General features: G+C 45.9%; 1 protein-coding gene and 1 long non-coding RNA gene across 3 annotated transcripts; one reads left to right on the plus strand and one right to left on the minus strand.

The window, feature by feature from the left end:
- Window positions 1–13,394: 13,394 nt before the first annotated feature.
- On the plus strand, window positions 13,395–23,616 carry LOC123132356 (uncharacterized). Of its 2 annotated transcripts, none has more exons than XM_044552130.1 (4): window positions 13,395–13,683; window positions 13,980–14,248; window positions 16,129–16,340; window positions 23,302–23,616. In XM_044552130.1, exons 1-4 carry the CDS (start codon window positions 13,463–13,465, stop codon window positions 23,545–23,547), a joined length of 948 nt encoding a protein of 315 aa, XP_044408065.1. In that variant the 5' UTR covers window positions 13,395–13,462; the 3' UTR covers window positions 23,548–23,616. The 2 variants fall into 2 exon arrangements, with proteins under 2 accessions (XP_044408065.1, XP_044408066.1); XM_044552131.1 differs by having other exon boundaries at window positions 23,366–23,616.
- Window positions 23,617–27,878: 4,262 nt separating this feature from the next.
- Window positions 27,879–30,054, minus strand: LOC123130407 (uncharacterized). Its single transcript, XR_006463822.1, has 2 exons — window positions 29,487–30,054; window positions 27,879–28,478 (listed from the first exon to the last, which is right to left on the minus strand). It is a non-coding gene; the product is annotated as an uncharacterized lncRNA (long non-coding RNA).
- Between the last annotated feature and the right edge of the window lie 42,035 nt (window positions 30,055–72,089).

The raw sequence follows: 72,089 nt of genomic DNA on the forward strand, positions 1-72,089 counted from the left end.
CGTTCGCAGAGCTCAAAGCTCTGCTCTCCACCCAGCCGGTGCTTGCTGCCCCAATCAGCAAGGAGCCTTTGCTGCTTTACATTGCAGCCACAGGACAAGTCGTCAGTACGGTACTTACGGTCGAGCGGGAAGAAGAAGGGAAAACCTTCAAAGTTCAGCGCCCAGTGTATTATATTTCTGAAGTCTTGACCCCATCGAAGCAAAGATATCCTCATTATCAGAAGCTCGTATATGGGATTTATATGACCACAAAGAAAGTTGCCCACTACTTCTCTGATCATTCCATTACAGTCGTCAGCGACGCTCCGTTGTCAGAGATCTTGCATAACAGGGACGCAACTGGTCGAGTGGCAAAATGGGCGATTGAACTCCTTCCTCTAGATATCAAGTTTGAGGCAAAGAAAGCTATCAAGTCCCAGGCAATCGCGGATTTCGTCGCCGAGTGGATTGAACAGCAACTGCCGACTCAGGTTCACTCGGAGCATTGGACCATGTTCTTCGATGGTTCCAAGATGCTAAATGGTTCCGGCGCCGGGGTAGTGTTGGTCTCCCCCAGAGGAGATAAACTCAGATATGTTCTTCAAATCCACTTTGATTCCTCTAACAACGAGGCAGAATACGAAGCACTTTTATATGGGTTGCGCATGGCCATTTCACTCGGCGTCCATCGCCTCATGGTCTATGGCGACTCAGATTTGGTGGTTAATCAAGTGATGAAGGAATGGGACGTCAGAAGTCCAGCCATGATTGGTTATTGCAATGCAGTGAGAAAGCTGGAGAAGAAATTCGAGGGGTTAGAGCTTCATCACATACCCCGACTGAAAAATCAAGCAGCTGATGATCTGGCAAAAATAGGTTCCAAAAGAGAAGCCATTCCCAGCAATGTGTTTTTGGAACACATCCACACACCATCAGTCCAGGAGGATCCCTTCACTGAAGAGGCCCCGCAACCAAAAAGCACCACGGATCTGACTGAAGTTGAAGTTCCAGCTGTGGTCGACCTGATCATGGAAGTCTTGGTTATCACTCCCATCTGGACAGAACCTTACATCGCGTACATCCTAAGGAAAGAACTCCCAGAAGACGAAGAAGAGGCTCGACAGATCGTCCGTCGATCCAAGGCCTTTACAATCATAAAGGGACAGTTATATAGAGAAAGCGCGACTGGGGTCGGCCAGAAGTGTATTACACCAGAAGAAGGATCGATGATCCTTAACGATATCCACTCGGGGACCTGTGGTCATCATGCTTCCTCTCGGACCATTGTGGCTAAAGCATACCGAGCGGGGTTCTACTGGCCAAGAGCCAATGAGATGGCAAAAGAGATAGTCGACAAATGTGAAGGATGTCAGTATTACTCCAATATGCTGCACAAGCCCGCGTCAGCCCTGAAAACCATTCCACTCGTCTGGCCCTTCTCTGTTTGGGGGCTGGACATGGTTGGACCACTGAGAACAGGCAGGAGCGGCTTCACTCATGTGCTAGTAGCAGTCGACAAGTTCACCAAATGGATTGAAGCCAAGCCTATCAAGAATCTCGATGCTTGCACCACTATCAGTTTAATCAGAGAGTTGATATTCAGATATGGAGTTCCGCACAGCATCATCACGGACAATGGGTCAAACTTCGATTCCGACAAATTCAGGGCCTTTTGCGCCTCTCAGGGCACTCGGGTCGACTATGCTTCGGTCGCTCACCCCCAGTCGAATGGGCAAGCAGAAAGGGCAAACGGCCTAATTCTCAAAGGACTGAAACCTCGATTGATGCGCGATCTCAAGCACGCAGCAGGTGCATGGGTCGACGAGCTTCCATCAGTCCTTTGGGGATTGAGGACAACCCCGAATCGATCGACCGGAAGAACCCCATTCTTTCTGGTCTACGGAGCCGAGGCAGTCTTACCGAGTGACCTGCTTCACAACGCTCCCCGAGTCGAGCTCTACTCTGAAGATGAAGCAGAACAAGCCCGGCAGGACGCAGTCGACCTCCTAGAAGAAGAAAGAGAAATGGCCTTGATTCGATCGACCATCTATCAGCAAGACTTGCGTCGATTCCATGCCAGAAACGTGAAGAGCCGAGCCTTCCAAGAAGGAGACTTAGTCCTCCGAGTGGATCAGCAGAAACCACACAAGCTCGCTCCTACTTGGGAAGGCCCCTTCATAGTCACCAGAGTCCTCCACAATGGAGCATACCACCTCTACAATGTCGATCGCCAGATTGATGAGCCACGAGCCTGGAATGCGGAGCTACTCCGCCCCTTTTATACTTGAATTCTCACTCGGATGAGATGTAATAAGAAAAACTCCTGTAGTTTATTTATCAAAGACAAGAGCGTTATAATTTTCCCAGTGATTATTATTGTTTTTGTTTGCGTAAGAAATCCCCCAGTGGGTGGCTTAGCTGCGATCCGCTTCGCCTAAGTTTGTAAAAACAGTTTCCTACCGAGTGGCGAGCCAGCCTCCCACTCGGGGGCTTAGCTGCGAATCCGTTTCGCCTAAGTATTTAAAAAATCCTACCGAGTGGAGAGCAATCCTCCCACTCGGGGGCTTAGCTGCAGTCCAGTACTCGCCTAAGTTCTCTCACTTGGAGACTTAGCTGCAGTCCGGCACTCGCCTAAGTTTGAAAAAATCCTACCGAGTGGAGAGCAATCCTCCCACTCGGGGGCTTAGCTGCAGTCCAGTACTCGCCTAAGTTCTCTCACTTGGAGACTTAGCTGCAGTCCGGCACTCGCCTAAGTTTGAAAAAATCCTACCGAGTGGAGAGCAATCCTCCCACTCGGGGGCTTAGCTGCAGTCCAGTACTCGCCTAAGTTCTCTCACTTGGAGACTTAGCTGCAGTCCGGCACTCGCCTAAGTTTGAAAAAAATCCTACCGAGTGGAGAGCAATCCTCCCACTCGGGGGCTTAGCTGCAGTCCAGTACTCGCCTAAGTTCTCTCACTTGGAGACTTAGCTGCAGTCCGGCACTCGCCTAAGTTTGAAAAAATCCTACCGAGTGGAGAGCAATCCTCCCACTCGGGGGCTTAGCTGCAGTCCAGTACTCGCCTAAGTTCTCTCACTTGGAGACTTAGCTGCAGTCCGGCACTCGCCTAAGTTTGAAAAAAATCCTACCGAGTGGAGAGCAATCCTCCCACTCGGGGGCTTAGCTGCAGTCCAGTACTCGCCTAAGTTCTCTCACTTGGAGACTTAGCTGCAGTCCGGCACTCGCCTAAGTTTGAAAAAATCCTACCGAGTGGAGAGCAGTCCTCCCACTCGGGGGCTTAGCTGCAGTCCAGTACTCGCCTAAGTTCTCTCACTTGGAGACTTAGCTGCAGTCCGGCACTCGCCTAAGTTTGAAAAAATCCTACCGAGTGGAGAGCAATCCTCCCACTCGGGGGCTTAGCTGCAGTCCAGTACTCGCCTAAGTTCTCTCACTTGGAGACTTAGCTGCAGTCCGGCACTCGCCTAAGTTTGAAAAAATCCTACCGAGTGGAGAGCAATCCTCCCACTCGGGGGCTTAGCTGCAGTCCAGAACTCGCCTAAGTACGAAACACATCTCAATCCTCAAGGACGACGAGGGGCAGGTCGACTGCCACCTTCTCCTGGGGAGCTTCGCCACAAATACAATGCGCGATTCATCCCGCTCTACAGTAACGAAGTGCGGGTCGACTGCCACCTTCTCCTGGAGAGCTTCGCCACAAATACAATGTGCGCTCCGTCCCGCTCTGCAGTAACAAGGTGTGGGTCGACCGCCGCCTTCCCCTGGAGAGCTTCGCCACAAATACGATGCGCACTCCGTCGCCGACCCGCAAGGGCGACAAGACATGGGTCGACTGCTTCCCTCTCCTTCGGAGCTGCGCTGCGAATACAAAAGTTGTCTCGAATGAAGAATGGGTTCACTCAGCAGGAGATTCATAAAGATATTCAACGGTAAACCAAGTTCAGATAAATTCTAAAGGTTCCGGATCACAGATCGAAGTACTCGGGCATGCAGCCCGAAAAAGTTTAACGGTTACAAAAACCACTCGGCATTCCGAGGCAAATTTAAGGTGGGACATAAGAGTTTGTTCACTCCGCGGGAGGAGGGCTGGCAGGCTCGACGAACTCATCCAGGTCGACGCCGTCGGCTATCCGAGTGGCTGCAGCGATGAAAGTCTCCATAAAGGTTCGGAAGTCATGTTTCTGGGTGTTGGCGACCTTGATTGCTGCCAGTTTGTCTTGTCTCACCTCCTTGCAGTGGACACAAACCAGAGACAGAGCCACGTCAGCGCCACACCAAGCAGCAGACTTCTTCCACTCCTGCACTCGGTCTGGGATTTCATTTAGTCGAGTCATCAGGGACTCAAGATCATTTTGGAGCACAGCCTCTGGCCAAAGTGCCGGGTCAATCCGTGACATGGCGACCTTCAGTCGAGCCAAGTAGTCCACGGCACTGTCGATGCGAGATTCCAGACGGAGCAGATTCATGGTAGTTTCATCTTTCACGGGAGAGTTGATTGGATCCAAACCTGGTTCGATCCGCCCAGTCTCCTCTTCAAAGTTCTGGCAAAACTCTGCATTCACAATCCAAGGATAAGTCAATTTTCGTACACTGAATCGACACAAAAAAATCAGTCGGAATAGAATGTGCACCTTCAAGCTTGATGAACAACTTCTTGGGAAGACTTCTCAGATAGCTCTCCAGATCATCCCTCCTGCGAGCAATGCCTTCAATTTTCTCGCCCTAGAAGAGATTCGCCTTCTTCTAGCGCGAGCACTCCTTGTTGGAGTCATTCAGAGCGGTCTTCAGGCTGGTATTCTCTTCTTCCAACTGGCCGACCGAAGCCAGCTTCTAGTCGGCCAGAGCGGTCCTGTCGTCAGCCTCCTTACGAGCAGCAGCCAAATCCTGATCCTTCTTCGCTAGAGCTTCTCTCAGTTTTTCTACAAAGAAATGACGATTGATTCAGAAATAGCAGAAGGGTACTCGAGCCTAAAACTGACCAGTCGACAAACTCGTCTTACCAGTGGCGCCGTCTCTGACCTTTTGCAGCTCTGTCCTGGCCAGCTCCAAGTCAAGGTTCAGTTGAATCTGCTACTTCTCCAAGTCAGCAAAGCGAGCTCCAAGATCACAAGATTTCTGAAATTAAAGGGGAGAAGTTATTTTACAGCGAAAAACAACAAAGGCAATAAATACTAAGACTACGGTCGACTGCCCGCAGTCCACCATAGTCTCGGGGACTACACCCAGTGGGTGCACTTTGCGTGCCCCCACCGGTTCTGATCCCACTCGACCGGCCCGCCGAAGTCGAGTCCAAAAAAAGGGCAGAAAGAGAGAAAGTAGAACTCAGACTACAGTCGACTGCCAGCAGTCCACCGTAGTCTCGGGGACTACACCCAGTGGGTGCACTTTGCGTGCCCCCACCGGTTCTGATCCCACTCAACCAGACCGAGTGGAAGAGACAAACTATTGTTATACATTCGACAAAATACAAAGACTACAGTCGACTGCCAGCAGTCCACCGTAGTCTCGGGGACTACACCCAGTGGGTGCACTCAGCGTGCCCCCACTAGTCCAAAAATTCAATCGACACACCCAGTGGGTGTACAGATGCAAAGATTTTCGGAAAGAATCTTCAGATAGCATATCCTAACAGAACAAGCGGCGACCAACTAACCTGAACGTTGCTCTGGAGAGCCGAGCTGGCATCATAGGCGGCTTGGCTGGCGTCCCGCACCGTCTTCATCTTCTCCATCATAATGCCCGCCTGGCGTATGGCTTCCCTAGCAGCATTCACCTCGTCCTCTGGGACATGATGGGTCGCAAAAACTGAAGGCGGGTCGACAGGGGCCCGAGCAGTCGACGAAGAAGGCAAGGCACTCGACAGTGGCTCGGCGAAGGTAACAGAACCCCGATTGACGTCGCCAGTGTCCTGAACGACTGGTTCCGCCCTCGGCGTCGACTGTAGCGCCTCACTTACAGGAGCTCGCCTATTCTTCCTCGTCAAAGGCCTCTCGGGCTCTTCATCATCATCAGGGAGGTCAATAATGTTGGGAGCTGTGCAAAGTTCAATTGCCAAAATCACGTCACCCAATGATGCACATTGCAGTTGAATCGACCGAATAAAGATAGTATGGCAGAAATCATACCCGGATTAGAAGTGACCGCATCCTCCATCACCTCATCATCATCCCTGTAAGCTGAGGTCCCGGAAGTGGCAGCGCTGACAATTCCAAAGTTCGTCCAGTTAAAACAAGAAAAACAAACAGCGCGGAGCGTCGAGTGAATACAAAGAGAGACACTCACGCGGAGGCGACGGGGATATCAATCTTGATCTTCGGCAACGCCTTCCGAGTCCTCGGCTCTGCAACTTTGGGGTGCTTTGGCGCCTTCTCAGTCGGGGTTGGTGAAGAGATCCGAGGACGCTTCGAAGACTGACCAGCCTGAGTAGTTGCCTTGTCGCGGGCACTCGGCCGTTCTTGGTCGAGCTTGGATCGCCTCTCCCTGCGAGGGGGCGACTCGACTTCTTCTCCATCACTTGAGTCGTCGCTTCCTCCATCCCCTTCACCATCGGAAGTCCACTCGCCACTGTCGCCGCCACTCGCCTCGCCTTCCAGAGCTTGCTCTTGCTCCCCGTTGGGCATTGAATACATTTCAATAATGGCCTGAAAGAAAGCAGGGAGAACAAAGTCAGTCGACGCAATATAGGCAGCTGCGCGAGTGAATTCAGATTACAAGCAAAAACTCAGAATCAGACCTGCTCTGGTGCATGAGACTGGTCGAATGGGGGAACTCTCCTGGCTCCCCTGGGATTGTCCTTGTTCCCGGTAATGCCCGACAGCCACTTCTCCAGTGTGTCGTCGTCGACCTCCTCCGGGTGGATCCGAGTGGAGTCTTCAAGACCCGAATACATCCACATCGGATGGTCTCGAGCTTGAAGAGGCTGGATGCGCCGCTGAAGGAAGACCTCCAAGAGATCCATACCAGTGACCCCGTCACGAATAAGCTGGACCACTCGATCGACCAACACCTTCACGTGCGCCTTCTCCTCCGGGAGCACCTTCAAAGGGGAGGGTTTCTCCACTCGGTCCATGGTAAAGGGAGGGAGGCCAGTCGATTGCCCTGGCGTCGACTGGTCTTTACAGTAAAACCAGGTCGACTGCCATCCGCGAACTGAGTCAGGAAGAATCATGGCCGGAAAGGAGCTTTTCCCTCTCGTCTGGATGCCAAGACCCCCACACATCTGGATCACTTGGGTCCTCTCGTCACTCGGATTAGCCTTTTTCACTGTCTGGGAGCGACAAGTGAAAATATGCTTGAAAAGACCCCAGTGAGGCCGGCAACCCAGGAAATTCTCACACAAAGAAATGAAAGCGGCGAGATAAACGATTGAGTTGGGGGTAAAATGGTGGAGTTGTGCCCCAAAGAAGTTCAGAAACCCTCGAAAGAAAGGGTGAGGAGGCAAGGAAAATCCACGGTCGACGTGGGTGGCAAGAAGAACACGCTCACCCTCCCGAGGTTGCGGCTCAGATTCCTTCCCCGGAAGCCGCGCCGAGTCATAGGGGATCAGCCCCCCTTCGGCCAGGTCGTCGAGGTCTTCTTGGGTGATCCTCGAGTGGATCCAGTCGCCCTGGATCCAGCCCTTCGGCAGGCCGGTCCGCGAGGAAGATCCGCCCCGGCTGGTCGCCTTCCCCTTCGACCTCGCCGTCGCCTTCTTTGCCCGCTCCAGAGCCGCCGTCTTCTCCTTCCCCATTGTCGCCGGCGAGACGCGTACGGAGCGGTGATGCTGGGGCGAGAGCGAGCGCAGCGGAGGGGCGTGAAGAGGAGAAGAGGAAATGGGAACGCACTGTTCGGGAGACTCCGGTCCAACGCCTTATATGAGGCCGCTTCCGAGTGGCTGACGGGTAGGCCCAGGTGGCTCTGTCAAATCCCGTAACGATCGCGCGCGCGATACGTGGCGAAAAAGGCGGCGCGGGGATCGAGGCGGCTCCGCTCTATCCCATCCGATTACTGCGGCCTCCCCCGTCCCGCGCGCTTCCCAAAATTCGGATCCCACGAAATCTGCGGGCAGCAAACAACTTGTCAGACCAAAGATCTCCTCCGCACCGTCACTCGGAGCCTTACAAGTAAAGAAACTCACTCGACGAAGAATTAAGAATGGATCAAGGCGACTGAAAAGGAAGTTGCTGTCATCACTCAGGTCCGTTGATCCGAAACAAGATATGCTCACGGCATGAAAAACGAGTCGGAGAAGTTCTCAACTCCTTCCCCACTCAAACCTCGATCCATTCGGGGGCTAATGATGAAGCTATGTACCTAGGGTAGGGTCATGGACCTGTCCTAACTGCCCTACCCAAGGACATCTCTAGAAGAAATCACCTTTCAATCGACTTGGAGGTGTTCCACTCGACAGACTCGAAGACACTCGACCAAGAAGCAATCACTCGACCAAGATCCAACCACTCGACGGCCAGGAGACCTAAAGTCACTCCGCACGCTAACGGTCGGTCATTAAGTAGCTTTTATGGTCATCATAGCACTTTATTACTAGCGTTACCAGTAACGCCCTGCCTTAATGTACATTGAACCCTTTGTAACGTGGGCTGGCCGGGGTCCTGGCGCACTCTATATAAGCCACCCCCTCCTCCGAGACAAGGGTTCGCACCTCTGTAATTCATACTCACATAATCCAGTCGACCGCCTCCGGGCTCCGAGACGTAGGGCTATTACTTCCTCCGAGAAGGGCCTGAACTCGTAAACCTTGCGTGCTTACAACTTCTCCATAGCTAAGATCTTGCCTCTCCATACTTACCCCCCTACACTACTGTCAGACTTAGAACCACGACACCTCCCTCCACATAATCCTCGATAATATTGTAGCGGTGCTTAGGCGAAACCCTGCGACGGTAGAACATCAAGATCGTCACCACGCCGTTGTGCTGACAGAACTCTCCCGTGAAGCTCTGCTGGATCGGAGTTCGCGGGACGTCATCAAGCTGAACGTGTGCTGAACTCGGAGGTGCCGTGCGTTTGGTACTTGGATCGGTCGGACCGTGAAGACGTATGACTACATCAACCGCGTTGTGCTAACGCTTCCGCTTTCGGTCTACAAGGGTACGTGGACAACACTCTCCCCTCTCGTTGCTATGCATCACCATGATCTTGCGTGGGCGTAGGAATTTTTTTGAAATTACTACGTTCTCCAACAGTTCTAAGGTTCCCAAAACCGCGAAATCACTGATTAAGGAGTACTCGTTGCGAATAACACTAAATTTTTCCAGGTCGCGACAAGTGGCGCCCATGCAGCGCGCCACTTGTTGCAACTTGGGAGTTTTCCCTTTTTTCGTAGATTCGTTTATTCAAAACGCTTTATCTTTTAAACCGTGCGTCCAAATCTCGAACCGTTTTCACCATTGGATTCCTCGCGTCGAGATCTTCAAAGCTAGATCTCATGTTGATAGATTTTGACGAACTTTTTTTCACGAAAGAAACCGGACGAAAAAACCAGGGAAAAAACGACCGGGAGCATGGTTTTTTTCCTTTCCAAAAGAGGCACACCTGTGCCTCTCGCGAAATCACACCCGTGCCTCTCGTGGAAGTAAAACCGTGACTCTCGTGGAAGGAAAAAAAACAGAAAACACATTTTTTTTTCGTTTCCGAGAGGCACGGCCGTGACTCTCGTCAAAGCACAACCGTGCCTCTCGCGAAAGCAAAACCGTGACTTTCATGAAAGAAAAAAAATAGAAAACGCATATTTTTTCCCTTTCCGAGAGGCACGGCCGTGACTCTCGCTAAAGCACAACCGTGCCTCTCACGGAAGCAAAACCGTGACTCTCGTGAAAGAAAGAAAAAACAGAAAATGCGTTTTGTTTTTCCCTTTTCGAGAGGCACGGCCGTGACTCTCACGAAAGCACAACCGTGCTTCTCGCGGAAGCAAAACCGTGACTCTCGCGAAAGAAAAGAAAAACAGAAAACGCGTTTTTTCGTTTCCGAAAGGCACGGCCATGACTCTCGCTAAAGCACAAGCGTGCCTCTCGCGGGAAAAAACCGTGACTTTCACGAAAGAAAAAAAAGAAAACGTGTTTTTTTCGCGCAATTTTTTTTCAAATTTTTTTGGTCGAAAAGCTAAGGAAGACCGGGGGGAAACCAAAACGTCGAAAAAACCCGAAAAACCGTTTAAAAAGCCTAAAACACGTGTGGAAAAATAAAAATAAAATTCAGAAAGAGCGTCCAGAGTGCGACACGTGATGAATGACTGAGAGCGCACCAAGTGACGCTGATTGTTGCGAGGCTTCCGAAGAAGCGCTCGTTAACTAGTTGCTCCCCCAAAACCGCTTGGCTGCACTGTTTAAATCTGAAAGTGGGCCGGTCCATATTGGTAGCTCGCATCGCTGCTCTATGCGATTGCCCGACAGTTCGCCGCAACAAGCAGCGAATAGAGTTTTTCGTGTCTAAATATAGAAAACCCTGAAGTTGTGGCGAGTTGTGGGTAAGAGATTAAGGCTGGATTTGACCCAAACCACATCAGCAAGTTTGCAGCGAAGGATGATATGACTTATGTCCTTAGTGGCTGGGCAAATATGACAACCATTATGTTGCACAACTTTATTCTATTAGAAGTATAAACATGATTAGGATAGATATAAAGAGATAGAAGATATAATTATTTAAATAGTATATCATGTCTTGCCTTGTACTGCAAGACTCTTCTCATGTTGTATTCTCTCTATATATAACCCTAGGAGGGTCACATCAATATAGCAAATATTTTAGGTTCTATATATTTCACATCGTATTAGAGCGTTTGTCCAACGACGCTGATCCTAGGACCTTCAATCACTTCCGCATCTCACCACCTCCGGGGAGATTAATCTTCTCTCCCCGAGGCGCGGCATCTGATCGAAATCAAAGATGAGATCGTCTCCGTAGATTAGTTTCCCCAAATGATAAGTGCCACATGTGTGGCACGAAGTAACATCGCCCTGACGTTTTTTACAACTAAAATTGCCATCTGACCCCCAAAACCGCTTGGCTGCACTGTTTAAATCTGAAAGTGGGCCGGTCCATATTGGTAGCTCGCATCGCTGCTCTATGCGATTGCCCGACAGTTCGCCGCAACAAGCAGCGAATAGAGTTTTTCGTGTCTAAATATAGGAAACCCTGAAGTTGTGGCGAGTTGTGGGTAAGAGATTAAGGCTGGATTTGACCCAAACCACATCAGCAAGTTTGCAGCGAAGGATGATATGACTTATGTCCTTAGTGGCTGGGCAAATATGACAACCATTATGTTGCACAACTTTATTCTATTAGAAGTATAAACATGATTAGGATAGATATAAAGAGATAGAAGATATAATTATTTAAATAGTATATCATATCTTGCCTTGTACTGCAAGACTCTTCTCATGTTGTATTCTCTCTATATATAACCCTACGAGGGTCACATCAATATAGCAAATATTTTAGGTTCTATATATTTCACATCGTATTAGAGCGGTTTGTCCAACGACGCTGATCCTAGGACCTTCAATCACTTCCGCAGCTCACCACCTCCGGGGAGATTAATCTTCTCTCCCCGAGGCGCGACATCTGATCGAAATCAAAGATGAGATCGTCTCCGTAGATTAGTTTCCCCAAATGATAAGTGCCACATGTGTGGCACGAAGTAACATCGCCCTGACATTTTTTACAACTAAAATTGCCATCTGACCCCCCCCCCCTCCCCAAAAAAGCTAAAACTTGACATCCAAACACAAAGTTGACATGCTTCACAAATAATGTTGTCATCCCCGAGTAACTAAAGTTGCCATAAGAAAGCGTCGGGGTTTTAGATAAATTCTCAATTTCCGAAATTCCCATAGATCAATTTTTCTTTTAGCCACCAAATAAAATCGACGACCCTAGAATTCATTGGTGTGTCCACATCCCTCTCCCCCGCCGTCCTGCGTCCGTCAAGGCGGTTTCTTCACAGCAGGACTCAAAGCGGCGCTACCTCGGCTCCAACAAGCGCAGGCGCAGCTACATCGATTTTATCAAGCACCGGCTGCTGAACCTGGCGACACCACACACACGTTTAGATCGCTCCAGGTGCCCGTGGACGAGATCTAGGTTCTTCCAGTTTCATGCCATAGAAACCACATGGACCGGGCGATGACCAACCCGATGAATCGGTGCATATATCACGGGAGGACACTACATCAGCATCGGCCACGGGCGTACTAAGCACCCTACATCGACACCATCTGCACCCAATATTCTTCATCGAGCCGACTGCATCGAGCTGTACGACTCGGCATGACGCGGCACCGACATCTCGTTGCCGTGGAGGGACACCTTCAAGCGACGCATCATTGTCGACAGGCTGCTACGATGCCAACGTCGACACTTCATCGCCAAGGTTTTCATCAATAATCTCGTCAACACACTGTCACCGTTTCTACAACCTCATCCATAAGGATGGACATGCGTCTTGACATTACTACAGCAAGGCGCGAATGACACCGACGACAGCACTGACCGCATCCGACGGCTAAGACTGCATTGACACACCGGCATCACTTTGTGAAAAGTCACTACAACCGCTCACACGATTCTGGCAAAAACGTTGTGCGCCAGCGTGGTTTTTTTCTTTCTTTTCTTTTTGTTCCTTTTCTGTTTTCTTTTCATTTTTCTTTCCTTTTTTTTCATTTCTGTTTTCGTTTTTATTATTTTTTTAATTTGTGAAAATCTTTTAAATTCGTGAATATTTTTAAAGTCGCAACCTTTTTATGAAATGATGAACATTTTTTAAACTCTTGATTTTGTTTTTACAAATTCGTGAACAATATCTTAATTCATGAATTTTTTTTGAAACTGTGAACAGTTTTTAAAACTCACGAACACTTTTTTTGAACATGCTGACATTTTTTTAAATCATGAATATATTTTCAAATTCACGAAACATTTTTCTCGAAATCTTGAACATTTTTGAAATCATGAGAATTTCTTAAATTCACCATCAATTTTGTTGAAATCATGAAATATATTTAAATTCATGATCATTTTTTACAAATTCTTGGACATTTTTCTGAATTCGTGACATGTTTTGAAATCATGAACATTTTTTGAAATCAGGAACATTTTTTAAAATCATGAACATTTTTTTAAATTTTGAAATCACGAACATTTTTTGATTTCTTGAACATTTGTGACAAATTCATGAACGTTCTCTTGAACCGTAATTGTTTTTAATTCCCGAGAAGTTTTTTGAAATCATGAATATTTTTTCTGACTTCATGATTATTTTATTCAAAATTCGTAACTTTATCTGAAATTTAGAACCTGTTGATATGCCAAGTTATTAAAATGGAAAAAAAGAAAAGGAAAAGAAGGAAAAAACATGCGGCGTTCCGGCCTGCACATGGGCCGGCCCATATGGGCGCCGAAGTGTGAGCTCACGTGGCGGGCGTTGTATAGGGTCGCCTGCCGCCGCCAAATCCGCAGCCAAATCCGTGAGGACCTGAGGCGGCGGAGATGCAAAGCGTCTCACGATCGATTACTGGTCTCTGCGCCGGCACAATTGGTTCCGCTCCACCTCGCTCATGGCCTCCAGCGCTTGGGCGCTGGCGCTCTAGCGTCGGAAGAGTAGTCTCCGCTCCGCCTCGCTGGTGGCCAATAGCGCGTGAGGGACGAGGTGCTTCACTCCTTCTGTCATCATCAGCCCATTCGAATCGGCATCTGGATCTTCTTTCCAGGTCTGTTATGGCCTCCTTTCATTTCTTACTTCAGACATGTACAGTGATAATCCTGTGCCTTGTACTGAACTTTTGGATCTGGATTCTGACCAAATTAAATTAAAGAAATTGGTATTTGTTGGATTAAAATTGCTATTACGTCGAATCAGAATTGGAAATATAGAGTTTGATTATTTCACTAATTAGGGTTCCTGGCGGTTCTGTGATAGTATGCATTTTTTTCTAGATAAAAGTGCGATAGTATACATCTTATTTGAGCCAGATGTTAAGATTTGCTTTTATGTTTGCACAACTAGCTGCAATAAGGAGAAGCAGAATAAGCCACACTCGTACAAACCCGAAGGTTGTGCCACTATCAAATGCTTAGACACTGCAAATACGAGGGAGAAAGTGACCAGTGTGAAGAAGTTAACCAATGAGGTCACAGATAGCAATCCCACGAAGGTTGCTGATATATTCATCCCGTCTATCTTCTCAAATAGTAGCCACCGTGATGGAGCCATATACAAGAACAAGCTTTTCACGGAAAACTGGTTTGATATCGACATTACTGACCACAACGAGAGTATGTATCCAAATTACTAAATCAGCTTCCCCATTTTATCCATATTCTCGAATGAGTATTTGCTGCACAAGTCCATATTCGTGAACATCTGAACGGCTTTAGGGTGTAAACATGGAATTAATCTAGAGTTCTAGACAGCTCTAGTCTATTGGTTACTGTATTTCATGATTGGACTTACTTTGCCAAGTTAGATGGCCCAAAGTCAGCTCATGTTGGCGGCAAACTCCAACCTCAGGCTTGGGCCATCCAAATTAGATCAAGTTGAAGAATTTGTTTTGTGCATATGTTTCACAGCATGGGTTTGCACTCAATACTTTTACATTATTCCTAGGGCATTTGACAATTCATGTGATTAATTGATATATTTCCTGCTAGGGCTTTGCGGATATAATTGTACCATCTTCTTTATTTATATAACACTTCTGCCCGTCCACAAATGTAAGCATTTCTAGGATTTTAGGACAGATAAAGGAGTAAGGGAAAATACTATGATGCCCCTCACTGAAGTAGCTAGAGTAGCTCCTGAATGGCCAGCGTGAGAGAGGTTGGGAGATAATTTGATGAGGGTTGCTTTGATGGAGGTTGAAGACTCTTGAGATACTTTATGGACAAAACGTCAGGAATGCTTACACTTGTGGACGAAGGGAGTATTATACCTGACCTAACCTTTTTTGTCCAATTTTGCAAAAACTTGTCGGAAAGATAGGATTGCATCAGGGGTCAGCTTTGAGCCCTTATCTTTTTGCCTTGGTGATGGATGAGGTCACAAGGGATATACAGGGAGATATCCCATGGTGTATGCTCTTTGCGGATGATGTGGTGCTAGTTGACAATAGTCGGACGGGGGTAAATAGGAAGTTAGAGTTATGGAGACAAACCTTGGAATCGAAATGGTTTAGGCTTAGTAGAACTAAAACCGAATACATGATGTGCGGTTTCAGTACTACTAGGTGTGAGGAGGAGGAGGTTAGCCTTGATGGGCAGGTGGTACCTCAGAAGGACTCCTTTCGATATTTGGGGTGAATGCTGCAGGATGATGGGGGTATTGATGAAGATGTGAACTATCGAATCAAAGCCGGATGGATGAAGTGGCGCCAAGCTTCTGGCATTCTCTCTGACAAGAGAGTGCCACAAAAGCTAGAAGGCAAGTTCCACAGGACGTCGGTTCGACCCGCAATGTTGTATGGAGCTGAGTGTTGGCCAACTAAAAGGCGACATGTTCAACTGTTAGGTGTGGCGGAGATGCGTATGTTGAGATGGATGTGTGGCCACACGAGGAAGGATCGAGTCCGGAATGATGATATACGAGATAGAGTTGGGGTAGCACCAATTGAAGAGAAGCTTGTCCAACATCGTCTGAGATGGTTTGGGCATATTCAGCGCAGGCCTCCAGAAGCTCCAGTGCATAGCGGATGGCTAAAGCGTGCGGAGAATGTCAAGAGAGGCCGGGGTAGACCGAATTTGACATGGGAAGAGTCCGTTAAGAGAGACCTGAAGGATTGGAGTATCACCAAAGAACTAGCTATGGACAGGGGTGCATGGAAGCTTGCTATCCACGTGCCAGAGCCATGAGTTGGCCGTGAAATCTTATGGGTTTCACCTCTAGCCTACCCCAACTTGTTTGGGACTAAAGGCTTTGTTGTTGTTGTCGGAAAACTCTTGGATCATAAACTTGCTTAGATGAGTCTTTTGAAGCACATTGGTAATTTTTGTCACTCGTACATTGAGCTAACCGACAATATTCTTATATTCTTTAGGCAGCCGTTCTCTGCAACTTAGCACAATACTTGGGGCAACCAATTGTTTACTCTTTTTTTAGTATGTAATTTCTCTAGTCTATGAACTAATAATTGTTATATGTTGTGTAATCTTTGGTGAAGCTCGGTTGGAGCCGATGATGTTCTCGAAGGCAATCAAAAAAGCTTATTTTCCATGCAACATGTTGCAATTTTTCTCATTGACGTTGGCCGAGTGTTCCATCAACCATGACCCCATAGAATTGTATGGGTATATAGCTGTGCGGGATGATAGGGATGGCATGCGTAACTATGTTCTTAATTATAGCAGGGATGATCCCATCATCACACAAAAGGTACAATTCTAAACTTATCTTTAATCTTTAATCATTGATAATTGTTATTTTATATTATAAGCTTAATCCTATTACATGCGTAGAAGAAATGAGGTTCAACCTACATACAACTCTTGATGCTTATTACAAATATATATATTTGAAATCGTAAAAGCTTGGGATAGAGGATTTAGTATGCAAGATAGAGAATGGAAATGTTGTATTAATTGCCGCCTTGGTTTTTCTAATAGAATTATTATTTGCCCCATGTGATCCCAAATTATGATGAATTTACGGTTCGACGCAGTAATTATGGCCATACTTAAATAACAATAATGTACCATAATGATATGGCTCGTTTGGTCAATGGAAGTGGCAAGGGGTGATAGCCTGTTTACTTACTAGGGAGACTAAACAACTGATTAGGTCGGTTTAATTCTTACTTGCTTCCCAAAATGTTCTATTGTTATCATCTTACTAGCTAAATATATCTTGAGACATCAATTTAGAGGCATTTTTTATGAGCTTAAGTGAGCTAATTTATTTGCTACTCCATGACAAGAGTCAACGTCCTCCTCTCTATCTACCATCGTGCACCTCTTTGGTTCATTTCCTTCGGTTTGCATCTCTTCTTTCCTACCCATATGGCCATATCATGAAAGATACTCTTTCGCGTAAATTGGTCCTTTCCGTTTTCCACTTGTCCAACCAGTATTGTGTGGTCATGTCCTTTCATTCTGCATACTACTATTTGATGAGTGTTGCAACATTCGTCCACTCGTCATCACTCTAGCGTTCCTACCAGCTAGAGCATCGACCCATAGTGTTACTTCCATATTTTTTCTTCTCCTCCTTCCCTCGTGAAACAACTTGAGTTTGCATTCCCCTCAATATCGCTACTTATTGTCGCTACTTGTTAGTTTACTTCACCACAAAATTTCCTTGTCGAGACTTATGAGGAAGAGTGTGGTACAACCCGAGGGCGTGTTTGCTTGTTACTGTGACCCGAGGTCTCATTCCTTGCTGCAACTTATGAGAAAGAGTGTGGTACAACCCCATACTGATTTCCTTGAGGGGAAGGTACAATCGCTGTTGAGTCGGAGGATGATGACAAATGGGTAGACATACTGTTGTATGCACGCGTCATGTGCAAGTATGGAGGCCCAAACGAAGCATCACCGATCAAGGAGGTGTATGCTCTAGGTTTAGGATGGGGAAGCCTTTGGGCTTACTTTACTCTTCATCGGCAAATCCGAATGTCTCGATCCGAGTTGAGACCCACCTACAGAAATTGATCCATCACCAGCTTTTTCTATAGTGGCAGGAAGTCTCCAACTCTTCGATATGCGCTAGCTAGGTAATCCCTTTACTTAATCTTTACATAGTGCAATATGGTCAGAACAGGGTGTTGCATTTTTAATACAAACCCTGGAAAGAAAGGGAGTCTAATCCACAGATCTTTTTCTGCTCCTTTTCTACCCAATTAGTTTATGTTTGTTCTAATTAAAAAAAGAACAGAACAAGGCAAAGGGGCTAGAAGTTCGCTCGTACTCGGTCTAGACTCCTACCCATATATGACGAGGACATCTACATGTAGGAGAAGCTCATCGCCATCTAACGACTATATTGTGTTGTCCAAGACCCCGCAAGAAGGACCAAGCAGATCTGGCACATCTCACCTAGATCGACGATCATAGCGCTGAGTTGCTTACGAACTCGTTGGATTCACTTTGTAACCATGTTTGTACTCTTCTCCACATATTAGTCAAGGCGGGAGTAGTGCTATTACTCCCGACTAGGGGGACGGAACCTGGCTAAATTGTGTCCTGGCAGCCCTATTGACATGAGGTGATGTTCCAATGATTACAGAAATCATGTACTACTACCTTACCATTATGAAGCGACCAAAATTACACTACAGTTGGCATCGACCGCGAGTACATTGCATTGTCGGATCCAAATTATGCAGAAGTGAATCCCAAGGAAGCAACAAACTTGTGATAATTCATGCAAACTCCACGATAATTGTTCCCACGCAAGAGCTTGAAGAATTGAAAGACGAATCTCCTAGATCGCCAAATGTTAACCACTTGTGGGGTGGTTTGTCTGCCGCATGTTAACCACTTGTGGGGTGGTTTGTCCAGTTGAGAGTTGTGAGACAGGGAGGGATGCCAAGGGGTTGTTTGGTTAGAATGTAGAGAGTCCAATTATAAAATGGAATGACGGTTTAACAAACTAAAATCACATTTGGCTACTCTAACCAATTCTTAGATATGCAAAACTGGATTATCTGAAACCCATAATTTCTAAGAACATGGTATCTCTCTCTCGCCGATCCTGTTGGGCACATTCATCAGCCGAAGAATAGAATCTGCAGGTCCCGGTGGCCGACAAAAGTCGTGACGGGCCCACTGGTGTGCCGCACCTCGAGGCCGCCCTCCTCTAGCCGAAGCTTCCTTTGCACTGTTCGTCCTAGTCGTTCCCACCGTCAAGGTTAGCTCCTTGAGCATTTGCGCACGTGCGTTCAACAGTCGGCGGATCAAATCGATCTAGTTGGTTGCCCTAGATAGCTAGCTTGTACATGTGCATGTATGCGGCATTCTGTAGCTGACAGATTGAATTGTTCCAACTGCTTGCCCTCGATAGCTAGGCTCTACATGTGCATACATGTATGCGCCTGTCATTTTGTGCGTTTGGTAAATGGCGTATCGAATCAATCCAACAACTTGCTCGACTATATGCGCGTGTATGTGACCGTTCGATGAGAACGATCAACCAACTATCTTGTACTTGTACCCCAACAAAATTTGACGGGAGAATGAGAAGATCACGGAAGAACAAGAATAGTATGAATCATTATCTAAATGACAAACACACTTCCCAACCCAAATATAGTCTTCTATACATTGATTATTAACAGAAAAATTAGTAAAATTGGTTTTGCTAAATATCAAGTAAAAACTCGTTTCTATAACCAAACGCATTTGCTATCCAAACAACCACTAAGGTCGTGACCTGGAACATCATGTTGCTCACCCTCAGTCCTTGACCCCTAGATCATATTGGTCGAAGCGCATATTCTGTTCGACGAGTTCAATTATTCTAATATCAAATCCTACCTGTGACGCTACCATTTGGTTGTATTGTCTATGATCAGCTTAGCATTCATCACGTCTTGATCGGTGGCGAGAGCTCCCTTAAGGCTAATATGATCAAAAAAGGACCTCAAGCAGATGATAGTCCGACGATCCGTGACAAACTGGCCTAGAATAGTTCCACAGACTTGTGTCAGGGGCGACTCACAAGCCATAGATGAGTGGTGCAGTTCTTTATGACGCTATAAGGTGACATGTGAAGGAATCCACTTAAAAGAGTTAATAGATACATAACCATTGCTTTATAAGCTTATATTTCAGATAGACCGGAACAGGGTCGATTATCATAGGGAGTAGTGCTCTCTTGAAGTTGTTGACTTTAAGATGCCTTACAATGCCCTCCTAGGCTGGCCACATCTCGCTTAGGTTTTTGTCGTTCCAAGCTAGCGACCAAAAGGCATCATCATAGTCCATAGTTCCTTGTGCATGCGGTGGATTGTGATAGACAAAGGTTGAAGTTGGTTCCCCGGTCATCCAGCGAGACCATCGACAGTGCAAACCTGACAGTTTGGGCATATCAACAACCACACATGCCCAGTCGACGAGTTAGCCCCATCCCGCTACAAGCCTAAACTCTCGGTCCTCCCTCAAGACGAAGTCAAGGAGATGCACTTGCGTTGACAACCCTGAGAAGGTTGCCACAATTGGATCCCAGCTCATCAACTTCTGTCTGGACAACAACAAAGCATTTAGTCCCAAACAAGTTGGGGTAGGATAGAGTTGAAACCCATAAGATCTCGCAACCAATTCATGGTTCTATCACATGGATAGCTAGCTTCCACGCACCCTTGTCCATGACTAGTTCTTGGTGATATTCCAGTCCTTCGCATCTCTCTTTATGGACTCCTCCCATGTCAAGTTTGGTCTACCTGACCTCTCTTGACATTCTCAACATGCTTGAGCTGCCCACTGTGCATTGGAGCTTCTGGAGGCTTGCGTTGAATATGTCCAAACCATCTCATATGATGTTGGACAGGCTTCTCTTCAATCGGTGCTACCCCAACTCTATCCCGTATATCATCATTCCGGACCCGATCCTTCCTTGTGTGGCCACACATCCATCTAAACATGCAACCTCCACTACACCTAACCGTTGAACATGTCGCCTTTTAGTCGGCCAACACTAAACGCCGTACAACATCGCGGATTGAATTGCCATCCTATAGAACCTGCCTTTTAGCTTTTGTGGCACCCTTGTCACAGCGAACGCCAGAAGCTTGGCGCCACTTCATCCATCCGGCTTTGGCTCGATGGCTCACATCTTCATCGATATCACCATCCTTCTGCATCATTGACCCCAATTATCAAAAGGTGTCCTTCTAAGGTGCCACCTGCCCATCAAGGCTAACCTCGTGCCTAGTAGTACTGAAACCGCACCTCATGTACTCAGCTTTAGTTCTACTTAGTCTAAAACCTTTCGATTCCAAGGTTTGTCAACATAGCTAACTTCCTATTAATCTCTGCCTGACTATCATTAACTAGCACCACATCATTCGCAAAGAGCATACACCATGGGATATCTCCTTGTATATCCCTAGTACCTCATCCATCTCCAAAGCGAAAAGATAAGGGCTCAAAGCTTTTTTTGGACAATGCGAATATTTTCACCTAGCAACCTGTTGATATGCCCGGAATTCCTGGGAAAGTGCCCGAATATGGGCTAGACCTTGACGAACCCATTAGGCCCGTCAAGCAAAAGTCGAGGCATTTTAACTCCAACAAAAGAAGGTGGTACATCGAGAAATTGAGAAGCCGAGGCAAACTTCGTCGAGCCTATCCTTCACCAAACTTCATTGAGCCTATCCTTCACCAAACCTCATCGAGCCTATCCTATACCCGCCTGGCTGTCCAATTCGGTGTTAGCGCCGAAGGAGAGTGGCTTACTACATATGTGCTTGATTATACTAGCCTCACCAAACGATGCAATAAGGATTCCTTCTTAGCACCTGCATAGACCGGTTCGTTGGCTCTGCTGTAAGTACTTATGCCTCTTGGACGCTTACTCTGGATATCACTAGTTTCGTTTGAGAGAAAAGATGTACCCAACATTAGCATTATCACACTCTTTGGCACATTTTGTTACAAAACAAGGCCCTTCAGGTTGGAGAACATTGTTTGCTTGTATGAGTTCGCCGTGTAGGAAGCCTTACACACTCAGATCGAAGACAATACAAATGAAAAAAGAGCGAAGACCTAATTATAGACATCGTCCAAACTTTCGACACCTTACATAATTTAAAATTATGCTGAACCCCGACAAGTGCATCTTCAGTGTGGAGGCAAGTAAGATCTTTGGCTTCCTACTCTCATAACAAGGGATCGACCCAACCTGAAGAACATCAAAGTGATCCTCAATATGACGTCTCACCTACAAACATCAAGGAGGTCCACAGGCTCGCGGGATCAATGGTTGTCCACAAGGCATCCTTACCCCATATAACTCACAAGCAAAACTCACATAACTATCACAAGTAACCCACAAGGCATCTTTTCCCCTAAAAATAACTACTAGACATCCTTAGCACACCACCTTGCCACCTTGGTCGGTAATGATCCTTGTGGGCCTTCAAGGCCTGCGCATACCTAGTCCGATACGGCTTATATTGTACACACGCTGCTAGGATACGCTAGTACGACTGCCCATTGATATGGTGGACGATGTCATCTAGGTTGAAATGCATCCAAAGAGAGGTAGAAATACCAAGGCCATTAGAGAAGGTTGATCAAATTAGAGATGGTTATCCCTTGTGATCATTGGTTGAAGCATTCATTGTTCCTGCTCTAGGTCCTTGAGTTCTTTGGAATACAGGTATTCCACATGGCGCCCAAGTTGATCCTTCGCCTCGCTATCTTCGCCCAGATGGCAATGGCTTCCCTGGGACACTGCCAAGCACAACGCTCTGGCCATTATTTCAGCCCGACAAAGTTTAATAGGACAAGACCCCAAGTTTTGAACATCTCTTAACTTGTTGCCCTGGATAGTTGGACCTAGGCGCCCAACGAGTTTCTAGAGATTCCAATCACGTTGTCATCGGGACTCCTTGTCGTGAGATGGGCGATTGTGTCCAAAGAGGTGGCTGACCCTAAGTTCCATAGGGTGTGTTTGGTCTGAGCCCCGACTAGCCAAACCAACATTTAGGATGACCAAATCAAGGGCATGGCCATTTTCTTTAGCCGGAACACCTTCCATTCTAATTATGAGGAACCGACCAAATCGGCGGCCATGGCACGGATTACATCAGGCGGAGATCTGAATACCAAACATGCTGGCTATCAGGATACCTCTGGCAATCATAGGCAGCCAAGGTGTGCTTTGGGAGATTACAAGCCCTAGGACAGTATACAACTTTGTAGTCTATGAATCCACTGCAACGAGAATTTGGCTAAAGAGAATAACAAGTGGGCCATGGTCAAAAGAGGTAGAAGTGATCGCTTGCTGTAGGACCAAATCAAGGGCATGCCCGTTATTTTGGTAAGGTGTTGTTGTTTGAATTATAGCCATGTACACATGCCAAGTTTTTGGCAAGACTTGTAGGTTTTTCAAGAGTTCAGGATTTATGCTATCATTTATCTGAGTTATTGGCTAACGTTCATTTGTAGAACTCATTTTTTTATGTGAGTTTATGATTTATGTGACCATCTATTTTAATGGTTGGTACTTGACTAATGTTCGTTTGTAGAACTCAAATTAGTTTGCTTTCTAGGAGTTTAGGATTTGTGCATTTATTGCAATTGTTCATACATGGCTAGTAAGGATAGTTTCCAGTTTGGATATTCCTTAGTTTACTATGTACAGCTATAAATTAACAACAAGAATAATTTTATAGGGTTCTTCCATTCAAATGACTGGACCTAAGAGAGGCATCAAATTGGTTTCCCCTGTTTTAATAGAGTTTGATATGAGGATCAAGAATGGAGGGCAAGAGGAGGAGGATCTGCAGTTGATAGATGGAGCAATATCATGCCATGACCGCAGATCATGGAAACCAGTCAAACATCGCATTAAGGGCAATTGTGGTGCTGTTGACATGTCTTTCGCATGTGTTGAGCAAGCAGTGGAAGCAACAATATAAGTAGTCATATCAGAGGTGCATAGTAGTTTCAGTTTATCTCTGCGGTCCTTTGTTTATGTTTTGGAAGACTACGAAGAAATTCAGCTTTTCCATGGCTCTATTGATCAATCGTGTGGCTTGAGAAGGTTTGTGCTTGCTGTCTCGCGGGGTGACATGATGATATTGAAGTTCAGGTTTGGTAACAGTGATGTTGAACGCCGACGTTCTTTTAAAGCTGAGCTCTACGGATGTTCTAGTCGACAGATAAAGCATGAGCTTGCTAACATCTCAGTCAAGGTGAATTGGTCCACAAATTCAGCTTTCTAGGCTCATGGCAATGTTGATTAGTCACGTTCCATGCGAAGATCTATGGTTGCTGTTAACGTGGGGAACTTTGATGCTATTGAAGTTCTTTCTTTTTTGTTGGTAGCTTGCCAAGCTGGCCGCTTGGTGCTGTTGAAGCGTTAACACCCCTTGCTAAAGCTATATGGTCGTGCTAGTCTGACAGACAACATGGAGCTAGCTTCTGTCATGGGGAAAGTGAAATGAAAAGAATCCAGGTAAACTACAGTCCGGAGCTTGCTTCTATCCCGGGGAAGATGACCAGTTGGCGACACTTATTTTGGAACGGAGGGAGTATATAGCACTGGACGGATGTGCCCTTTATTACATACTGATTTTGTGCTGGAATGAAGAGTATTGTTTACCTTAACCCCCATTCTATTTAGCTGTTGGAATGTCTGCATGTTCTTTAAGTTATTTTTATATGTGTTACTAGTTGTTGGGGCCACCAATGTGGGCCTCCTGAGTGTTCCTTTGTGTTGCCACGTTGGCTCTCTACATTAGGCTGGCTTGTGTTGGTGCTATGTTGGCTCTATACATTGAGATGGCTTATTTGTTACTCCCTCCGTAGCTTGAAAAACTTTCCTATATTATGGGATGAAGGGGGCACTTGTTTTGAGTTGGCTGGTAAATATGCAAAATGTGTTAACAACCTTATCAACAAACAAATAGATGAACTCGACCATTTGAGGCATGTCTCCTAAGGCTGGACAGGGAGCATGGCCTCACCCCAAGCACAAGAGACAAAATGAATTAAAGGTGGGCAGCACTAGGCATTAGAATGTTGATTGTTTGCATTCCATCAGATCGTGGGCTATTGGATTATAAGCAAGATAAGCGTCCGATCTGCTAGCTAGAAGAAGGTGGTTAGTTTGGATATTAATTAACTGCGATTTGTTTTCATAATGCTTCTGTAAATCACGTCTATCCTATTTTAATCGTACATACATGGAATTAACCTCCAAATTAAGCCCATCGCTCTTGGTCCACGCATACAGGGTTGCTTCTGAAGCAAATATTATTTCCATTATTATCCAAATTTGCCTCTTGTTTTCAATGTGTTATTTAAATATTTTGCTCCCACGGTTAAAATTGCTTCCATGGAGAATCAAACTTGTTGTGATTTGGTAAAAATTTGTAGTTATGTATTGTTTTTTTTACTTCAGAAACATCAAAAAAATGCTTTTGTCTACCAGATAGTTGTTTCTGTACAATAAGACCTTTCAGTAACACAATTAGCGTACAGAAAGGTCTTATTGAAAGGAACATCATGAGTATGTATGCTTTAAACATATCAGCGTTGTGTTTCCTGGGAACACAATTATACAAATGTGCTCAGTTTGCATAGATGGACAGAAAATTATGCTTCCATAGTTCCATGTGGACATACAATTTACATTGAATACATGCTCAAACAAACTGGTAATTGCTCCTACTTGTTGTACGGGATGTGACAACGCGCCCCTCAAGTCGCTGCATTTGGCATAGCTCCTCGAGGCACAGATTATTTTGGCGCACGAGCAACACATAGGCTTGAAGAAGTCACTCATCCATGCGGTGATGCTTCAAACAAAAGTAAATTTGGCTTCCGACGAGGTGGTGCTTCCAGCGCTGTCCAAATCACCCCTGAATTGCTTGAAGCAATTCATTGTTCCAACCGAAGCAATAGAATGTTTGATTGGAAGCATGTAAGAGGTATGTTTGGCGAACTAGTGTGAAAGAACAACAATATTGCTGGAGCATATAATTTGGCATTTTGAAACAACAATAAAGTAGGATGGAATATACTACAATCAGGACATGACTATAATTATTTGCTTCCGTGAGAAGAATAGAAGAAACACGAGTATTTAACAAAAAACTATCACAATTGGTGAAACCGTGCCTACAAACTACCACTTTACAAATTTGTGCGAAAACTACCATTTTCTTATTAATCCTTGACTAAAAACTACCATGTCTGAAAAGTGTCTGATTTGGCTCTTTTAAATGTGTTTCTGACTAGTTGGGCCCACACATGAGCGGGCTAAAAAAGCAATCCAGTCCTGTAGCAGCGGCAGCGGCAGGAGGAGGAGGATGGTGGTGAAGAGCAGAGGCGGCGGCGGCGCGGAGGAGGGGGCTGTGGGCGTCGAGGTCAGAGAAAGGGGCGAAGTCGGGCGTAGGGCGTCGAGCCCAGCGGCCGGGGCGGAGTCGAGAGAGGCGGCGTTGGGCGTCTAGGCCAGCGGCCGGGGCGAAGTTGGGCAAGGCGGCGTCAGGCGTTGAGGCCAGCGGCCGGGGTGGAGTTGGGAGAGGCGACGTCGGGCGTCGAGGCCAGCGGCCGGAACAGAGTCGGGCGACGCGCCGGCGGCGACCCTGCAACCCTAGTTAGGGGAGTTGGGGGACGAGCGACAGAGAGGACAAGTCGTGCGACTCGCTTGGTGCGGCCGGCCACCAGTGGCGGTTTCTTTGTAATTTGGTACATGACTGGATTGCTTTTAAAAAACTAGGGACCCGGTTGCTTTTTTAGCCCACTTATGTGTGGGCTCAACTAGTCAGAAACGCGTTTAAAAGAGTCAAATCGGACACTTTTCAGACATGGTAGTTTTTAACCAAAGATTAATGAGAAAATGATAGTTTTCCGCACAAGTTTGTAAAGTGGTAGTTTGTAGGTACGATTCCACGAATTGTGATAGTTTTTTGTTAAATACTCAAAAAACACCTACGTAGCATGAATGTTAAGCAGTGATCTTTACATGTGAATTGGAAGCATGGATGCACTGAAGCGAATCTTTGAATGAAAAGGCTAATTACACAGCTGCATATATATGCATCACAAACTAGATGAAATAGCTTGAAGTACATGTATATATGAAGCTCCTAGGAAGCATGTCAAATACTCCCTCCGTCCGGATTTATTAGGCCCCCAAATAGATCACAGGTACCAAGGCACAGTGATTAAATCCGTGGAAACAAGCGTTGGTTCTTCGGTTTCCATGCACGATTTACTGCCCAAAGCAAATCCCACTTCACCCGCATGCAGCTCCACGCTCAATTTAATTCCCTGGCGCTTCCGAACCAGACGCCACCTCACGCGCGGTGTTGCTGCTACTTTTTCGCGCGCGCTCAAACGCTGCATGGCGCATGCATGCGCCAATCAAGGAGGATTAGAAGCGCATGCATTGGCTGGTTGGGAGACAAACGCAGCTGGGGAGATCGAGAAAGCAACGAAGCGTTTTTTTTGTGCTTTTGGCAGCCATATCGATTAAGGGGCCTAATAAAAGCGGACGAGCTCCCTCCACCTAGGGGCCCAATAAACCCGGACAGAGGGAGTAATTAGCATTCCATCCGTACATAGCAAAGCACCTACAACGAATTCAACTATGTAGTACTATGTGGGAGCATGAACTGTTTTGATGGTTATAACTAGGAGAAGCAAAAATAAAACAAGAAGTAATAAGTAGCAAAATCAAGGAAGCTTGGATCAGAAACCATGTATACACATGAAGTGTGATGTTGGAAGTTGAAGCAAACTAGTATTGTGGCCAACAGAGGGATGGATGTTTTGTGTCACCAAAATAAAAATTGATCGAATTTTTATAAACTATAGAAGCAAATTGTATAGAGTCAGAAGCATCTATATTTCAACTAGCTGAATGCCCGTGCGTTGCCACGGATCAACAAAAAAATATAATAATCAAATAATTGTTCTAATTAAAATGTGCGTCAAACATGACAAGATGTAGTTTCAGTTCCTGGACAAATTGATCTCTCTCCCATGCCTTTTTTCCTAGGCCATCATCGTATCTCTTTAACCAATCCCCCCTTACATCATTTCTTTCTCCTTACCCTTTATTTTTTTTTCACACTGTCGTGAGCAAGCCCCTCTTCAAAATCTTGTATTTTCATTGATGATGTTATCAACAAAATATTATTTTGATCTCTTTTTTGGTGGTCAATTAGTTGAATGGAAATTTAGGAAATACATACGTCTCACAACTAACTGAAAAGAAACATGAACTCCGATGAGTATAGAAACAAAAGAACAAACAAATTTCTGAAAAAGTAGACTCCCATTTTACAGCATATACTACTCCCAAACCCAAAGAAAAAAGACCTGCAAAAGAGGTATATTTAATTCAAAACGTCTGACCTTTAGGTCACTCTCATAAAAAGTTATTTCTATATCCATCAAATGACTGGGAGGAGCATCTTGCGTTCAAGCACTTCTCTGTGAAGGGGCAGCTTGAGTTCAAGGTTGCCCTCTTCCTCCTCAAAAGGAACTCGTGACCTCATTGAGAACATAAAGAAGCTCTATGTGCACCCTGTCTTCATCATGGAAGAATACAAACTGACAATATAGAGCCATGACGGGTGCAATAGTTAGTTTAAGCTCTTACAGCCCAGAAATCATATAATTTGATCACCTCCAAGGTTCAACATCTATGTTTCATGCTCTTCCGGTTTCTTTTCTCCTATCCAAGGGTCTCATTGCCAATCTAACAAAAAAAATCAGCTTCCCATGCAGATGGAGCCTTGATCAGTGACGCAACGAGAGCGGACATCAACCTTCAGGAAGTACTCGTCAAGCTCACTAGATGCCGGCTCACCGCAGAAGTAGCACACATGAAGACCTAAAAAGCAAAAATCAATGTCTTAAAAAATTAAAAGAAGCTACACATATAAAAGTGTAAAAAGGTATAAGTGGGGGCAAAATTGTGGAATAGCTCTGACGAATGCATAAAAGGCAGTACACTACCAGAATAAATTAGTCTATGTGGCACTTTGATTATCATAGAAGTTTACATGCTCGTAATGTACCCTTCAAGAGCATAATCAAATCCCGAGAAAAATAAAATTATTATCAGCATAAGCAACATACAAGATGTCTAGAAAGCAAATAGCAATGGCCATTTTGACAGGAATCAAAATATGATACATTATTTAGAAAGAAGAGTTATAAATTCAATGTGCATGCTGTTAGGATGATCTCCACCGTGTGGGCCCAACGGCCCACCAGGCCCTTAGATCCGCGCCCTGATCGAGGGCGCTCAACCGTCACCACCACTCTCTGCCATCGCACCGGCACCGGCGCCGTAGCCGGCAACCGGAGCTCCTCGAGCCACAAGGAGAAGGTAGGTTCACCGGATTAATCTACCCTACCCGATCCACAGATCTTTCAATGGTATCAGGGCAATGTTAGGATGATCTCCACCGTGTGGACCCAACGGCCCACCGGGCCCTTAGATCCGCGCCCTGATCGAGGGCGCTCAACCCACTATGGGTGACGGGCCCCTGTCACCTGCACTATATAAAGAGGTGGGGGCCGGCGGCTCGCAACACGAGGTTCGTCGCAGCGCCATACACCCCACCTAATCCCCTACCGATCTAGGGTTAGTGCAGTGCTGATGGGAAGCACCGCCACCACCACTCTCTGCCATCGCACCGGCACCGGCGCCGTAGCCGGCAACCAGAGCTCTTCGAGCCACAAGGAGAAGGTAGGTTCACCGAATTAATCTACCCTACCCGATCCACAGATCTTTCAATGGTATCAGCCAGATTAGGTTTGAGTTTTTTCGGGGGAAATCAAAAGAATCAAGCCCTCCCCAAAGAACCCTAAAAAGATAGGGCAAAGTTTTCACCGGATAAGGGCCCAGTGCTCGCCGGCAAAGTGCGCCGCCGCAAGGCCGCGCCAGTTCCTCTCGATCCCGAATCGCATCAGCATGCCGAGGATCCGGGAAGAAGAACGACCCCGCAAGGGGCAAAGGGCACCACCACCGTGCCATTTGACGGCGGCGCGTTCACTCTGGAGGTGCTCGCGCACGCCGGCAAAGGGGACAGGGAGGGTGCCCCCATATCGCGCGCCGCTGCTTGCGGCTATCTCTCTAACAGAAGGCGGTGGTGGATGGGTGAAATGGATAAGGGGAAAGGAAAGGAGGACCCTCGCCGCGCAGGTGAGCCTCGCCGTCGGCGGCTGGCCGGCGGCCAGAGAGAACCACAGGCGAGAAGGGGAGCAGAGGACCGCTCTGCCGCGTCATTTTTTCTCTCTGTCGTTGGAAGATAGGACAGAGGGGAGGGGGAAAGGGAAAAGGAGGCGTGCGCGCGGCGCGGTGGATTTCGCGGTCGCCGCCGCCGGCGGCCGGGCCGGGCGGCCGGGGGCGCTGCTCTGTTTCGGTGTCACGAGAGAGAGACAGAATGGGGTCGAACAGATCGAGAGAATGGGGCTAGGTTTCCCATCGGGAGCTCTCTCCCAGGTTTTGGTCTAGCGAAAAGATCGCAGGACCGTCCGATGCAAACGAGCGGCCCACATGTAAACTCTAATCCCCGCACTGGGCCAGTGGGCCGAAAGAGAGCAGGGCCAGGCAGCAGCTGGCGCGCTGGGAGGAGGCCGCCGTCGAACTAGGCCAGAGTAGGGCGCGCGCGCTGCGGGCTTGACGGGTCGGCTGCAGCTGCTGCGCGCGTTGGGCGATGGCAGACCCCGCTGGCATTTTGTTTCTGATTATTTGGACAAATAATCATAAGTTTTTTTTTCTATTAAAAAATTATTCAAAGAACTTTTGTTTAGAAATAGAAAAGTAAAAGTAATGCCTCTTAAAAGAAAAGTAAAAAGTTCATGAATTTTGTATTCATGTTTTCTGCTGCAAAGTAAAAGTTTTATCTTCAAATTAAATTGGAACCAACGGGAAAATTTAATTTGAAGAACTTTAGAATTGTTTTTCCCATATGGGTGAAATCAGATTCAAATAGTTTCCGTTGTGACAAAAGAAAGATATTTGTTTTAAAGTTCAATATGGTATTGTTATTTTCTGACCAACGTTGATGATAATAGTACTATATTTGTATGAGTCTTATGTTCAAAGCTTAAATCTCTGATAAATTTTGTATAAAAGTGATCATTTTTCAGAGAACAGTTAAAGATGAAGCAATGCTCTTGAACTAGAGAAATGTACATTTCTTGTTTCCCCTGCAATAAAGTTGACGATGATGATTATTTCTTAGCAAAGTTGTTTAATAGAAATACTATCACCACATTGTTTATGAGTTATATGCATTATTTCCATTTCCGCCCAACGGTGATATGGAATTAATGTAGAAGGATGATGTTTTGTTCTAATTCTTCCACAATGGTGATTTGGAGTATAAAAAGAAAGTTTTAAAAGGTTTAATGTGCATATTTTTTAACTAGACCAACGTAGAGTTATTTTATGCTCATTATTGTTGATTATTGGCTAAGTTTTCTCAGACTAAAAGTTTTCCATGCTTTTCATTCGTGAAAGCGAATGGCCAGGTACTTGTGGCTCGAAAGATGACCAAGAAAGGTCATAACGTGAGGGAGTATGTTCTCTCTAAAGAATGGCTTCAAAAGAAAAGAATTCTTGGATATTAATCCAAGAAAACAAAACTGATATATCATTGAGAGTCTTGATTGACAAATGTCTTTCATGTGCTCTTTATGAAGAAGATTTTTCAGTCAACTTGATTTGAGATAAAACAAGCAACATGCGTGTTTAATTTGACCAACGTCAGATCAAGCATGTGTGTCAAAGAGCATTCAGATTTATTTCTGAATTTGATGATTGCATATGCAGTCAAAAGAGCCAATTCTGGCATTTATGTCCCATATAGGGAATTACCCGCATAGCGAGAAAAGCTGATTATGACAAACCCGCATGGCGGGGAAAAGTCTGGAAAAATACCTGCGTAACTGGGTAAAGTTGACATAGTATTATGTCAAAAATCCTATATGCCAGGAGAAATTTTGCAAAGGACTTATCCTGTATGACATGAGAAAGATATGATGACTCATGTGTGTTTTAATGTATCCCACTCTGAGAGAAAAGTATGGAGTAGCTATTATGATTTCCTAGTATCGACCGTACATCTCATGTGTAACGATCATTAAGCACTCAATAAATCCAAAGAGAATAAAAAGTGAGAAACGAACCTAAAGATAAGATTGATATGAAAGTGTGACTTGCAAAAGTACTAATGATAAAGAACTCTGTTGAGTTTCTGAAATGGAATGAGGAAAAGGTACTCACATACCAGTTAACAGATAACCTCATTTCACATGAAGTAATCAGATGAATGAAATAGATAATTGAAGTTTCCTCAATTCACAAAAGTTATGAATGGTTTTCGAAATCGTGGTAGAAAATTTCTTGCCACTTTCGAGGGGGAGAAAGAAATATTAGATAAATTGAGAATAATGAAACTCCCCTATACTTTAGATAATGTGATGAAGAATGTGATCGTCTAGGGGAGTACGATGGTCAAATTAATACCCCTAAAGAAAAGAAATACTTGTATTTCTGGATCTTTTACAGTTCCGAAAGAAGAGTAAGGAATAATAAGACGGTGCTTAAAGTGCCATAAAGAAGAAAGTTTTAATAGAATAAACCCAAATTATAAAGTTTAAAGATACGCCATTTTTAGTGAAGATGGAGTAATCTGGGGGAGCATGTTGTATGACCTATACAACACATGTTGTTAGCTCTATAAAGGATGAATGAGTAAACATGGATCTTGTGATACAGGTCCCTGTAAAACCTATTGCCTCTTGGAAATGAAAGACTATAGAATTAGTTTGCCTCTTGCAATGACAGAGCAACAACATCCCCATATGAAAGAAGTGCCAGTACCTGAGACACTGATGGTCTTAAGGAATGAGAAAATCAGATACTTATGATTACTATAAAGTCTATGTTAGTGAAATTCAAATGGAGGTTGATCCCACCTCATTTAAAGCGCTCATTCGAGCTTTGAGAAGTGTCTGCTTATCTAAATGATAAGAGACTATGTGAGATGAAATGAAATTGGTGAATCCCGACGATGTTTGGGACTGATGAGTAATTTCCAATGGAGCCAAAATAGTAGGCTGTAAAGAGTCTACAAGGACAATGTGACTCCAAAGGAAATATTGTTGGGGAACGTAGCAGAATTTTAAAATTTTCTACGCATCACCAAGATCAATCTATGGAGTCATCTAGCAACGAGGGAGAGAGGAGTGCATCTACATACCCTTGTAGACCACGAGCGGAAGCGTTCAAGAGAACGGGGTTGATGGAGTCGTACTCGACGTGATCCAAATCACCGAAGATCCTAGTGCCGAACGGACGGCACCTCCGCGTTCAACACACGTACGGAGCGAGCACGTCTCCCGCGCCTTGATCCAGCAAGGAGGAGGGAGAGGTTTAGGAAGAGGGCTCCAACAACAGCACGACGGTGTGGTGGTGATGAAGCTGCAGTACTCCGGCAGGGCTTTGCCAAGCTCTTATGGAGGAGGAGAGGTGTTGGGGAGGGGAGGGGCTGCGCCTTGGATGTTATCTGCAGCCCTCCCCTCACCCCTCTATTTATAGGGGAAAGGGGAAGGGGGCCGGCCCCCTCTAGATGAGATCTAGAGGGGGGGGCGGCGGCCAAGGGGAGGGGGGCTTGCCCCCCAAGCAAGGGGGCGCCCCCCTTAGGGTTTCCCCCAACCCTAGGCGCATGGGCCCTAGGGGGGTGTGGCGCCCCAGCCCACTTGGGCTGGTTCCCTTCTCCATACAGCCCATAAGGCCCTCCGGAAGAGGTGGACCCCCGGAACCCCTCCGGTGGCCCCGGTACAATATTGATATGCCCCCAAAACTTTCCGGCGACCATATGACAACTTCCCATATATAAATCTTTACCTCCGGACCATTCCGGAACTCCTCGTGACGTCCGGGATCTCACCTGGGACTCCGAACAACATTCGGTAATCACATACAAGTCTTCCTAACAACCCTAGCATCACCGAACCTTAAGTGTGTAGACCCTACGGGTTCGGGAGACATGCAGACATGACCGAGACGACTCTCCGGTCAATAACCAACAGCGGGATCTGGATACCCATGTTGGCTCCCACATGCTCCACGATGATCTCATCGGATGAACCACGATGTCGAGGATTCAATCAATCCGTATACAATTCCCTTTGTCAATCGGTACGTTACTTGTCCGAGACTCGATCGTCGGTATCCCAATACCTTGTTCAGTCTCGTTACCGGCAAGTCACTTTACTCGTACCGTAATGCATGATCCCGTGATCAACCACTTGATCACATTGAGCTCATTATGATGATGCATTACCGAGTGGGCCCAGAGATACCTCTCCGTCATACGGAGTGACAAATCCCAGTCTCGATTCGTGCCAACCCAACAGACACTTTCGGAGATACCTGTAATGTACCTTTATAGTCACCCAGTTACGTTGTGACGTTTGGCACACCTAAGGCACTCCTACGGTATCCGGGAGTTGCACAATCTCATGGTCTAAGAAATGATACTTGACATTCAGAAAAGCTACAGCAAACGAACTACACGATCTTTGAGCTAAGATTAGGATTGGGTCTTGTCCATCACATCATTCTCCTAATGATGTGATCCCGTTATCAATGACATCTAATGTCCATAGTCAGGAAACCATGACTATCCTTTGATCAACGAGCTAGTCAACTAGAGGCTCACTAGGGACGTGTTGTGGTCTATGTATTCACACATGTATTACGATTTCCGAATAACACAATTATAGCATGAACAATAGACAATTATCATGAACAAAGAAATATAATAATAACCATTTTATTATTGCCTCTAGGGCATATTACCAACAGTCTCCCACTTGCACTAGAGTCAATATTCTAGTTACATTGTGATGAATCGAACACCCATGCAGTCCTGGTGTTGATCATGTTTTGCTCTAGGGAGAGGTTTAGTCAACGGATCTGCTACATTCAGGTCCGTATGTACTTTACAAATCTCTATGTCTCCATTTTGAACACTTTCATGAATGGAGTTGAAGCGACGCTTGATATGCCTGGTCTTCCTGTGAAACCTGGGCTCCTTGGCAAGGGCAATAGCTCCAGTGTTGTCACAGAAGAGGGTCATGGGGCCCGACGCATTGGGTATGACTCCTAGGTCGGTAATGAACTCCTTCACCTAGATTGCTTCTTGTGCTGCCTCTGAGGCTGCCATGTACTCCGCTTCACATGTAGATCCCGCCACAATGCTTTGCTTGCAACTGCACCAGCTTACTGCCTCACCATTCAAAATATACACGTATCCGGTTTGTGACTTAGAGTCATCCAGATCTGTGTCGAAGCTAGCATCGACGTAACCCTTTACGACGAGCTCTTCGTCATCTCCATAAACGAGAAACATTTCCTTAGTCCTTTTCAGGTACTTCAGGATATTCTTGACCGTTGTCTAGTGTTCCATGCTGGGATTACTTTGGTACCTTCCTACCAAACTCACGGCAAGGTTTACATCAGGTCTGGTACACAGCATAGCATACATGATAGACCCTATGGCCGAGGCATAGGGGACGACACTCATCTTTTCTCTATCTTCTGCCGTGGTCGGGCATTGAGCCGTGCTCAATCTCGTACCTTGCAATACAGGCAAGAACCCCTTCTTTGACTGATCCATTTTGAACTTCTTCAATATCTTATCAAGGTATGTACTCTGTGAAAGACCACTGAGGCGTCTCGATCTATCTCTATAGATCTTGATGCCTAATATATAAGCAGCTTCTCCAAGGTCCTTCATTGAAAAACACTTATTCAAGTAGGCCTTTATGCTTTCCAAGAATTCTATATCATTTCCCATCAACAGTATGTCATCCACATACAATATGAGAAATGCTACAGAGCTCCCACTCACTTTCTTGTAAATGCGGGCTTCTCCATAAGTCTGCATAAACCCAAACGCTTTGATCATCTCATCAAAACGAATGTTCCAACTCCGAGATGCTTGCACCAGCCCATAAATCGAGCGTTGGAGCTTGCACACCTTGTCAACATTCTTAGGATCGACAAAACCTTCCGGCTGCATCATATACAATTCTTCCTTAAGGAAACCATTAAGGAATGTCGTTTTGACGTCCATTTGCCATATCTCATAATCATAGAATGTGGCAATTGCTAACATGATTCGGACGGACTTCAGCTTCGCTACGGGTGAGAAAGTCTCATCGTAGTCAACCCCTTGAACTTGTCGATAACCCTTAGCGACAAGCCGAGCTTTATAGATGGTCACATTACCATCCGCGTCTGTCTTCTTCTTAAAGATCCATTTATTGTCTATGGCTCGCCGATCAACGGGCAAGTTAGTCAAAGTCCATACTTTGTTTTCATACATGGATCCTATCTCGGATTTCATGGCTTCCAGCCATTTGTCGGAATCCGGGCGCGCCATCGCTTCTTCATAGTTCAAAGGTTCACCGTTGTCTAACAACATGATTTCCAAGACAGGGTTGCCGTACCACTCTGGTGTGGAACGTGTCCTTGTGGACCTATGAAATTCAGTAGCAACTTGATCTGAAGTTTCATGATCATCATCATCAACTTCCTCTCTAGTCGGTGCAGGCACCTCAGGAACATTTTCTTGAGCTGCGCCACTTACCGGTTCAAGAGGTAATACTTCATCAAGTTCTACCTTCCTCCCACTTATTTCTTTCGAGAGAAACTCTTTCTCTAGAAAGGACCCATTCTTGGCAACAAAGATCTTGCCTTCGGATCTGAGGTAGAAGGTATACCCAACAGTTTCTTTAGGGTATCCTATGAAGACACATTTTTCCGACTTGGGTTCGAGCTTTTCAGGTTGAAGTTTCTTGACATAAGCATCGCATCCCCAAATTTTTAGAAACGACGGCTTAGGTTTCTTCCCAAACCATAATTCATATGGCGTCGTCTCAACGGATTTCGACGGAGCCCTATTTAAAGTGAATGCGGCAGTCTCTAAAGCATAGCCCCAAAATGATAGCGGTAAATCGGTAAGAGACATCATAGATCGCACCATATCTAATAGAGTGCGATTACGACGTTCGGACACACCATTACGCTGAGGTGTTCCAGGCGGCATGAGTTGTGAAACTATTCCACATTTTCTTAAGTGTGTGCCAAATTCGTGGCTCAAGTATTCTCCCCCACGATCTGATCGCAAGAACTTGATTTTCCTGTCACGTTTATTCTCAACCTCACTCTGAAATTCCTTGAACTTATCAAAGGTCTCAGACTTGTGTTTCATTAAGTAGACATACCCATATCTACTCAAGTCATCAGTGAGGGTGAGAACATAAGATAGCCACCGCGAGCCTCAACACTCATTGGACCGCACACATCAGTATGTATGATTTCCAATAAGTTGGTTGCTCGCTCCATTGTTCCTGAGAACGGAGTCTTGGTCATTTTACCCATGAGGCATGGTTCGCACGTGTCAAATGATTCGTAATCAAGAGACTCTAAAAGTCCATCTGCATGGAGCTTCTTCATGCGTTTGACACCTATGTGACCAAGGCGGCAGTGCCACAAGTATGTGGGACTATCATTATCAACCTTACATATTTTGGTATTCACACTATGAATATGTGTAGCATTACGCTCGAGATTCATTAAGAATAAACCATTCACCATCAGAGCATGACCATAAAACATATCTCTCATATAAATAGAACAACCATTATTCTCGGATTTAAATGAGTAGCCATCTCGTATTAAATGAGATCCTGATATAATGTTCATGCTCAAAGCTGGCACTAAATAGCAATTATTGAGGTTTAAAACTAATCCCGTAGGTAAATGTAGAGATAGCGTGCCGACGGCGATCACATCGACCTTGGAACCATTCCCGACGCGCATCGTCACCTTGTCCTTCGCCAGTCTTCGTTTATTCCGCAGCTCCTGCTTTGAGTTACAAATGTGAGCAACCGCACCGGTATCAAATACCCAGGATCTACTACGAGTACTGGTAAGGTACACATCAATTACATGTATATCACATATACCTTTCGTGATGCCGGCCTTCTTGTCCGCTAAGTATTTGGGGCAGTTCCGCTTCCAGTGACCACTTCCCTTGCAATAAAAATACTCAGTCTCGGGCTTGGGTCCATTCTTTGGCTTCTTCCCGGCAGCTTGCTTACCGGGCGCGGCAACTCCCTTGCCGTCCTTCTTGAAGTTCTTCTTACCCTTGCCTTTCTTGAACTTAGTGGTTTTATTCACCATCAACACTTGATGTTCCTTTTTGACTTCTACCTCTGCTGATTTCAGCATTGCAAATACTTCAGGAATGGTCTTTTCCATCCCCTGCATATTGAAGTTCATCACAAAGCTCTTGTAGCTCAGTGGAAGCGACTGAAGGATTCTGTCAATGACCGCGTCATCCGGGAGATTAACTCCCAGCTGAGTCAAGCGGTTATGCAACCCAGACATTTTGAGTATGTGCTCACTGACAGAACTATTTTCCTCCATCTTACAACTGAAGAACTTGTCGGAGACTTCATATCTCTCAACCCGGGCATGAGCTTGAAAAACCATTTTCAGCTCTTCGAACATCTCATATGCTCCGTGTCTCTCAAAACGCTTTTGGAGCCCCAGTTCTAAGCTGTAAAGCATGCCGCACTGAACGAGGGAGTAATCATCAGCACGTGTCTGCCAAGCGTTCATAACGTCTTGGTTCTATGGGACGGGTGCGTCACCTAGCGGTGCTTCTAGGACATAATCTTTCTTGGTAGCTATGAGGATGATCCTCAGGTTCCGGACCGAGTCCGTATAGTTTCTGCCATCGTCTTTCAGCTTGGTTTTCTCTAGGAACGCGTTGAAGTTGAGGATAACGTGGGCCATTTGATCTACAAGACATGTTGTAAAGATTTTAGACTAAGTTCATGATAATTAAGTTCATCTAATCAAATTATTAAATGAACTCCCACTCAGATAGACATCCCTCCAGTCATCTAAGTATAACATGATCCGAGTTAACTAGGCCGTGTCCGATCATAACGTGAGATGGACTAGTCAACATCGGTGAACATCTTCATGTTGATCGTATCTTCTATACGACTCATGCTCGACCTTTCGGTCTTTTCTGTTCCGAGGCCATGTCTGTACATGCTAGGCTCGTCAAGTCAACCTAAGTGTATTGCGTGTGTAAATCTGTCTTACACCCGTTGTATTCGAACGTTAGAATCTATCACACCCGATCATCACGTGGTGCTTCGAAACAACGAACCTTCGCAACGGTGCATAGTTAGGGGGAACACTTTCTTGAAATTATTACGAGGGATCATCTTATTTAAGCTACCATCGTTCTAAGCAAATAAGATGTAAAACATGATAAACATCACATGCAATCAAATAGTGACATGATATGGCCAATATCATTTGCTCCTTTGATCTCCATCTTCGGGGCTCCATGATCATCGTTGTCACCGGCATGACACCATGATCTCCATCATCATGATCTCCATCATCGTGTCTTCTTCAAGTTTTCTCGTCATCTATTACTTCTACTACTATGGCTAATGATTTAGCAATAAAGTAAAGTAATTACATGACGTTTATGTTGACACGCAGGTCATAAATAAATAAAGACAACTCCTATGGCTCCTGCCGGTTGTCATACTCATCGACATGCAAGTCGTGATTCCTATTACAAGAACATGATCAATCTCATACATCACATATATCATTCATCATTCATCACAACTTTTGGCCATATCACATCACAAAACACTTGCTGCAAAAACAAGTTAGACGTCATCTAATTGTTGTTGCAAGTTTTTACGTGGCTGCTATAGGTTTCTAGCAAGAACGTTTCTTACCTACGCCAAAACCACAATGTGAATTGCCAATTTCTATTTACCCTTCATAAGGACCCTGTTCATCGAATCCGATCCGACTAAAGTGGGAGAGACAGACACCCGCCAGCCACCTTATGCAACTAGTGCATGTCAGTCGGTGGAACCGGTCTCACGTAAGCGTACGTGTAAGGTTGGTCCGGGCCGCTTCATCCCACGATGCCGCCGAATCAAGATAAGACTAGTAACGGTAAGCAAATTGACAATATCGACGCCCACAACTACTTTGTGTTCTACTCGTGCATAGTAACTACGCATAGACCTAGCTCATGATGCCACTGTTGGGGAACGTAGCAGAATTTTAAAATTTTCTACGCATCACCAAGATCAATCTATGGAGTCATCTAGCAACGAGGGAGAGAGGAGTGCATCTACATACCCTTGTAGATCACGAGCGGAAGCGTTCAAGAGAACGGGGTTGATGGAGTCGTACTCGACGTGATCCAAATCACCGAAGATCCTAGTGCCGAACGGACGGCACCTCCGCGTTCAACACACGTACGGAGCGAGGACGTCTCCCGCGCCTTGATCCAGCAAGGAGGAGGGAGAGGTTGAGGAAGAGGGCTCCAACAGCAGCACGACGGTGTGGTGGTGATGAAGCTGTGGTACTCCGGCAGGGCTTCGCCAAGCTCTTATGGAGGAGGAGAGGTGTTGGGGAGGGGAGGGGCTGCGCCTTGGATGTTATCTGCAGCCCTCCCCTCACCCCTCTATTTATAGGGGAAAGGGGAAGGGGGCCGGCCCCCTCTAGATGAGATCTAGAGGGGGGGGGGCGGCCAAGGGGAGGGGGGCTTGCCCCCCAAGCAAGGGGGCGCCCCCCTTAGGGTTTCCCCCAACCCTAGGCACATGGGCCCTAGGGGGGTGTAGTGCCCCAGCCCACTTGGGCTGGTTCCCTTCTCCATACAGCCCATAAGGCCCTCCGGAAGAGGTGGACCCTCGGAACCCCTCCGGTGGCCCCGGTACAATACCGATATGCCCCCGAAACTTTCCGGCGACCATATGACAACTTCCCATATATAAATCTTTACCTCCGGACCATTCCAGAACTCCTCGTGACGTCCGGGATCTCATCCGGGACTCCGAACAACATTCGGTAATCACATACAAGTCTTCCTAACAACCCTAGCATCACCGAACCTTAAGTGTGTAGACCCTACGGGTTCGGGAGACATGCAGACATGACCAAGACGACTCTCCGGTCAATAACCAACAGCGGGATCTGGATACCCATGTTGGCTCCCACATGCTCCACGATGATCTCATCGGATGAACCACGATGTCGAGGATTCAATCAATCCGTATACAATTCCCTTTGTCAATCGGTACGTTACTTGTCCGAGACTCGATCGTCGGTATCCCAATACCTTGTTCAGTCTCGTTGCCGGCAAGTCACTTTACTCGTACCGTAATGCATGATCCTGTGATCAACCACTTGATCACATTGAGCTCATTATGATGATGCATTACCGAGTGGGCCCAGAGATACCTCTCCGTCATACGGAGTGACAAATCCCAGTCTCGATTCGTGCCAACCCAACAGACACTTTCGGAGATACCTGTAATGTACCTTTATAGTCACCCAGTTACGTTGTGACATTTGGCACACCTAAGGCACTCCTACGGTATCCGGGAGTTGCACAATCTCATGGTCTAAGGAAATGATACTTGACATTCAGAAAAGCTACAGCAAACGAACTACACGATCTTTGAGCTAAGCTTAGGATTGGGTCTTGTCCATCACATCATTCTCCTAATGATGTGATCCCGTTATCAATACATCTAATGTCCATAGTCAGGAAACCATGACTATCCTTTGATCAACGAGCTAGTCAACTAGAGGCTCACTAGGGACGTGTTGTGGTCTATGTATTCACACATGTATTGAGATTTCCGGATAACACAATTATAGCATGAACAATAGACAATTATCATGAACAAAGAAATATAATAATAACCATTTTATTATTGCCTCTAGGGCATATTTCCAACAAATATGTAAAGGTGTAAAACACGACTTAAATCGAGATGTTTTTACGCGTTTTGCACTGAATAGATTACAATGAATGTTGGTAGCACATCATGATCTGAGTTACATCAGATGAAAGATATTATGATCTGAGTTACATCAGGTGAAAGTAAAGAACACAGGGGATACTGCCTGAAGAAGTCTTTTATGGACTAAAGCAATCAAATGTTGTTTTGGGTTAAAGAAAATGAGAGGACAATTGTATTCGTGCAAAGTTATAGAATGGGAAATTAATTTCCTAATTTTGTGCATGTGGATGACATCCTACTTGCTAGTGGTGATGTCAATCTACTACAGGAGGAGAAAAGAAATTCTTGTCCTCAAAGTTCAAAATAATGTTCTCGGTAGTGTCTCTCGTTATAAGTATCGAGATTCACGAAGAAAAGAATACATGGGGTATTAGGGATGTCGCATGGACATGCTTAGAGAGGTCTCTAAAGTATGCATGCGAGAAAACCTACGCCTCTTCTTATAGTCAAGGGTAATGGAACTGGAAACTATGGTGTTCCAAAAGTTCATGAGAAAAGTTTCAAAAACGAATATGGTACCATATGCTTCAGTTGTTGGAAGCTCAATATATTACCCTAACACAGTTCACATATCCGGGTTGTTTTGGCAATGTCCACTCCATATATAGATAACTGGAATGGAGTCAAAGATATCGACCTCATGCTTAAAGAAATAAGTGCTCTCAAAAGGATGTGAGCACAAAGACAGGACTTGTGAAATGTATAGCGAAATCCACAATTGTCGCTAACTTTCATACTTGGAGATTTTTGTGTGGAAAAGCTCCAAAGAATGAAACAATTATCATCAATGTGATGCAAAGATATTTTATAGCTTGATATGAGGCTGAGGGACAGGCAAAATGGTTAAGGAGACTTGTACCCGGAGTTGATAATGGTTGACAACAACAATAACCATTTTAAGTTTTTCTCTCCTATGACAACGAGTCAAGTGTTGGTGCCAAACACACTGACACAGAGTTATCTGTTGTAAAGGAGAAAGTCCGGAATTATGAAGAAATGCTTGAAGCATAAAAGCAATAGACAAGTATTTGCAGATCTGCTTATTAAAGGCTTACCGCCCAGTGTGTTCGGAGAACACATAGTCGACATGGGTTTTATGGTATAGTCTAAAATTTCCGGACAATAAAAGGGCCCAAGGTTAAAGAATTTGTTTCAAAACAGAGAGGTACGTTGTGGCTGTCTGATTCTATCGGCAATTGAGCTGTGACGATAAAATATGTTCTATGTATTGATCTGTTATGAAACGAGTAAAGTAAAAGTATAAGGTCAAAAGTAAAAGTTGACATCAAGGGAGGGAATGTTAGGATGATCTCCACCGTGTGGGCCCAACGGCCCACCGGGCCCTTAGATCCGCGCCCTGATCGAGGGCGCTCAACCCACTATGGGTGACGGGCCCCTGTCACCTGCACTATATAAAGAGGTGGGGGCCGACGGCTCGCAACACGAGGTTCGTTGCAGTGCCGTACACCCCACCTAATCCCCTATCGATCTAGGGTTAGTGCAATGCTGATGAGAAGCACCGCCACCACCATTCTCTGCCATCGCACCGGCACCGGCGCCGTAGCCGGCAACCGGAGCTCCTCGAGCCACAAGGATAAGGTAGGTTCACCGGATTAATCTACCCTACCCGATCCACAGATCTTTCACAGGCAACATGATAATAATTTATACACACAAACTTGTCATGCCCGCAGCAGTAACCATTTGAAAAAAAAGTAATCATTATTGGTATACATATACTCCCTCCATTCCTAAATATTTGTCTTTTTAGAGATTTCAAATGGACTACCACATACAGATGTATATAGACATATTTTAGAGTGTAGATTCACTCATTTTGCTCCATATGTAGTCACTTGTTGAAATCTCTAGAAAGACAAATATTTAGGAACGGAGGGAGTACTTGTCTTGGACACAAACCGAAACCTACATGCAGCTGAAATCATGCATCAAACCTGCACGTACAAAATACATCTATATTTGCTCAAGGTTGATAACTTTACAGTTTGGTAGCCATCTGCAACCATGCATCAATTCTCAGAATCATATCAGGATTGAAAATTTTCCAATTTGGTAGTCTGCAGATCAATATAACAAGCAACAATTTGAGGGTTGTTCTTAATATGATTCACTTTTTACAATGTAGTTTCATCATGATCAAAAATTTCCAATTTGGTAGTCTGAACATCAATATAACAAGCAACAATTTTCCACTTTCTATAACGCAGTTCATCTAGAAGATGACAGAGGGGACAACAAGCCTATGAAACAAATAAGTTGGCTCAACAATGACCTTGGCGACAAGAGGCTACGCTGGCCAGCATTCCTAGGAAAATGTTTCTGATAAGTAATAAGGAGCATGTACATGTGCCTTTTGCCTCAGTGTCTCTCCCTATCCTTACATAACTCTCATGATCATAAGCAGATTGATATTGGACTTATTCAGCATGCTGACCAAACCTTAATAAACACTACATTAACACATTTGATGTTGTAGCAGAGGCATTAGCAAACACACAAGTACGACACCAACTGCGACCAACGCATCATGTAAACAGTAACCTGCAGAACCACCACAACAGGAGAGAAAATCAGAAACTACCTTGAATCCATGGTCGACGACAACACTGCTCCTCCACTTCAGTGTGCTACAACCACTGCTGACCAAACCCCGCAACCTGGTCAATCTTGCATGATTGGCCATGGACAAGGAGGTCGTGGATGCTGCAACTGGCTCTTGTCTGATGCCCCACCTTCTCCAACTCCACCCTCACAAGAATTGAATGCTAGAAGAAATCGGTAAGTTCAAACTTGAGTCCCTCCAAAAATGGTTGCATGCTAAGATTATAGGATATTAGACCTTGAAAAAGCATGCCAACCACAAGCTTCACAACAATATATAGACCTATAAAGGAGCTCATGAGCCTGGAAATAGAAGAGGCTTTCATCATTATAGAACACATTGAGTAAGACAAGAAATCTATATATCTTCGATGTAGTTATTTTATCAAACCAAGTAACAAAGTAGCATTCCTGCTAAGTGCATGAAAACTAAGAGCCTGCTAAAAGTCATCCGTGTTTAGATTAGAAAATAGTTGCATCGAGATATCTTTTGGTGGGGTCACACAAGAAAAATATCAATACAAGACACAAAACCGGGTTAGAAAAACTCAGGTTACCTTCAATTGACCCAAGGAAACTACCATCAGAACAGTTCAACCGAACCACCATGATGAAGAACACTTCTGTTATTGTTTTAATGATATAGTAATTGATTGCTTTCTACTGACCTCCTATAAAGGCAATTAGCCACTTCTCTGATGGAAGTCAAAATAGTGCCTATGTTTTTCTTCAAATGTGGCCTAATATCACACGATAAATGCTTTAAGCGTGCTCAAACAATTAGATAAGGCAAAGCGCTACTGGAAATAACTAAAAACAAGAGGAAAATGAAATGCTAAGGAAAGGAAAAGTTCATTACCACACCCATCTGAAGGTTTGCAGCCTGAGTTCCAAGATACACAGACTGCATCAACCAACCCATCTTCAAGACAACAAACAGGACATATAGGGTTTACAATCTGTTCAAGAAAAAAACCTGCGATGAGCACCAGAGGAAGTGGAGAAGAGGCGGTAGCGATGACGCTAGGGACACAGAGAACGGGTTGTACGTCTTCCCCCATCTGTGATGCAGTCCATGGAGGAGCAGATACGCGAGCCGCAACCTCCGCTCCTCCCGATGATGCAGGCACACGAACTCGACCGGGGAGCAGCGGCCCGAGCGAGGCTGAGCCTCTCCTGGCGATGGAGGAGATGGAGGGAGGGGCGGCGAGACAGGAAGGACGGGGAGCACGGCGAGCGGCGGCGGCGTAGCAAGGAGAACGGCAAGCGGCGGCCTCTCCTGGCGATGGAGGAGAAGGAGGGAGGGGCGGCGAGACAGGAAGGGCGAGGAGCACGGCGAGCGGCGGCGGCGTGCTAAGGAGCACCGCGAGTGGCGGGCGAGAGAACTGGAACGGGGCGATGCGGCGGCTAGATTTGGGATAGGAGAGGCGTGTCGGGCTTTTTATACCTGTTGATGAAATTCCAATAATGCCCTTGGTGGGGCACCGGAATAACATGCGTTGGTAGCCCAGTTTTAACACTGTTTCGATCTACAATGCTCAGTTTTGATCCGACGAATGGGATCAACCGGGGGCTTGATCCGACGGTCCAAAATGTATCAAGAACCAAATCCAACGGCCAGGAAGCGCTAAAGTCTGAGGAGGTTGGGTTCCTCCCACTATGTATCTTACGCGATGTCTGTGTTATATTGTATGACGTGTGAAATTTAACATGCATTGTTTTTATATAACTCCTGCAAAATATTTCAAGAGCCCGTGGCAACGCACGGGCATTGTACTAGTTAGGAGTAGAGATGGAGCAGTTGATAGTCTCCGTTCCGGATTTTTTCGTCCCACCTCCCATCTTCGTTGTTTTTTAAGTTTTTTCGTCCCATTCTCACCTTTGTCTGGTTTTTTCGTCTCTCTTCCACCCCCTCTACCAACGACCGCTTCCCTCGCATGTCACGGAAAGAAAACCAGACAAACAAGGCTTCCCCCGGACAAAATGAAAAGAAACCAGGCGAAGAGGCCTCCCTTACCCATTTTTTCTATCAGGCAGGCGAAAAGGCTCCCTGCCTCGATCCCTAGCTCGTCTCCCCTTCTTCGCAGCCGCCACCCACCCGCCCGCTCGCACCCCACCCCTTTACTTCTTTCCCTCCCCACCTCCTCCCCTACCACCGCTCCTCTGCTCCGGCCCCGGCCCTCCTCATGCTGCCGCGGCTTCACGTCGCCTGCTCTCCAGACCTCCACGCGACGCCACCACCTCAAGGGTCACCGTCATCGGGTCTATGAAGATTTGAGGTCGTTCTGATGGCCGCCATGCGTGGGTGGTGGGTCACAGACACCCCGATCTGGCTCTCCACCTCATGCTGACACGGTGCCTCCCGGCGAGGACTTCCTCCTCCTAACGCCCTTTCCGTCCTCCTCAACAAGCCTTCACCGCCGCCTCCCCTCATCCATGATGTGCCTGCTTGAGCCCAACACGCGGGACGATGACGTCGACCATGGAGCACCGCAGACGTGCTACCACCATTGTGGGGACGAGGTGGAGTATGTCGCGGCGGCGGCGACGAGCACCGCTGACGTGCTACCACCATGGTGGGGACGAGGTGTTGCAGCCCTCCCATCGAGATCAGCTCTAGCCCGACGATGACGACGACTTGATCCCTACAGGTGACGATGACGTGCTTCGGCCAAGACAAGCCCCGTCCAGATTCATCACCGTGGCCTGCACCCCCTCTCTTCCTTCACCACCACGAGTTGAGGAGGAGCACCATCAACTCTCTTGATTGGGTGTCTACTCTCATAGAAAAGAAGATGACTCATAGAAAATAAGATGAAGTACGTGACCATCGTAGCTAATGTTGAATGGATGTAGTAATAGCCTTTTTGGGAAAATTTTACTTTAGACAACATGTACTCAGGGCACCTACCCACCGCCATGGCGTTCTCTTCTCCTCTCGCTCTCCCCTTTCCTGGGGCGTCGCCGCCCCGCGGCCCTCCCCCGTCAGCGTCCCTGTCTCGTGCAGTTCCCCTCTCCCTCCCCCCCCCGAGGTCTCCTCCGGGCTCCTCGCCGGCGACGAGTCCCACCCCCTCCCTCTCCTCGGCTCCCCCCCAGTGCTGCGGTCCTGGCTGTGCCCCGGGCCAACTGGTTTTGGGTGCTCGACTCGGATGCCTCCGGCTCGGATTCTGAGGTTCTTCCCCTTCCTTCCCGTCCGGCTCTGGTGGGAGGGTCGTCGGCTACTCTGGCGGTGGGTCGCCGGCGTAAGTTTGCTCCGGGTGGTAGGGGGCGGTCGGTCGGGTTGGGTGTGGATGCGGATGGTTGGTGCCGCGCCGCATGTGGTCGCCGGCGCGCTGCCTCCTGGTCTTTGGATGACCCCCTGGTGGGCCCTGGGGTGGCAGTGGTGGTGTCGCCGGCGTCTTCCCCTCTGGCGGTTGCCCTCCCTGGCTCGTCTTCGGCTATGGTCCCCGCTCCCGCGGCGGCGGCGCCGCCCGTGCCAACCCTAGATCTGGGGTCGGGGCTGGCACTGGTGCCCCGGGTTGGGTCGCGGGCTCCTTTGGGTGCTGTTGGGCCGGGTGGGCCTGTTTCGGTCCCCTCGTTGGCTTCTTCTGTTGATTTCCCCCCTCCTGTCGTTGGCTCCTGGGCCGAGGTTGGCCCAGATTCAGCCCATTCCTCCCCCGGCCCCCCTTGGCGAGCTCGGCCTGGCTAGCTCTGGCTATATATGGGTTCAGAAGGGTGCGGTTCCTCCTTTTCTAGGGTTTCCTGCCTCCTCCTCTGACTTGCGCCGGCGCCGTCTCCCTATCCGCTGTTTCGTCAGATCTACTCCTCCACCCCCCTCCTCCTCCCCTTTGCAATGGTGGCCGCGATGGATCGCTCCCGCGGGTCCTCCAGTGAGGCGGTCTCCGGCCACAAGCAGGGGCGTGACGGCTCTGGCGACGCCGCCGCGGATCTGGAGCATGAGGCTTCGCTCCGTGCCAAGCTCCATGCCTCGGTCGCTCCGGGTGTGGGGGCTTCGGCGGAGGCGGCCGGTGCGTCCCCTCGTGCTTCTGGATCTGGGCCGGCGGTCCCTCCGCCTCCTGTGTCTGGTGCTCCGGTGGCTGCGGTCGATCCCTGGGAGCAGGCGGCGCTGGGGAGTCGGGCGGGCTCCTCAGGGCCTTCCTCGTCTCCCCCCTCGCTTGTCCCCCAGGGTGGCGGGCTGCCGCGGGCGCCGGCGGTGGCTGGTGGCGGACCGTCTTGCTTCATTCCCCGTGGTGCGTCGGGGGCCCCGGCCCGCCGCCCTTTCGGCGCTGCTGTGGGGCGTGGCGCCGGTGCTGGTGCTGGTATCCCTGGTGATGGTATTCTCCCTTCTCCTCCCCCTTGAGGCCCTGGCCGCAATCCCCCTCATTCCCAGGTCTCCAACCTTATCCTCACTTGCTTTGCGTGTCATCATCCTGGCCATTTCCAGTCCCACTGTGAAAATCCCCCGTTTTGCCTCATCTGTAGGGAGGACGGCCACCTCGCGGTGGACTATCAAAGCCGTGTCAAACCTCCTTCCTTCGTTCACTATGGGATCGGCCTCCCTGGCTGTTCTTTCTTTGCCCTTGATAAGGATCCTGTAGTTGCTCCCAACCCCTCGCTTTCCAATGTTGGTGTCATATCTGTTCAGGACAAGCGCATCTCCCCACAAGCCCTTCTTGATGAACTTCGGCTGTGGGACGATGGCGGGTGGGATTGGCAGATCCACCAATTATCTGATTTTGAGTTTGCTGCTACATTTCCCTCTAAAGAGAGCCTCCACATGATATCCTCCTGTACCAGTTTCACGCTCTCTCTGAATCAACTTGTGGTATCGGTCAAGGCTGCCTCCAATGGATCAAAGGCCATTGCTTCTCTTTCTGATGTTTGGGTGCTTGTGGATGACGTGCCTTCTAACATGCGCATTTCGACCTTCCTGATGGCTTTTGGAGTGCTCCTAGGGAAACCCATTGAGGTTGATCAAGACTCACTGTCTGTTCTTGGACCAGTCCGTCTTTGGGTCTGGTGTGTTGACCCTATCTGCATTCGTGGCTATGTTGACGTTTTCCCGGCGGCGGGTGGATTTCGGCTTCGGGTCCAGGTGGAGGGTGTTCCTGGCCCTGCTTCTCCTCCTCCTCCCCCTCCCCCCCGGCCTCCGGCAATGATGACAAGAGTAAGGATGGTGATGGGTGCCATGATGACTCGATGCATGGCACGGATCCTCATTTTACCCAGTCCGAGTGGGATGGGATGTCCCCTGAAGAACAAGATCTGATGAAAGATTGTGCTCCGGCGGGCGGTGGGATCCAGGGTTCTTTGCCAGGATTGGGTGGTGGGGTTGCGGCCTCTGGTGGGACGAAGGGCACCCCGCGTTCGGCGGCGTGTTCTAATCTTCCCACTCGCCCCACCTCCCCTTCGCTGTCAGGCATTGAAGATCTACCCCCGGCTGGCCCGTCGGCGTCCAAGAAGAGGAAGAAATCGTCGGTGAAGAAGTTCTCTGCGAAGAGCAGGGCGTCTGGGGATTCCAGGCAGTCTGAGGCTGGGCTTTGCCGCAGGCTGGAGGTGGACTTGGGTGCGGCCTCGGGCCCGTCCTCGGCGGCTGCCTCCCCTAGCCAGGCTCCCCCTATACCTGGTCGTTCCCCTGCTTCTACTGCTTGCAAGAGTGGTCGGGTCTTCAACAGCGGCGAGCGTGTGGCTGACCGGGCGGGTCGGCATGCGGCGGCGCGGGATCTCCCTCCTCCAGGTTCGGGCCCTACTCCGTCTCCTTCCCCTCCTTTGGTTACGTCTCCTGTTAGATTAGTTTTACCTTCTCAGTCTGATGAGCAGTTGTTTAAGATATTAGATGATGTTGGGATTTGTTTAGACTCCAGTTTGGGTTCCCCTTCTTCCTTACTTGATGTGATTAGAGCTAACGAGCTAGCTCAGGCTGACATTGCGAAAGCCAAGGAGGCTGGGGTTGGTGTGTCCGCCCCTCTGGTTGTGGCCAGGGGGGTAGTGGGGGAGGCTAACAGGTGTCAGGTCTCCCCGGTTCAGAAACGTGGGGCTGGGAAACGCGCTAAACCCTGCAAGGCTCCGTGCAGGTCGAGTCTTAGAATCAAAAATCTTTCCTTTAGATGAAGGCCTTATTTTGGAACATCAGAGGTTTCTGCGCTAGGGGGCGCAGGGACCAACTCAAAGATTTGGTGCGGTCTGAAAAAGTTGATTTTATTGGCCTCGTTGAGACCCTCAAACCCTCCTTCTCCTCGAGTGAACTTTCGGCTGTTGCTGGGATAGACAGATTCAGGTGGAATTTTGTGGCCTCTATTGGTCAGTCGGGTGGCTTTCTTCTGGGCACCAATAATGATATATTTGATTTTGTAGCTTTTGATCAGGGTAGGTACTGGGCTAGTACGGTAGTTTCCCATCGTTCCCTCAATTCTCTTCTCGAGTTCATGGTGGTTTACGGCCCGACAGATCATTCCTTTTCTTATGACTTCTTGGACGAGATTTATAATAAAATTGACTCTTGCCAGCTCCCCCTCTTGATTGGGGGTGATTTTAACCTATTGAGATACCCTTCTGATAAGAGCTCCACTAATTTCTCTTGGGCTCTGGCTGAGGCATTCAATGCTTTCATTAGGGATTCGGCCATTCGTGAAATCCCTAGGGTTGGGGCCCGCTTTATTTGGACTAACCGTCAAGCTTCCCCCATCCTCTCTGTTCTTGACAGGGTTTTTCTCTGCCCTGGCTGGGATGCCCTTTTCCCTCGGGTTTGTCTGCGTGCCCTGCCCATTGTGGGATCTGATCATGCTCCCCTAATCCTTGACGATGGGTCCAGTCCAATTGGCTGCCAAAGGTTTCAATTCGATGCGTCTTGGCTCTTAGTGGAGGGGTTCCCCACCATGTTGGCCCAGAAGATCTCGGCATGTATTTCATCTCCTCGTCGCTCTTTTGGCCCAATGGATGATTGGCATCATGTTTCCTATTGCCTGCACAAATTCCTCAAAGGTTGGTCTAAAAATCATTTTGCTGAGTTAAGGCGTGACAAAACAAGGCTGGGTGCCCAAATTGGCGATCTTGATAGTCGTGCGGACAGTTCTGGTCTCTCTGAGGCCGAATGGCTGCTCCGCTATGGCCTAGAAAAGGCGCTCTTGGATATTCACCGCCAGGAGGAAGTTTATTGGAAACAAAGAGGCACGATTAACTGGACTCTTAAGGGTGATGCGCCCACAGCTTATTTCTTCGCCATTGCGAATGGTAGACGTCGTAGATGCCTAATTGACAGCCTTCTGATTGATGGTGTTAGGGTTTCGGACCCTTCGGTCATTCTTCGTCATGTGGTCCAATTCTTCTCTAACTTGTTAGTGGCTAAACCTGAGCTGGGTTTTTCGCTTGCTCCGGGCTTCTGGCCTCCCCTTGAGCAGTTGTCGAGCGTTGATAATGATCTCCTGCTTATTCCCCCCTCTGAAGAGGAAATCTTCGAAACTATTTGGACCGCCAATTCTAATGCGGCTTCAGGCCCTGACGGCTTCTCCATTCCTTCCTTTCGGCATTTCTGGCCTCAGTTAAAAGGCCTTATTAAAGCAATCATCCAAGGATTTTGGCTGGGCACCGTTGACATTTCGAGGCTCAATTACGCGGTTCTCACCCTTATCCCTAAAATCAAAGGTGCTGACTTGATTTCGCAATTTCGGCCCATTGCTTTAATTAACAACTTTGCTAAGATGCCAGCTAAGGGCATGGCCACTAGGGTTTTCCCGATAGCTCATCGGGTCATTAGCCCTTTCCAATCTGCTTTCATTAAAGGGAGATTCATCTTCGATGGGGTGATGTGCTTACATGAGATAATCCATGATGTGCGGATTAAGGGGACCAAGGCTGTGGTTCTTAAGCTTGATTTTGAGAAGGCTTACGACTCAGTGAGTTGGAATTTTCTTCGGCAAGTCCTACTGGCTAAGGGCTTTGAGGGTCCGGTGATGCACCGTTTGATGCAACTTGTTTCTGGTGGGCACACGGCGGTGGTTGTGAATGGCCAAACTAGTGATTTTTTTGCTAATGGTAGGGGCCTTAGACAAGGGGACCCGGTGTCCCCTCTGCTTTTCAATTTTGTTGCTGATGCTTTATCTCATATCCTCTCTCGGGCCGCGTTGGTTGGGCATATTTCCCCGGTGAGTTCTCACCTTATCCCTCATGGCATTACTCATCTTCAGTATGCGGATGACACCATCATTATGGTAGAGCTCAATGAGACCAGTCTCATCAATCTAAAATTCCTTCTGCTTTGCTTCGAAGCTCTTTCGGGTCTTAAAATTAACTTTTCCAAGAGCGAGGTCATTGTGACTGGGGTTTCGGATTTGGAAGCGCAACGGGTGGCTCACCTTCTGAACTGTTCCCTTGGGTCTTATCCTCTCAAATATTTAGGAATTCCTATTTCCCCGTTTAAGCTCTTGGCAAAAGATTTTGCCCCGGTGGTCGCTAAAGTTGGCAATAGAGTCCTCCCTTGGAGAGGACGATATAACACGCACGCGGGCAAGGTTGCCCTTACCAACTCATGCCTCTCATCCCTCCCGATGTACCTGATGGGTTTCTACCTTCTGTCCAACGAGATTCACTCTGGTTTCGACAAGCATAGGGGTGCATTTTACTGGAACTCCGCGGACAATAAACGCAAATATAGATTGGTCAGATGGAAAATCATTTGCCGTCCTAAGGACAAGGGGGGTCTTGGCATTATTAATACGAGAGTCATGAACAATTGTCTTTTGATTAAATGGTGGTGGAAGATAATGACACTTGAGGAGCGCCCATTCTGGCTCTCGATTCTTAAAGCTAAATATTTCCCTTCCTCGAGCCCTATGTTCGCCTCTGCTTCTGGCGGGTCTCAATTTTGGCGTCAACTGGTTAAAGTTCGGCCGATTTTTCGGTCCCTTGTCAAATTTGTTGTCAGGAATGGTAAGTCCACTCGTTTTTGGTTAGACTGGTGGGTCGGGGACACCACGCTTGCGGCTGCCTTCCCGGCCTTGTTTTCTTATTGTGCTGATCCTGAGATCTCTATCTTTGAGCTCTCGGTTCAGGGTTGGGTTTTAGATTTCCGGCGATCTCTTTCCCCTGTAGAGTTGGAAGACTGGCAGCGCCTTACTGCTGGCTTCCCCCTGCTCTCGGAGGAAGAGGATTCCGTGGTTTGGCCCCTCTCATCTTCGGGGCGCTTCTCTGTTAAATCGGCTTATTCTAAGCTTATCTCTGGTGGCCGCTCGTTGAAGTTTAAGGATATTTGGTCTGCCCGAATCCCCCCTAAGATTAAAATCTTTCTCTGGCAAGCTGTTCGCCGTAAGCTGCCGGCGGCCGATCAAATTAAGAAGAGGAACGGGCCGGGCACTGATAGGTGCGTGCTATGTGGGGCACTTGAGAACACTGATCATATTTTCTTCCACTGTTCCTTAGCCAAATTCATGTGGTGTTGCATCAGACTTTGGCTTCATGTTAACTGGACTCCCTCCTCCTTTGAGGACCTGAGGCAATATACTAACTCCTTATCAGGGCAGTCCAAGAGGGTCTTCTTAGTGGGCTGGGCTGCGATCGGGTGGTCGCTGTGGACTATTAAGAACAAGTTCACGATTGAACGCATTTTTTCGGCTAACCTTGTCAGCTGCTTATTTAAAGCCAATGTCTTTTTGCAGCAGTGGAGATTATTGACTAAGGAAGGGGACCTTCAGGCTTTCGACGACATGTCATCCAAAATGAAATCTACGGCGTCTTCCCTTCTTCGGCGTACTTCGAGGGCGGCTTCCTAATTTCACTGCCGGTGTTTTTGGTGATCTGCTGGCCTGCGTGCCATGTTAGGCTGGAGGCCTTGTAATGCTACTTATGTTCCCTGGCCGTTAAACTTGTTCTGGGTGTTGGTTCTGCTGGTGTAACTCTGCCTGGTGGCTTTATTTATAAAGTCGGGCTCTTGCCTTTTCTCTAAAAAAAATGTTGAATGGATGTATATACATTGAATATTCATCCAATTTTGTCTATTGTTTTCCCAAATGACAAATGTGTTGATCTGAAGGAGAGAGGATGAGAAGAAGAGACGTCGTGCAGCTGGTAGCGGGTGAGAATTGTCTAGCCGGCAATCAAGGAATTCTAGCAAGGGCCGTAGAGTGATATCCATGACGAGATGAACACCACCACGACATCATCATGGATGTGATCAAGGTACCTCTGTTTCCTCAGTCTTATCAGTAACGTTTTAAAATTATCCGTGTATATATAGTGTGTGCGCAGTCTGTAAAAATACATAGGCGTAGTTTTTCTTAACCGGCTTGCTGCGCATTGTTGTATCAATGCGTAAGGTCAAAAAATTTGGTTCTAGCTGAAATATCTTCTCCCCTGCATTTTACACTGAGGAAGATTCAGGGGCGAAGTGAGGAGATACCAGGGTGCAGGCTTCAACATTTAGTCGTTGTGGCCATCATACACTCTTATTTCATAATCTACCTTGCATGTTTAATACTCCCTTCGTCCCATAATATAAGATCGTTTTGCAAGCTATTTTAGTTTGCAAAACGGTCTTATATTATGGGGCAGATGGAGTATTTTAGAGGGAATTAGATTTAGCCTAGCCTTCCATCCATCCTAGATGCTAATAAATTGTGTAACTACCTAAGTTCTTTTTTTAATATGCAGAAATAGCGTCGGCTGACCATAGAATTGACAAAAAAAGCTATCTTTTGCATTCAAACCATGTGAACTTATCTCCTGAATCATCTTATTTAGCAAATACATATTTTGGTGCGGCATTTAGGATGATAATTAGATGAAAGTATGTTACTGTGTTTTTTGTACTGTTTCCAAAGGTCGATGGCGTAGCTAACACCCTTAATATATCATGAACATATATTCACATTGCTCATAATAATAAAATGTATTATTAAGAAGAAGCTTGCAAAACGATGTCGCACCAAAATATGTATCCATCTTTGAGTAAAAGAAGGGTGTAAGTAACTGCACTTATTTGTTAGATACTGGCAACTTTTATAAGAAGAAGCTTGTCCATTTCCTCTCAACGAATTTGCCAGGCTGGGCTCACAACCGAGCCATATTTGCATGCTCAATATGTTGTTGCTTTTCTCTCTGAATCCTCGAGTACGACAACCAAGCACCATACGGTAATGAGGAGGACCATAAGCAAAATTTCGAAAAGCAGGAAAAGTGGAAGTTGGTGCGTGTTTGTAGAAGTTGAGCGGTTATTGTCCGAGAAAATGAAATAGCACAACTGCCGATCCATCCCTCGTTTCTGTTTCAAAAGTCCACAAGGAATTATATTATGATGTTTTCATGCTATATTCTGATGTTTTCATACTATATCTACATTTCTGTTGCATGCACTATTGTTGTAAGTTACCTTTCTCTGCTGCTATTATTACTTCAATTCAGAGATTTGAGACTCTGGATCTGTTCAACCAGTTTAATTACATTAACTGAATGAAAGTAGATTAACTCAAAGTATGTATACTCAGTAACTCAGGTGCTGCTTGCAGTTAATTTTTCTTGTAATGGCACTAGCTAAAATATTGGTATGATCAGATTGAGAAAAGTTCTTTCAACAACGAAATAACTTTTTACTATGCAAATTTAGCAGTTGCAAGCAAGACATACATTTTTAGAATCACAAATTACGAGATGTCCTGATACCTGATGAAACTGCTATTGAAGTTGGAATACTATTCAGCATATCATTTTGATTAAAAGCAAACATATACACTCAAGAAGAAGCTGGCAAATCTGGGTTGGAACCGAACGAGGAAATCTGAAAGCATATACCATGTTTAGGAACTGGTTGTTTTTGTTGTGTTAGTTTTTAGAAAGAGGATTGTCTTGAGGAAGATGAAGCTTACCAACAAGAAATTATGGCAAGGAGGCACTCTTCTTCACCCTTTGCAATACAAAGGTGGTACTCAGCTCCAACCACAATATATCATACTGTAGAGTTCGGACTTCAGATGCATTTTATCCTTTTGTTATACTCATGGTCGTTCTGAAAAATGGATGCAATGCAAATGCTATGTATTTTGCTTGTGCTTGTTCAAGCGCTCTCTTAATGACGTGTGATGGAAACGGCTCCGTGGATTAATTAAGATGACATCAACTGGAGAGAAGGGATCTAGCTAGGTTTGCAATGGCATGTGTACTAACGAACCATTTTAGTCTCAGGTTCTCCCTGCAAAACTGAAGTTCATGTTCACAGAGCTTACAAACGTATATGGATTGGAATAAAGATGGTCTATTCTTTTGTATATATGTATTCCCTTCAAGAAATAAGTTTGGAAGAGTAGTAAGTACAATGGCAAATTTGTACAGAATACAGTGGTGTGTATTTGACATTGTGTTCCTATGACATGCATATGTTGCTTTAATTTGCTCGTCAGTGAACCCCTCGAAATTATCTGACAATCTGCTTATACAAACACCTTTTCAGTTTGGTAGGCTCTATTGCTTTGTTAGACTCGGTGGTGTATCAGATTCAGGTCAGTTCAGGAGAATAATTCTCCCTCTGTTATATAATATAAGATGTTATTACAACCAATAGTAATATCATGGGATGGAGGGAGTAGTATTTATTTGGTTGTGCACTTTGTTAGGCTCGACGATTAATGCAACCGGTCATGATTTTGTAATGGTTAATAATTCATACCTTCAGCAAGAAGCAAACCATGGCAGGAGCTGCTTGTGAAGCATCTGGTAAGTACGCGTTACACTTTCTGTATTGTGGCCTGTGATGTAGGTGCTTGCTTGCTTGTTGAGGTTGCAGTTTGCCTGCCTCATGGACCAAACATTCGATTTTATATGAGTGGTCGTCCTCTGTTCGGAGACTTCCCCTTCTTTTTATCTTAGGTGTATGCATGAATGGCATCAGTTGCTTGGTGCTAAATACAGTATGGTTTTGATATGTGTGACCGAAGGATGTGTCCCCCACGGTTGATTAAAATAGGTTACGTGGAGTAGAATCCTCAAGGAGAATAGCCTATTGATACGCTTCCATCTACAACGAACATTCTATCAATTAATTAATAGATGGATGAGATAAGCCACTAAGACAAATATGTGAAACTACGTAGGAGTGAATAGAGCGGTACTTAAATATAGCTGATTGGTAGGATTTGTTTGAAATGAACTACATGACATAGTTTAGCTTTCCACATCCAGTAGGATATAGTGTTTTTCTGGATTAAATCATATGCCCCACCATGATCAAGCAGGTGGAATTAACAATTTGACTTCGAAGAGTAAAAAGTTCAGTGCACTTTGACATGGGAAATGATCTGTACTGTCTCAGTTAAATAGGTGATACTGTAAATCCAACAACTTCATATCAAATTGTATGCGATAAGATAACTACCCTACAAATTGGCAGCCATTGAAAGGAATTCAGAAAATTTATTTCTACCAAGTGAAAAATAAAGCTTCAATTTCAATTCAAAAGACCAAGTGAAGAAGTGATGCTTGTACTCAGGTTCGGAGTATGGAGGTAATGCATCAATATGATTTTTTTTTCTTCCATAAATATAGGTTGTCACACTTTCTCTAATATGATGGAATATATCATGACTGAGATTATCATGAATCGTACTCTCAACTAATTTTCATGGCACCAAAATATTATGGGTGGATATTTGTTTTTTCATGATGATGTTATGTTTGATGTCGGTCATATTTACTTTTGGGTTTCTTCGTGGTTGTAACTTAGAGGAGAACAACTAGAACGGATTGTTCCTTGAGAAAGTGGAGGTCGTAAGGCCATGAGGGTCCAGCTGCATCCGGCGCACTGTGGATATGGTAATATGATTTTGCATTTACTTAACTAAGAAAAAAAGATTTTGCGTTTACTTGGTGCTTTTTCTGGATGCTTTCAACTTTCATTGTTGAATTCATTGGTTGGTACTTGAAATTATTTCTTTGTTTTAAGAACTTTCTATTTGTTTGAATGGGTATCCTTCACCTATATCCAGGGGAAAAGAAGAGCATGTTGATTGCTTGCTATCTACAGTATGATTCCCAACTTGCCTACAGTGCATAAATTGGAAATAAATCTTCCTTACCAAGATCTGCTAGGTTTTGTCTCTTCCTTTTCTCCATTTTGGTTTTCATCTTAGCTCCTTAGATAGAGCTCTTTAGACATGAAAAGGGAAATTTAGACTATATGTTAGAAAAACATTTTTTTTACAGAAATGGCAGTGCACTCAAATATTCATTAAGATGTACAAGTTGTGCAAGCCCGCGTGACAATGAAGGCACAAAGCTAGTTATGGTGAAGGTCGGCTTGGTTGCCTTACGGATCTGAGCTCATGGGATATGCAAGTCTATGAATGATTATTGATGCAAGTTGAACCCAAGCATAAGTTGATGGATAATCTGATGCAAGTGTGTGAATTATTACGCATGGAACATGTATATTTTGAAAACATTTTATTTATTATATATTCTATAAAAGCTGCATTCTGTTCTTTGGATGCTTCAAATGATGTTTCGGTCATATCTTTAGTAAAACATATATATTGAGTATGGTTGTAAAGCTAAATCAATGTTCAATGGTCAATTCAAGACTTCATGGTATTCATTATTTGTTCGTGTGTGTTGATTAAATGTTAAAGCTGGCCTGCCTTAAGTTGCATTATTGTAGCCATTGCAATGCTACAGGATTTATCAAAGGTTTACGGTGCCAGAGAGAGAGAGGAGGGGGGAGGGGGGCGACAACACAAACCTGACGGTTTAGGCACGGCTAGGGCAGGGCGGGCTGACTAGGCGCACCATGGCAGCCTTGTCGGTTGTGGTTGGTGAGGGAATGCGGTTTGGCCGGTGTTAGTTAGGGGAGTAGGAGGAGGAGGATGTAGGAGGTTTGGCTGGGTGTCAGGTGGGGGAGTAGGAGGAGGATGTAGGAGAGGAAAAAGGCGCAGGAAATTTGGTTGGCACAAAAAGCCCGTGGCAACACACGGGCCTTCCACTAGTACATTCTTAAGAAGTTGATCCCTATTACTATCAGTTCTCTGAGCATGCACATTATCCACATCATCGTTTAGTTTGCAGTCTCACCACATCAGCAGCATGCCACCTCAGCATTATTTCCACTAATCATGTGATTAAAGTCCGGTAATTAATTGAAGCGGGCATGTTCAGTCTTCCATTATCGATGAACCGGTGTAAAAACTGATAAAAGAAGCCTGCCGGTCCATCTCTTCATATCTACATGCCCACGCTTTTCCGTCCCATCTCCTTCCCCTGCCAAAGTTCAGTTACGATACGAGCGACCAAACAGGCATTGGTCCACCAAAGTGTCCTTCGACTTTCCCCTCCGATCGATAAAAGCCAGCTTCTCTCCCTCGAATTTTACAGTAACCGACAGGAAGTCATGGCGTCAAGCCCGCTCCCCCGCACATCCATGTCTTCCTCACCTCTAACGCCTCTTCAGGGCACTTGGACGTGGGCATGGACGTGGTTCTGTTGCTTCCCACTCAGATCATCCAGCGCATCCAAATCAGCCAGTGCAAGTCGTTGCTCTGCTCGACTACTCTGGAGTCTGGACCTCCTTCGGCGCGCCCGCAAGACCGTCTCCTCCGACGTCTTTCCGAGAGCTGGGAGGCGAACCGAGAGCCATTCCGTTGCCAGCCACACAGAATCGCATATCATAGAGGAAGGCACAACTGAGGAGCCCTCTACGCGCCATTGCTTTGCTCCGCGACCATTGTGAGCGGCGACGAGTGGCGGGGAATCCGACTTGATCAACAAAGACGACTTCTCATTATGGCTGCTAACGAAGGCACAAGTACATAGAGAAACTGGAAGGAACAGGAACTACAGACATCAAATAGGCCAGAAATCTTTTCCCACGTTTATGTCCCACCTTGATCTGAATTCTGAAACTGTTCTCCACCAGTATCAATCCTCTCCAACTCCTTCATTTCAGCTTCTGTTTCAACCTCCCCTTAAACTGATTGACGAGATGTAGAAGCTGCAATTCTTAGGGATGCATGTGCCTCACCCCTTGCTGCCAATTCACGGTTATAAACATGTCTGTTTTTCAATCATAATCGAATGCGCCCGCCTGCTCGCGTTGTCATCCCATCCATGGGCGTCCACTGTGCTAAAGGTTACTGCTTCCTGTTTCAATCTCCCCTTATTACGCCCTTATTACGCTTATCCCCGACCTTATCACTTATCAATTTGTCAGATTGTGCTCCAGCTCAAAAGGTGCTTGAAGTTTTGATGGTAAACAAACTTTCATCTCTTAGTTATCTTATTGAAGTTGGATGAGCACATGCATCTTCTATTATTCTACCCCCTTCGTTCCTAAATATAAGTCTTTTTAGAGATTCTAATATGGACTACATATGAAGTAAAATGAGTAAATATACACTCTAAAATATGTCTATATACATCCATATGTAGTCCATATTTAAATCTTTTAAAAGACTTATATTTAGGAATGGAAGGAGTACTTTTGATGTTTGGAGGAAGCTTCCATCTTTAAATTTAATTAGTTACACTGGATGAGCATGCACCTTCTATTTATTTCCATGTGTAGATAACATCAAGAGCATAGGAATTTGCTCACCAGATTCCACCGTGCAATTATTTGCTCATGCAGATTAGGTACAAACAAACCTTTCCATCTGTAGATAGCATAGGAATTAGCTGCCCAGATTCTTCCATCCAATGTATTAGCTCAGTCAGATTATCTATAAACAAATACAACACTACATGCTTCCTTTGGAGGCTATTTACATTTATATTATTTGCAAACATGGATAGCTAGCTCTGAAAATTGTTCGAGCTATCCTGGTAGGCACTCAGCCTCATGTTCTGTTTTTCACAGCTAGCATGCATAACCTTACAGGTTAAACCATTGCAATACTGATTCAGCACATGCAGGACATTGCCAACCATGCATGCAAGCTTCTCATGAACTATATTAATAATTTAGTTCTTTACTACTGACTCTCACTAGCAGAAAACCTACCTTTGATCCCGAGCATTAGTACCGGCCAGGTTTGAGCTTGGGATTAATGGGACCTCTAGTCCTGGTTACAGCGACTAGGAACGGGCGGGGGCACGGCCACCTCTAGTCCCGATTCAAATGGGACCTCTAGTCCCAGTTGGTGATACCAACCGGGACTAAAGGGGTGGCGGTAGGCTAGGGCCCCTGCGAGCACCTTTAGTCCCAGTTTGTATCACCAACCAGGACTAAAGGTCCCGGCCAGGTTTGGGCCCGGGACTACTGGGACCCCTAGTCCCGGTTCGAACGACTAGGAGCGGACGGGGGCACGACCAACTCCAGTCCTGATTCAAATGGGACCTCTAGATGCTTCGTCCAGCCCGAGACCAAGATCTCCTTTCTCTCCTCTCTATTTCCTCCCCCTAGCTCGAGCTCATCCTCCATTTCTGCTAAGATTTACCAAGATTGGTAGCACCCCATCTATCCAAGGGTTCTAAAAGGTTAGCAACTTCATTCTTTCATCTCTCATTGCTTAGCTCATTTCATGCTCTAAGTATAGTTATTTATGGATTTTAGTTTGGGAGTCATTATGTGGGATTTTATTTGATTTATATGCAATTTGAGCTCAAATTAACTTCTTAGTTTGCATATTTGTATGTGTGGTTTACTTAGTGCCTTCCCGTCCCCGTCCTCATCGCCGTCGATCGCCCGCACTGCCCCCATCACCGGCACCAACTTGGTGACCCTCTTGTTCTTACCATTTTTTGTAAAAAAAATCTTATTTGTATGATTTAGATAGTTACTTGTATAATTTTCTTACTTGTACGATTGTTTGTTATACATAGTGTCGTGGTTTTGATATCCGTCTCCGTTGGCACTCGTCCGGTTTATGATTTGGATGTGGTATATTCTCTTTTATAACTATTTGTTGCATTTCGTGTTTGTGACAATTATGCCCATCAAGTTGACATAGATATTTTTATCTAGGAGGTATGTGAGCCGGAAATTGCAACCGACCCTCTTGTCGACAAGCTAAATTTAGTTGAAAAATAAAACGAGTATTTGAAAGAATAATTGAAGAAGAAGATGAAATTGGAGTTGTATGTTGCCGATGTCGTCGATGATCACAATATCAAGTTGGATGTAGTGTAGTTGAAGATTGGAAACATTAGAAAATATGCCGTTAATAAAGAGGCTTGGTATCATTATGCTGTTGGATCAATTATTACCTTAGTTGCGATCTTGATCGCATTTGTTGTTGCATTTAAATGCTTTACCTAGATAGTCGTATGTTGTTTTATGAGAATAAGTGTGTATGAACTTTATGTATGAACTTGTATTAATTTTGTCTTTTTGATGTTGTGTAATGAAGATGAGCTGGCAATGAATGTACGATGACCGACGCTCTCCCCAGTTCATTAATGGCGTGCATACTTTTCTGCTTGCGGCTGAGGCAAACAAGTGGAAAGGTTTTATGTGTTGTCCATGTGGTGTCTGTAAGAATGATAGGAATTACTCTACCTCAAAAGTCCTTCACATCCACCTGCTTTAGTCCTGTTTCATGTTCGGCTATAACTGTTGGACCAAGCACGGAGAAAGAGGGGTTATAATGGAAAACAATGAAGAAGAAGAGGATAATGACAACTATCTTAAGTTCTCTGAATACGATGGTACTACAATGAGGGAAGAAGCTGAAGAAGAGGCATTAGATGAGCCCGTTGATGATCTTGGTTGGGCCATCTCTAATGCAAAGAGAAATTGCACAAGTGAAAAGGAGAAGTTGAAGTTGCAGCGCATGTCAGAGGATCACAAAAATTTGTTGTACCCAAATTGCAAAGATAACAAGAAAAAGCTGGATACCACACTAGAATTGCTGCAATGGAAGACAAAGAATGGTGTATCTGACAAGGGATTTGAAAAGTTGTTGAAAATGTTAAAGAAGATGCTGCTAAAGGACAACGAATTGCCCGATGGTACGTACGAAGCAAAGAAGGTTGTCTGTCCTCTAGGATTAGAGGTGCAGAAAATACATGCATGCCCTAATGACTGCATCCTCTACCGTGACGAGTACGAGAATTTGAATACATGCCCGGTATGCGGTGCATTGCACTATAAGGTCAGTCGCAATGACCCTGGTGATGTTGAGGGAGAACGCCCCAGGAAGAAGGCTCCTATAATACCACAGTTGAAACGTTTATTCCAAAACAAAAAGCATGCCAAGTTGTTCTGATGGCACAAAGAAGACTGTAAGAAAGGCGGGATGTTAAGAGTACCCGTTGATGGGTTGCAGTGGAGAAAAATCGAGAGAAAGTGGCCAGATTTTGCAGATGACGCATGGAACTTATGGTTTGGTATAAGTGCAGATGACATTAATCCTTTTAGGGAGCAGAGCAACAATCATAGCACCTGGCATGTGACTCTATGTATCTATAACCTTCCTCCTTGGTTGTGCAGGAAGCGGAAGTTCATTATGATGCCAATGCTCATCCAAGGCCCTAGGCAACCCGGCAACGACATTGATGTGTATCTAAGGCCATTAGTTGAAGAACTTTTACAGGTGTACCTGTGTGGGATGAGTACAAATAGTAGGAATTTGACCTACGAGCGTTGCTATTTGTAACCATCAATGATTGACCTACTCTTAGTAACCTTTCAGGATAGACAAATAAGGGATACAATGCATGCACACATTATTTATTTGAGACTGAAAGTATATATTTGGATAAATGTAAGAAGAATGTGTACATGGGACATCGTCGATTTCTTCTAATCAGGCATCTCTTAAGAAAGAAAGGCAAGCATTTTAAAGGTGAGGCAGATCAGCGGAAGAAGCCTGACCGCCGTACTGGTGATCATATACTTGATATGGTCAAGGATTTAAAAATAATCTTTGAAAAGGGTCCTGGAGGACAATCTGTTCCAAATGACGCTGACGGACACGCACCCATGTGGAAGAAGCAATCTATATTTTGGAAAGTTCTAGAGGTCCGCTCTGAAATCGATGTGATGCACGTGACAAAGAATCTTTGTGTGAACCTGCTAGGCTTTTTGGGCATGTATGAGAAGACAAAAGATACACCGGAGGCACGGGAGGACCAGCAATGTATTAACGAAAAAAACGGCATGCATCCAAAGCAGCATCAATGTCCTCCCAGCTACGCTCTTACCAAAGAAGAGAAGGATATCTTTTTTGAATGCCAGCTCAGTATGAAGGTCCCGTCTGGCTTCTCGTTGAATATAAAGGGAATAATACATATGACAGAGAAAAAATTCCAAATCCTAAACTCTCATGACTGCCACATGATTATGACGAATTACTTTCGGTTACATTGAGGGGGCTTCCACCGGAAAATGTTCGATTAGCCATTGTGAAGCTATGTGCATTCCTCAATGCAATTTCTCAGAAGGTAATCAAACCAGAAATATAACCAAGGTTACAAAACGATTTGGTCCAATATCTTGTCAGTTTCGAGTTGGTGTTCCCACCATTCTTCTTCAATGTCATGACACATGTCCTAGTTCACCTAGTCGAAGAGATTGCCATTCTGGGTCATGTATTTCTACACAATATGTTCCCCTTTGAGAGGTTCATGGGAGTTTTAAAAAAATATGTTCATAACTGTGCTAGGACAGAAGGAAGCATCTCCAAGGGCCATGAAACAGAGGAGGTTATTGAGTTTTGTGTTGATTTTATTCCTGACCTTAAGTCGATTGGTGTTCGTCAATCACGGCATGAGGGGAGACTGAGTGGAAAAGGCACGCCAGGAAAGGATTTAGTAATATGTATGGACGGGCATTCTCGCACTCAAGCACACTACATAGTTCCACAAAATTTGATGGGGAACGCAGTAATTTCAAAACCGCAAGATCCATCTAGGTGATGCATAGCAACGAAGGGGAGAGTGTTATCCACGTACCCTCGTAGACCATAAGAGGAAGCATTATGACAACGCGGTTGATGTAGTCGTACGTCTTCACGATCCGACCGATCCTAGTACCGAAGATACGACACCTCCGCGATCTGCACACGTTCAGCTCGGTTACATCCCATGAACTCTAGATCCAGCTGAGGTTGAGGGAGAGTGGCATCAACACGACGGCATGGTGACGGTGATGTGAAAGCTACTGACGCAGGGCTTCACCTAAGCACTGCAATGATATGACCGAGGTGGAAATCTGTGGAGGGGCGCACCGCACATGGCTAAGATCAACTTTGATGTGTTCTAGGGTGCCCCCTCCCACGTATATAAAGGAGGGAGGCGGAGGCCGGCCGACTCTCTAGGCACGCCAAGGGGGGAGGAGTCCTACTCCTATTAGGAGTAGGACTCCCCCTTTCCTAGTCCCACTAGGAAAAGAAGGAAGAGGGAGAAGGAGAAAGGAAAGCCCCCCCCCCATTCAGATTGGGCTTGGGGGCGCGCCCTCCACCTGGATGACTCCTCTTCTCTCCCACTAGGGCCCAATAAGGCCCATTGACTCCCCGGGGGGTTTCGGTAACCCCCCGATACTCCGGTAAATGCCCAAACTCACCCAGAACCATTCTGATGTCCAAACATAGCCTTCCAATATACTGATATTTATGTCTCAACCATTTCGAGACTCCTCGTAACACCAAATAACATTTATTTTAGGTTCAACACTAATCCCGAAGGTAAAGGAAACACTAATCCCGAAGGTAAAGGGAGTGTGCGATGGTGATCTTATCAATCTTGGAATCACTTCCAACTCACATCATCACCTCGCCCTTAACTAGTCTCTGTTTATTTTGCAACTCCCGTTTCGAGTTACTACTCTTAGCAACTGAGCAGATATGGGTACGATTACAACGTTCGGACACACCATTATGCTGTGGTGTTCCAGATGGCGCGAGTTGTGAAACTATTCTGCATTGTTTCAAATGAAGACCAAACTCGTAACTCAAATATTCTCCTCCACGATTAGATCACAGAAACTTTATTTTCTTGTTACGATGATTTTCCACTTCACTCTGAAATTCTTTGAACTTTTCAAATTTTTCAGACTTATGTTTCATCAAGTAGATATACCCATATCTGGTCAAATCATCTATGAAGATCAGAAAATAACGATACCCGCCGCGAGCCTCAACACTCATTGGACCGCACACATCAGTATGTATTATTTCCAACAAGTCTGTTTCTCGCTCCATTGTTCCGAAGAATGGAGTCTTAGTCATCTTGCCCATGAGGCATGGTTCGCCAAGCATCAAGTGATTCATAATCAAGTGATTCCAAAAGTCCATCAGCATGGAGTTTCTTCATGCGCTTTACACCAATATGACCTAAACGGCAGTGCCACAAATAGGTTGCACATTATTAACTTTGCATCTTTTGGCTTCAATATTATGAATATGTGTATCACTATGATCGAGATTCAATAAACCATTCACCTTGGGTGTATGACCACAGAAGGTTTATTCATGTAAACAGAATAACAATTATTCTTTGACTTAAATGAATAACTGTATTGCAATAAACATTATCCAATCATATTATGCTCAACGCAAACACCAAATAACATTTATTTTAGGTTCAACACTAATCCCGAAGGTAAAGGGAGTGTGCGATGGTGATCTTATCAACCATGGAATCATTTCCAACACACATTGTCACCTTATCCTCAACTATTGTTTGTTTATATTGTAACTCTCGTTTCGAGTTACTACTCTTAGCAACTGAACTAGTATCAAATATCGAGGGGTTTGCTATAAACACTAGTAAAGTACACATCAATAACATGTATATCAAATATACCTTTGTTCACTTTGCCATCCTTCTTATCCGCCAAGTATCTAGGGCAGTTCCACTTCCAGTGACCATTTCCTTTGCGGTAGAAGCACTCAGTTTCAGGCTTGGGTCTAGCTTTGGGCTTTTTCATGGGATTGGCAACTTGCTTGCCATTCTTCTTGAAGTTCCCTTTATTTCCCTTGCCCTTTTTCTTAAAACTAGTGGTCTTGTCAACCATCAACATTTGAAGCTTTTCTTGATTTCTACCTTCATCGATTTCAGCATCACGAAGAGCTCGGGAATCGTTTTCGTCATCCCTTGCATATTATAGTTCATCACGAAGTTCCAGTAACTTGGCGATAGTGACTAGAGAACTCTGTCAATCACTATCTTATCTGAAAGATTAACTCCCACTTGATTCAAGCGATTGAAGTACTCAGACATTCTGAGCAAATGCTCACTGGTTGAGCTATTCTCCTCCATCTTGTAGGCAAAGTACTTGTCAGAGGTTAATACCTCTCGACTTAGGCATGAGTCTGAAATACCAATTTCAGCTCTTTGAACATCTTATATGCTCCATAGCGTTCAAAACGTTTTTGAAGTCCCGGTTCTAAGACGTAAAGCATGGCGCACTAAACTATCAAGTAGTCATCATACTGAGCTTGCCAAACATTCATAATGTCTGCATCTGCTCCTGCAATAGGTCCATCACCTAGCGGTGCATTAAGGACATAATTCTTCTGTGCAGCAATGAGGATAATCCTCAGATCACAGAGCTAGTCCGCATCATTGCTACTAACATCTTTCAACATAGTTTGCTCTAGGAACATATCATAAATAAAACAGGGAAGCTATACGCGAGCAATTGATCTACAACATAGATATGCAAATACTATCAGGACTAAGTTCATGATAAATTTAAGTTCAATTAATCATATTACTTAAGAACTCCCACTTAGATAGACATCCCTCTAATCATCTAAGTGATCACGTGATCTACATCAACTAAACCATGTCCGATCATCACCTGAGATGGAGTAGTTTTCAATGTTGAACATCACTATGTTGAGCATATCTACTATATGATTCACGCTCGACCTTTCGGTCTCAGTGTTGCGAGGCCATATCTACATATGCTAGGCTCGTCAAGTTTAACCCGAGTATTCTGCATGTGCAAAACTGGCTTGCACCCGTTGCATGTGAACGGAGAGCTTATCACACCCGATCATCACGTGGTGTCTCAGCACGAAGAACTGTCGCAACGGTGCATACTCAGGGAGAACACTTATACCTTGAAATTTAGTGAGAGATCATCTTATAATGCTACCGTCATACTAAGCATGATAAAATGCATAAAGGATAAACATCACATGTAATCAATATAAGTGATATGATATGGCCATCATCATCTTGTGCCTTTGATCTCCATCTTCAAAGCATCGTCATGATGACCATCGTCACCGGCTTGACACCTTGACCTCCATCATAGCATCGTTGTCGTCTCACCAACTATTGCTTCTACGACTATCACTATCGCTTAGTGATAAAGTAAAGCAATTACATGGCGATTGCATTTCATACAATAAAGCGACAACCATATGGCTCCTGCCAGTTGCCGATAACTGTGTTACAAAACATGATCATCTCATACAACAATTTATATAATCACGTCTTGACCATATCACATCACAACATGCCCTGCAAAACAAGTTAGACGTCCTCTACTTTGTTGTTGCAAGTTTTACGTGGCTGCTACAGGCTTAGCAAGAACCGTTCTTACCTACGCATCAAAAACCACAACGTGGTATAGTGATTTCTTTTTTATCTTCAGAAAGAACCCCGTTCATTGAATCCGATTCAACTAAAGTTGGAGAAATAGACACCCACTAGACACCTGTGTGCGAAGCATGTTGGTAGAACCAGTCTCGTGTAAGTGTACGCGTAATGTCGGTCTGAGCCACTTCATCCAACAATACCGCTGAATCAAGAATCAACTAGTGACGGCAAGCAATATGTATATACCCACGCCCACAACTCCTTTGTGTTCTACTCGTGCATATAACATCTACGCATAGTCCTGGCTCGGATGCCACTGATGGGGAACACAGTAATTTCAAAAAAAATCCTACGCACACGCAAGATCCATCTAGGTGATGGATAGCAACGAGAGGGGAGAGTGTTGTACATGTACCCTCGTAGACCGTAAGTGGAAGTGTTATGACAACATGGTTGATGTAGTCGTACGTCTTCACGATCCGACCAATCCTAGTACCGAAGATACGGCACCTCCGCGATCTGCACACGTTCCGCTCGGTGACGTCCCGCAAACTCTAGATCCAGCTGAGGTCGAGGGAGAGTTGCGTCAACACGACGGCCTGGTGATGGTGATGATGAAGCTACCGGCGCGGGGCTTCGCCTAAGCACTACAACGATATGACCAAGGTGGAAATCTATGGAGGGGGGTCCTGCACACGGCTAAGATCAACTTTGATGTGTTCTAGGGTGCCCCCTCCCCATGTATATAAAGGAGGGAGGGGGAGTCCGTCCGGCCCTCTAGGCGCGCCAAGGGTGGAGGAGTCCTCCTCCTAGTAGGAGTAGGACTCCCCCCTTTCCTAGTCCCACTAGGAAAAGAAGGAAGAGGGAGAAGGAGAAAAGAAAGGGGGCGGCCCCCCACCCAATTCGGATTGGGCTTGGGGGGCGCCCTCCACCTGGCTGCCTCCTCTTCTTTTCCACTAGGGCCCAATAAGGCCCATTGACTCCCTGGGGGGTTTCGGTAACCCCCCCCCCCCAATACTCCGGTAAATGCCTGAACTCACCCAGAACCATTCCGATGTCCAGTCATAGCCTTCCAATATATCGATCTTTATGTCTCGACCATTTTGAGACTCCTCGTCATGTCCGTGATCACATCCGGGACTCCGAACAACCTTCGGTACATCAAAACACATAAACTCATAATACCAATTGTCATCGAACGTTAAGCGTGCGGACCCTACGGGTTCGAGAACTATGTAGACATGACAGAGACTCATCTCTGGTCAATAACCAATAGCGGAACCTGGATGCTCATATTGGTTCCTACATATTCTACGAAGATCTTTATCGGTCAAACCACATAACAACATACGTTGTTCCCTTTGTTATCGATATGTTACTTGCCTGAGATTAGATCGTCGGTATCATCATACCTAGTTCAATCTCGTTACCGGCAAGTCTCTTTACTCGTTCCGTAATACTTCATCCCGCAACTAACTCATTAGTCACATTGCTTGCAAGGCTTATAGTGATGAGCATTACCGAGAGGGCCCAGAGATACCTCTCCGATACACGGAGTGACAAATCCTAATCTTGATCTATGCCAACCCAACAAACACCATCAGATACACCCGTAGAGCATCTTTATAATCACCCAGTTACGTTGTGACGTTTGATAGCACACTAAGTGTTCCTCCGATATTCTGGAGTTGCATAATCTCATAGTCATAGGAACATGTATAAGTCATAAAGAAAGCAATAGCAATAAACTAAACGATCATTATACTAAGCTAACAGATGGGTCTTGTCCATCACATCATTCTCTAATAATGTGATCCCGTTCATCAAATGACAACACATGTCCATGGCTAGGAAACTTAATCATCTTTGATTAACGATCTAGTCAAGTAGAGGCATACTAGGGACACTCTGTTTGTCTATGTATTCACACATGTGCTAAGTTTACGGTTAATACAATTCTAGCATGAATAATAAACATGTATCATGATGTAAGGAAATATAAATAAGAACTTTATTATTGCCTCTAGGGCATATTTCCTTCAAAATTCCACCTTGGCGGCCCCGTATATCGAGGAACACATGGATATTGTATGCTCCAAGAACCCGGAGCTGTCTGACCCCTGGATTAAATGTACACATATGGCGACTTTCGGCGGTTGGTTGCAAACACATCTCATGAATGACCCCCTTGTTGGAGATGAGTTGTACTTGTTGGCCAAGTCACCATCTTCGACTATATTGACTTACAAAGGGTACGAGATAAATGGGAATACATTTTACATGACCGCCCAAGATAAAAAGAGCACCAACCAAAATAGTGGTGTCCGCTTTGATGCAACAAACAACAATACGAAAAAGGACCACGGGTACGCGTCGGTGCTATACAAACGGTTTTTATCCCCTTTCCGCGATGGCATTTCGAACCGCAGCCAAGTGAGTGTGGGCGATAGGGGGTCCTTCCCACACGACCCAGAAACCGTCGTTGATGGGCGAGGGGCTACTGACGATCGCCATACAATAAACGTATGAGAAGCCGCCCCAGTCGCACGCGTTACATCTCGACGTTACGTTTCTGATCAGAGAGACATCCCAAACGATTACACCGCTATAGTCGTGTGAAAAAAGTGGACATCAACATTTAATCTGCCGATATGTTTGTGATCGGTAAGTTATCGCACACGGTTCAAGAATGTAAAATGTGTGTGGTGCCTCTACCAGTGGCGGACGTACAGGGTCGCCAGGGTGGGCCGCGGCCCACCCTAGGATTTTTACACAGCCTATATACCTATTCATTTTAAGTGGGCTCAAACAATATGGCCCAGTAAACTCGAGCGCAGACGCCCAGTGCCCCGAGTCCCCGACCCAAGCGGTCGTCGTCCCTGCCGCATCCTCGTCAGTTCCTCGTCCCGACGCCCTAGCCCTACCCTGGTACAGTGCCCGAACCCTAGTTGCAGCCGCCGGTCGCGCCCCTATCGCCGGCCCGCCGCCCAGGAACTGTGCTCCTCCAGCCTCCAGGCTCCGGCCGCATCTCCACTTCCCGGATTCGCGCCCCTGCCCCAACACGCGGCTGCAGTGCGACGCCCCTCGGCCCCCGCCCCTGCCCTGCCTGCACGCGGCTACGTTGCTGCCGCCAGTCGGTTGTCGGGCGCCCTTGCCGGCCAGCTCTCGTGGCCTTGCTCATTCACCAATCCATAGAAAGTAGAATGCCCTGATTTAAGGTATCAAAATTCTCAAATTTCTGATTTAGGGTTTGCTTTTTTGCACCATGATATCCACTAGATGAACATATAGCAAAATACCTAATTAGCTTTATTGAATATCGATATAAAGTAGTTTTCTTGCAGATTTGTTGAAAAATGAAGAGGGTTGGAGACATTGTTTCTCTTTTCCAGAGAGAGGCTATGAAAATAGGTAAGGAGAAGAAGGCGGAGAATATGCCGGATGTGGATGAAGAGCAAACCGACGAAGTTGTGTGTATGCC

The sequence above is a fragment of the Triticum aestivum genome, chromosome 6A (assembly GCF_018294505.1).
Source record: "Triticum aestivum cultivar Chinese Spring chromosome 6A, IWGSC CS RefSeq v2.1, whole genome shotgun sequence".
NCBI classification, from domain to species: Eukaryota; Viridiplantae; Streptophyta; class Magnoliopsida; order Poales; family Poaceae; genus Triticum; species Triticum aestivum.

What these genes read in the sequence shown, in the direction of transcription:
- LOC123132356 (XM_044552130.1), top strand. Translation starts at nt 13,463, where the DNA reads ATGCAAAGCGTCTCACGATCGATTACTGGTCTCTGCGCCGGCACAATT. An exon ending in CATCTGGATCTTCTTTCCAG is followed by an intron (nt 13,684 to 13,979) that starts GTCTGTTATGGC and finishes TTGCACAACTAG; the next exon opens with CTGCAATAAGGAGAAGCAGA. An exon ending in CATTACTGACCACAACGAGA is followed by an intron (nt 14,249 to 16,128) that starts GTATGTATCCAA and finishes TCTTTGGTGAAG; the next exon opens with CTCGGTTGGAGCCGATGATG.